We start from the raw sequence: 64,259 nt of genomic DNA on the forward strand, positions 1-64,259 counted from the left end.
TGCAAAAAAAATTATAAATCAACCATCAAATTAACACGCGGTGTAGGTGAACTCAACTGGTTCTAATGAAAATTTAAAGACCAACCATTAAATTGATACATTGTGGGGGGCAGAGTTGATTCATTATAACGAAAATTTTAAAATCAACTATCAAATTGCTCATAATGGGATCGGGTTGTTAGATGAGTATCGACACAGACCCTGTAGAAAAAAAAAATGAAAATAAGAACCAAAAAAAAAAAAAAAAAAAAATGTATAAAGAAATAAAAATACTAAATACTAAAAAAAAAAAAACAAAAACAAAAATTCAGATATTGAAAAAAAAAACAATAAAAAAGAAAAACACAAAAAAAAATACAAAAGACAATTTTTTTTTTTAAATGAAAAAAATACGCAAAAATAATAAAAAGAAAGAAAATTTTAAATATTGGAAAGAAAAAAACAATAAAAAAACACACGAAATATAAAACAAAAATTCAAATATTGAAAAAAATAATAAAAAAACACAAATAATAATAATAATAATAAAATTAAAAACGGTAAATAAAACACAAAAATAAATACACAAACACAAAATAATACACAAACATGAAAAATTCAAAATATATATATATATATATATATTAAATAAAAAAAAAAAAAAAAAACTTAAAAACATGACAAAAAAATCAAATAAAAAGAAAAAGAAAAACAAAAATACCTTAAAAAAAATGTAGAAAATAACATAAAATTAACTTATAACTATAAAAAATTAGACAAAAAAAAAATATCATAAAATAAGTGAAAAATAAAATCAATTTAACAAAAAATATATAAATTAACAAAATAAAAATAAAAACATTTTTTTTTTTAAGACAGAAAACATTTTTTTTTTAAATAAAAATCATTTTTTAAAATAATTTTTTTTTTAAACACAACATTTTTTTTTTAATAAAGGAGAAGATACATAAATAAAAAATTAAATTGAATTATATATATATATATATATATATATATAGATAGATATATAACAAAAAGAAATATAAAAATTAAAAAACGATTAAAAAAAAATTAAATTCCTTTACCACGGGTAAAGGAATATTTATTTATTTTTTGAGCTTTTGTAGTTTTAATTTTATTTTTATTTTTTGTTTTAAATGTATATTTTTTCGTTTTCTAATATATATATATATATATATATATATATATATATATATATATTAATTTTACTTTTAATTTTCTGTATTTTTAGTTTTTCAATTTTTTTTTTCATTTTTTTTTAAATTTTTAAACTTTATTTTTTGAAGTTAAGCATATGGCTTGAAAGTGAAGGTAAGCGGGCTAAAGGCCAAGCAGGTTTCAGAAGGCATCACTCAACAATAGACCACCTTGTTACGCTTAGGATCATTGCGGAGGAATGTCGTAATGAGAAATCCAATTTATTTTGTTGCTTTGTGGACTTTAGAAAGGCTTTCGATACGGTTCCTAGATACAACCTTTGGAATAGATTAGAAGAGCTAAAGGTTCCTCTTGAGTTGAGAGTTGCCGCTATAAGGTTATACGAGAATGTAATTGCCAAGCTAAAGAGCAATGAAGGGTGGTCGAAAGATATTAAGTGTAACATCGGAGTTAAACAAGGTTTCCCCCTCTCCCCTACCCTATTTGGCATTTACATCGATAAGCTCGAAGGCTATTTAGAGGAAGCAGGATGTGATGGCACGATCTTAGCTGGGATAGTCGTCATCCTTCTTCTTTATGCTGACGATATTGTTCTTTTGGCAAGGTGCCCGTCTGATCTTAATAAGCAACTCAGGATTCTTAAGGATTTCTGCTCTACCATGGGTATGACTGTTAACACTGACAAAACAAAAGTTATGATTATCAAATCCAAGAAGGACACTTATGCTAATTTTATGTATGACAATAATAACTTGGAGGAAGTGTATTCTTACAAGTACCTAGGAATTGATATTCATCACAAGCTCAACTGGAACCATAGCATTGAGAAAAGGATTAATGGGGGGTGGAAAGCTTACTTTGGTCTTGAAAATAATTGTAAAATAGCAAACCTTGTAATGTGGGATAAAAAGAAGTTCCTCTTTGAAACTTTAGTCACTCCTGTTATCTTATATGGCTGTGAGGTTTGGGGTTGCAGCATTTCCAAAAAATCATGGAGAAAGATTGAGCAAATCCAGAAGCGTTTTATAACTTATAACCTGAAAATTAAAAGTAATACACCCTATCCTATTCTCCTTATAGAAGCAGGTCTTTCCCCTATTGAGAGCGTAACTATGCTTAGGTTTCTGTTGTACAAGCACAAAATCAGTAACATAGACGATCATAGACTTCCTAAGCTAGCTTTAAATTCTAGCCAAAACCACCTAAGGCTCAATCGAGGGTGGCATAAAGACACAAGGGCCTGGTTAAACTATTGGGAGATCAACGAAAATGATGCATTGCAAAACATAAATAACATTAAAGATATTGTTACTTCTAAGTTCAAAGAAAAAATGTGGTGTGAGAAAGACTTAGCGGCTAAAAGAAAATTAAGTTATTATAAGAAAGTCATCAACCCCACCCTAGAAGATCAAAAGTGTCTCTCTATTTTAACTAGCTCAAAGAAGAAAACTAATATAGCAAAGATTAGAACGAATTCTCATGAGCTCCATAGTGAAACAGGTCGTTGGGCAGTTCCTAAAACGCCATGGACGGAAAGGATTTGCCATATATGTGAGAATAGGAACATCGAGGATGAAAACCACTTCCTCTTAGAATGCCCTGCGTATAACCACATTAGATCTCAGTTTCACAATCTTTGTTACAATACTAACCTTCCTAGCCTTTTACAATGTCAAAATTATAGTGAGCTCGGGAGGCTTCTCTCCAAGCTTTTTGAGCATAGGAATAAAATCTTAAATCAAAATAGATAATTTGTTTCTTTAGGTCCGATAGACCATTATTTGGTCTCAGTGGATGTTAATCATCATCATCATGATTTTTTTTAGTTTTTAAATTTAATTTTTTAATATATATATATATATATATATATATATATATATATATATATATATATTAAATATTTAATCTTTTTTTCAATTTTTTTTTTAGTTTTTTTTTTAATTATTATTATGTGGTTGTAATTTTTTTTTAACTAAAAAAATTGTTATGTATGTATTTTTTCCTTTTGATTAATATCCAAATTTTTTCCTCAAATTTTATGTTTTTTTTTCTTTTTAATTTTTTTTTAATATTTTTATTTATTTTTTATTTTTTATTTGTTTTTTTTTTTTAACAATTGAATTTTGTTTTATTTTTACATTTTTATGGGTGTGTTTTTTTTTAATATATATTTTTTTATTATTTGAGTTTTTTTTGTCATGTTTTTAAATATATTTTTTTATGTTTTATTACGAACATGAAAATCACAAACATTTAAAAAAAATATCCATACTTAATACATTACACAATTTAAAGTGTAAAAAATAAGCACTCTAAACAAAAAGGGTTGATGTTGCATCAACCCTTTTCAAAATCAAGATGAAAATTACTAACATTTAAAAAAGGTGTTCACACTTGCTACATAAAAAAAAAAAATTAAAGTGTTAAAAATCAATCCTCTAAAAAAAAGGGGTTGATGCTGCATCAACACTTTTCAAAATCAGCATGAAAATCACTAACATTGAAAAAAAATTTCATACTTGATACATGAGAAAATTTAAAGTGTCAAAAATATGCTTTAAAAAAAAAATTATTCTGGCATCACCACTTTTCAAAATCGGGGGATTTGTTACTACCTCAAAAAAGCGAGTACCAGTTCACTTTCTCGTTTGATCGGTAATTATGTTTTCACCATGTTTAGATACTCTCGAGGAGTCCAACATCCTTATTTTTTGTTTGCTAAGTGCTCGCTTACTTGGGCTTTCCCATTTTTCAGCCACACCCATTTTCCTGCTTCTCTTGTTGATTTCACTTTCTCCCATTCCCTCCTTCGCTCGTCTTGTTGTTCAAGTGTCAAGTCATCATCTAGGTAAATATGGGTGCCTCTGAGTAGCCCCCTATTCTTTAGGATAGCCAACTTGTCTTCTATGCCCCTTAATGAAACTCTGACATGCTTATCCCTTCCATTTTCTTCTTTTTTACCAATCCTATTTGCTTGTTGAATATAACCTGTCCAGTTCAACTTTTCCTTGAGAAAATCCCTTGCTAGAATATATGTTCTTTCTTTTTCTCCATAGTCTTTCAGGCCTTTGATAATGACGTTTGTGGCCTTGTCTTGCCTATCTTTTTCTTCTCTTATTTGTTTCTTGATTTGTCTCTCAATGGTTTCTTTTTGCTCAACTAACGGTTCCTTTACCACCTGTGCCCAAGATTTAGCTTCTTCTATTTGTTGCTTTAGTTCATTTTATCTCATTTCTATGATTGCAATTGTTGATTGAAACTCTTCCATCTGATTTTCTTTGCCAATTTTACATGTCCCTATCCTTGTGTCTTTGTCTTCTACTGCCTTTGTTTTCTCTACCTCTTGTTTCAGTGTGATCAACTCTTGCTGCCCTCTTTCCATACTGTTGTGTAAGCTTATTACACGCTCTTTAAAAACCTTATTTTCCCTTTCCAACTTTTAACTGGTTTCCAAAATTTCTTTTAATTTGAGTTCTTCATGTTGCCCCTGTAACTCAATATACTCGATTATTTTTTTCACGCTCATGAGTTTGCTTACATAGAGCTTTGACGACCACAACAACGAAGAGGTTGTGGGGTTGTATGTGTCCTCACTGCTATCTTCTCTGTTTGTTGGAATAACTTCAATTTCACCTTGCTTTGACCTAGGTTTATCTTGTTTTGATATGACCTCTTTATTTTTGCTAACACCCACAACTTGATTTCTCTTCTTTTCTCCTAACCAATGCATTTTCACAGTGACGGTTGTACTGTTTTTTGCTGTTTTTGGTAAGATCCAAGTGATTTTTTGTTTTTTTGTCTTTGAGTGTCTCATCTTTTTGGCCCATATGTGCCGTAAAATCCCTTTGTACTGCTTTGCATTCACATAAACCAGTGTCCCATTTGTGTCAAAGGCATTGGCTGGAGACAATTTTGGGAGACAGGGATTCCAATTCCCGCTTAGATTCTCTGCAATAATTTTGGAATAGGGCTCCCTAACTCCTCTTGAGATTTGGGTATTGTGATTCCAAGGTGTGCACCAACCTTCCTCTAGAAGCCTCCTTAGTGCTAAACTCAGTGTTTGCATTTGATAACCACATGCCATATCCCACTTGTTTGGAGTACCTTTTGTAATTCCATGTTTCTTGGGTATATAGTTTCCACCAAAACCTTTGTTTTCTCTAAATTGGGCCCCTTGTCCCCATTTCAGGTTATTTTAACAATATCCTTTTTGGTTGCAAGTGGCTTAACCCCGGTTTAAAAGACCCAGTTTGAAACATTTTTGTTTTTCTTGCCTTGAAATACAGGCACTGAACATAAACAAATAATCTTAAAAAGGGGAGATATGGGTCCGACCTGAGCTTCCCGTGCGTCCGACCGAAGCTTCTACTGTTTGTATCTCAGATTCTACCTGGATGCCTGGGTCCGCTACCTGCTTGACCATTGCACTACTATTTCCTCCAAACCATGATCCATTGTTTCGGTGCTTCTTGTCCACTATCCGATATTTACCCAAATGTCAAATGCTTGTTGTCTGATGTTTCTGTTGGCCGTTGTTTCACTGCCTTTGCCATTGCTTCACTGAGGGATAGTTTCTTGTCGTAGTCTCATTGCTTGAAGACTTTGATGATGGGTGGTCGATTCATTTTATTGCAGACAGTGGAAGCCACATCCTTGTACTGATCTTCTTCTCTCCCATACATGTTGAGCCACTCACCCCACCAGCACTCAGTTGCTGTTGTGAAATATCGAGTCGCTCATCCAAAAAAAATATCTCCTTGCCTCTATTTTACCTCTAACTATATGAATCTTGATGGCATATGGAATTAACATCTATAAAATGGTTATTATAGACGAAGATTCTTATCGAATTCCATCACTAGTCTCGAACTGCTCCATATTCTGATACAACTTTGCACTACAAGCTCAAAGTAAAAAAGAAGTATTGAAGGTGAGACATGCCCTCATGTCAAAGGTAGTGGAACCAGTGTGGAACAAGCATGTACATAGGTAAAGTACATACACAGAGTCTGAAATCTTATTTTGTATCAACTTCTAGGGAGAAGGTACCTTTGGAAGATTCAGAAGGTGTTGTGAGCCATGGGCTACTAGAAGCATCAACTGTTAATTTTTGCAAAGCAAACAAATTCTTTGCTTCAAGCTTTTCAAAGTCAAAGTCTGGAGTGGGTTTGTTACCCCATATGAGCGATGTTCAATGCAAGCAAGAAAAAATGAACTGCATCTATGATCCTAGAAACCAAAAACTTCGAAGATGTTTTGAGAAAGAAAAATAATTTGATCAAAATAGGAAGTAATTTCTTCCACAATATCAGTTCGTCTTGTGTAGCTCATAGTCAAGGGTTGCATAGATTCAGGTGTCATCTAGGATGTAAGTTGAGTATCTCAACCAGCTAGTTGCTTATTGCTCTTCCATGTTGGTTTGTCGACCATGTAATTTAAGCCACGAGGGTTCTAGAGGGTGCCATGTGGCAAGTTAAGCCATTCATATATAAAGAAGTGTAGGTTGGATATTTGGGGGGGAGGGTTGGTTAGTGAGTCCTAAGGAAAAGGACTTTCAGACTAACTGATGGCCTGTGGGTCCTGGGATTGGACTCTGGACTGGTCGAGTTGCGGTTATTAAGTTAACTGTGCCTTATGGATGCATCTAGTTTTATAACATGAACCCTGAATGTTGACGGTTTATGGGCTAGAGGATGCCTGGAGCCCTGGAGCAGCACGACTATTGGGTTGGCACCTTGGCAATTAGCCTGGAGGGTGCCTGGAGCCCTGGAGCACCGTGACTGTTGGGTTGGCACCTTGGTCTTGGAGGTATGGATATTTTTCAGTTATCATTGCCTTTGGAGTTGTCGTCCCAGCTCGGGGGTGACCTAGTGGTTGAGCTTATGAACCACCAGGTCTATGGCTGGGAGGAACGTGGAGAGCCCGCAGCTAGTCAACTCATTAATACAGATAAGTACCATGTTCTTGATGTCTTTTTGTGTATTTTTTATGTGCATTTATGCAATTCAGCTATAAACCCTAATTTGGGTAACTATCGTATTATATATTGTGTTCGTGGTGTGCCGTAAAATTTGTGTATTATTGGATTGAATAACCCCGGCTGGAGCTTCGCATAATTACAAGAATGCTTTTAGTGTGGTGCTTCACTATTGTTATATGCAATGTAGGAAATATGACATATTGTTATTCAAGGCATAATTAATTATAATTGTATGGCACAGGGTAATTTATGGCCAAAAAAATTCAAAAATCTACATTCTTTGCATTTAATTTATTTATTATTGCACAGTATTCTTGGGTAGTGTTTCCTAGCCAGCGTTGGGGACATCATAAATTGGTATCATAGCTATTTTTCAATATTGGTTCTAAATTAGGCCAAGTTTACCGTTTATTCACCATGTATTTGACGAAATAGTAAAAAATGAAACTAACAAAAACTTGTATAATTTTGAAAATAGAGACGACGAAAAGGCATCCAATAGAATTTAAAGAAATGACAGGCATCCAGTAGAATTTAAAGAAATGACAGGCAGCCAATAGAATTTAAAGAAATTACAAGTAAGAATTACTGGTTTCGATTACATCAAATGAGAGTTTTAAAAAAATCAAAATCAGATTTATTGCCATGACAAAAATCTTACTCTTAAAAATTAAGAAAATTAATCTCGAATCAAATTATAAGTGCCAAGAAAGGAAATAGTTAAATAATTGAGTTTAATTATGGGCTTTCCAGACCAAAATTTATGTGTGAGGGCATTAATACTTGATTTAAATTTTTTACATTATATATGTTTATAAACATACAAAATATATGGCTACAGATTTAGACAAAGGGAAGGGGAAATTGCATCCTGTTGGCCCCGCCCCTCCAAACTCCCCTTTCTCCTCCCCTGTCAATCTCTTTGACAGTGATCTCGACCTGTTGCAAACCAGGGCTTCTCTTCAGCTTGAACCCCTCACGATCCACAAACCTGGGCCTTGCTTGCCTGTGATCAGTCCGGAATCGGCCAAAAATATTACGGTCCGGAGGAGGGGCCGGGGAAGCTCTCGTCACTTCAGAGGCAGAACCATTGTAACAAATGAAGGAATCCGAAATTTATCTCTTGTTGAGGTCCCAGTTCTTGATGATTCGACTTCACAGCCCCTTAGAGCATGCAAGGCTGCCAAATCTCCAAAATGATCCCTGTTTTATCTTTCAACATTCGCGGTCTTGGCGTGGACCCAAAATTCATCACGCTAAAGAGTTTCCTTTTCCATTCCAGGGCCTCAATTATTCTAATACAGGAAACGATGCATGGAAAGGAGGACTCTCTGTCATATTTTCGCAGGATGCTGCCCTCCTGGCACATGGCTGCTACAGAGGCGACCGGGCTTTCGGGAGGCATGATTTCCCTTTGGGATCCGACAAAGGTCAAGGCAAAGGCTTACAGATGCTTTGCTGGAATTCTAATATCAGTATCAATCCGTGGAATTGATTTTCCTATCAACATTCTCAATCTATATGCCCCGTATAAATCCCGTATATCTTTCTGGAACAGGGTTTTTGCATCTGACCTTTTCAATTTGAACAACCTAATCATCGCGGGAGATTCAAATTCTATTTTATATTCAAACGAGGTTTGGGGGAAGGGCAAGATAAACAATGCCTTGGCGGACCTCATCAACTCCGAATTGATAAACAGGAACATGGTTGACATCACTCCTGTCAGGAACAGGCCGACATGGTCTAATGGTAGAGTTGGTGATGCCTACATTGCCAAACGATTGGACAGGGTGTTCATCCATTTCAGCCTCATCGACAAATTAGGCCTACCAAAGTTGTCTGTGGAGAATGTCATGATCTCTGATCACCTCCCCATTCTCTTATCGTGGCCTGACAAGATCTTCAGAAGAGGCTACTCTTTCAAGTTTGATAACAGTCTCCTCCTGAACCCTGCCTTTAATCTTTTTGTTCAGACAGCATGGAAAGAAATAAAGGACCGGGAGAAAACAAAATTCATTTTTTCCACTTTCAGGGAAAAACTATCCGAGCTCAGGGACCTGGTGAAAAAGTGGCAATTCCAAAGACACCAGGAAGACAGGGCGGACCTAAATCGGGTTCAACAGGAATTGGAGTCCATTATGGAATCCACTGATTTTTCCTCCTGCTCTCTTGAGAGGAAAGCCTGCATCAGAGCTCTGGAGAAGAGAAGATTCTGCTTATTAAAACAGGACGAAGAAAAATGGAGGCTCAAAAGTCGCGCCACTTGGCTTGAATTAGGTGACAAAAACACAAAATTCTTCCACAAGTTTGCCAATGCTAGAAGAGAGAGGAACTTCATTTGGAAAATCAAGGATGAACAGGGGAATGAGGCTGTCTCGCAGGAGGACATCACTCGGCTCGCGGTAAGTTTTTTCAATAAACAGTATAGCAGAACAAACGATATTGCTTTCAGTGATATCCGATGGGGGATTGACCCAATGCCTGTGATGTTTGATCACGATATGAATGAGGAAATTTTCCGTCCTGTTGATGAGAATGAACTCCTCAATGCCATGAAATCATTCAAAAAGGACAAAGCCCCCGGACCGGACGGCTGGACTATTGGTTTCCTTACTCACTTCTTTGACCTCTTTAAAAAATATTTGCTAAGCATGGTACAGGCCTCCAGACTATCTGGTCAAATCCACAGCCTAACCTCCTCCACTCTCATTGCCCTCATTCCCAAAAAAGATGAGCCTGAATCCTTCTTCGATTTCCGCCCTATCTCCCTTTGCAACATCTCTTTCAAGATCATCACAAAAATCATTGCACTTAGAATAAAGGGATCACTGGCCCGGTATCTTTCTCCAAACCAGCATGCTTTCCTTAAGGGACGAAACATCCATGATGCTGTCGCCTCCACTCAGGAATGCCTCCATTCCATTGCCATCAATAACACCAAAGCAGCCATCCTGAAGATTGACTTGCAGCGGGCTTTCGATGTTATCGACTGGGGATATCTTCAATGCCTCCTTGCCAAAATAGGATTATCTCCTGCTGTCATCCGCTGGATTATGGGGTGCATTGAAAATGTTAACTATGCAATACTGGTGAATGGACGGCCTTCCCCTTTCTTCAAGGCTGATAGGGGCCTCCGGCAAGGATGCCCTCTGTCCCCCCTCCTCTTTATCCTTGCTATCGATGCCATGAGTCTTCATATCAATCGTGCTGTGGCACTGAAAGAATTCTTACCGATAAGGATCTGCAAGAACATCAATATGTCGCACAACCTCTTTGTCGACGATGTGCTCATATTTGCTATGCTCTCAAAGGCTTCTTGGCTATGCATAAAATCCATCCTGGATCGCTTTCACAAAGCTTCGGGGCTTGCCATGAACAAAGCTAAAACAATTCTCTACCATAATGGAGCTGATGAACACCTCATTTGCTGGATAGCCCAACTTTTCGACATTCAATATAAGCCTCTTTCAGATGGAATCAAGTATCTTGGGTTCAGATTAAAAGGTCGTTCCTACAAGTCGTCGGACTGGCGCTGGCTCGTAGATCGCTTTCTCAATAAGCTCGCTCTCTGGAGTTTCCGCACCCTCTCTTTAGGAGGCAGGGTTGTTCTCGTCAAATCGGTCCTATCCCAGCTTTCAGTCTTCTGGGGTCACCTCTTCCTCCTCCCGACTTGCATTATCCAAGCTATCAACAGGATTATATCAAGCTTTATATGGGGAGCCAAGGCCGAGCGTAGCAAAATTCATCTCGCAAAGCTGGACCTTCTCTCATTACCAAAAAATTCTGATGGATGGGGCATCCTGAACATTAAAACCTTTGGGGCTGCTCTTATCTGTAAATCCCTTTGGAGGGGTATTTTTGGTACCAATCCGTGGAGCGACATCATTCGTCAGAAATATCAAAGAGGCAGGGGCATTGAATTCTGGTTCAGATTTGATTATATTGGCATCCAACAGGGCTCCGCCATATGGCTTAGTTTTAGAAGGGTCCAGCGATATTTTCTCAGCAATCTAAAATGGAAAATCTTCACAGGCAGAAAGATTATCATAGGCCTGGACTCCTTCGCTGGATTCAGGGGAACGTTACAGTTTCCTCCCCCACTTCTTTTTTTCCTCTGCAGATCTGGCTACTTCACATGGAACCGTATCATAAAGGATTGGTGTGGCCCTTCGCCCATGCTTCAGGATGCTGATGATATTGGTCTTCCAATAGACCTGCTCCCTCTTTGGACCGATCTATCTTCCTCTCTCCAGCAGGGAGGCATTCAGCGATCCTCAAATGATGACCACCTGATCTGGTCCCTTCCATTCTCTGTCTCTCATGCAAATGTAAAGGATATTTACTCTGATCTCATTTCTACAAACATTTCCTCCAAACAGCGCTTTCCAGTCTTCTGGTGGAAGCTTGGATGCCCCCTCAAAGTTATCTTATTCTCCTGGTTGGTGCTTTTCAACAAGAATTTAACTTGGGACTCCTTGAGGAGGCGATCATGGCACGGCCCCAGTAGATGTGCTCTCTGCAATATGGAGGAGGAGACAAACTACCACCTCTTCTTCAAATGCTCTGTCTCTCAACAAATCTGGTATGACCTTGCTCAGTTTTTTTCTTTTCAACATCTTAACTTCATCTCTGTGGATGCAGCGTTTGCCTGGTGGGGGTGCCAAAAGTCTCTCCGGCCCATTCTTCCCATCACCATATGGTCACTTTGGAGGTGGCGGAACCTAAAATTTTTTTAGGACTCTTCTTTATCTGCCAAATTTGTTCTCTCTTCCATCACTGCTCTTTATCTTCCAATCAGCTGAATGGTGCAATGGATTTTGCTTCTTTCTGATAATGTTGTGAACATGTTCATATTACATGATGGTAATCTGCTCAACTTGGTTTGAGATGCTGTTTATCGGTAGTATTCAGGAGTTCATCCAACTCTTTCAGAACTATCTGAACATTTTGTTTATATATCCTCAATATAATATCATGATTTTCTTTCTAGAAAAAAAATGGCTACAGATTTACATAAAATTTTGTTGAAGGCTGGTGGAATTCGTATCATGCTGAAAGTTTAAGAGTTTGGTCGATTCTGAGATTCCAAATGTATTTTTCTCCCTTTCAATAATAGATGTGGGAGGGTATTTATTTTACAGGGCCGCAATTTGAGCTCGAATGAGGTTTGGGATTTTATTTCTGTCATATATATATATATATATATATATATAGATATTCATTTTTTTTCCTTTCGGTCAATGCTATAAATAATAAAAGAAAGTAAAGGCAGTACATCGATTAAATATTTTTAATGAAGTTATAAATGTGGATTAAGCCGAGCCCTCCGAACGAAAGTTGCATGGGTTAATGTCTTATCACCTTTGCCCCTCTCGCCGAATTCGTTGCATGGGTTAATGTTTTATTACCTTTCCTCGTCTGGCCGAATGCCTGGTATCAACACAACGGGTGTGATTTACCATTCGTATATCTAATTTTTGTTGATGGTTGATAGAATAAGAAATTATTTTAAGGTTTATGAGGCTAAAGAGAGTTTATGGGATAGGTTGTTTTTCCTTGATGTATTTGGTCTTTTTTGTGAAACTTCAAAATAAATGCTCCTAGCTTCTTGACAAACCCCTCGCTAAATAAATTATCCCAAGAGCTAGCTACCAGCATATCTGCATAACTTTTCCTGTTGTTTTTGAAGGCCTCGCATTCTAAAATGAAATGTTTTTCCGTTTCCACTTTTCCAGAAAAACAAAAAATGTATACTCTTTCCTCCCACACTTCCTCTTTGGCCTTTTCCAGCGCCCTGTTTTACAACGGAGTTGATGAGAATTAGTCATTCACTGAGCAATAAGAATTTTGGCTCTCCAAGAGATATTGGCCTCTATGTATGCTTTTGGTTGATGACTATGAGTGGGATTAAACACTTCAATATAGTAATTTTTCTTTCTTCCTAACTCCTTATCCTAAGTACGCTTGTGGAACTTTTCCATAACAAAAACTTTTATCTCTTTGTTGTTTATGGGGCACACGTTCAAGCAAATACCCCAATTACTAAATCATTTGTTATTTTGTTGCATCCAAATTCTTTTGCTCTTGCACAATCTATCATTAAAGACAACCTTAGGCCATCCACCTACTTCCATTTGCTCAAATTTTTTTAATTAACTTACGACTCGCACCATAGCAACTGCTTCAATAGCAACAATCCCTGTTTCACTTATTGTAATCAAACGCTTCTGAATTTTCTCAATTTGTCTCCACTGCATGTCGGATGTATCGCTGGCCCATAGTTCACAACCATAGAGAATCATCGAAATCACTAGAAACCCAAAAAGAGTTTGAGTGGTTTTCCAGTCCCATAACTCTGCCTCTCTCCACCTATTTTGAAAAGCATAAAATGATTTCCAACCCCCCAAAGTTCTTTTCTTTCTACAACCATTTCATCTTAGATTTTTGTTCAAGTCAATTCCGAGATATTTGTTATCTGCAACTTCTTCGAGAATGTTGCCTTCAAAGTAGAACTTATGTTGGTTATATTTTCTTTTCTTAGAGAATACCACTATTTTCATTTTGCAGATATTGACTTGCATCCCCACCCTTCTACAAACACGATCAAGGGATAGTAAGTGCTCTTGCAAATCAAGAATCAATTTAGCAATCAAAATAAGGTCATCTGCATACCAAAAAAACCTTATAACAAATGCATTGCATACCATAGTTATTGATGTTAAGTTGTAAGGCATACATAAAACACCTTATATGTAGTTTTTTTTTATTTACGTTTTATAAAATTTGGTTATGCATCAACCCCACCGAGTGCAATTCATCTTCTTGCAAGTTGCGGTCGATTTGGACAAGAGGAGAACCACCGCCGAAGTGCCTATTTACCCCTCATGTGAAGCATTTCTTTATTTAGGCCAAAGGAGGGTTTGACTTCTATATAAACATATGTCATAACATATGTGATAAAGGAGTTTATGAAGCATTACCTGGTTTCTGTGGATTGTTAAATCTATAAACATGGTGCTTATACACACAACATGCTTCCCTTATGATATTTTAAGTTGTAATATTATATACCTTACCGAATGAGTATGAAAGCATTGGCTAAGTAAGGTGGGTGAAAGTATATTAATCTACAGGGAATATGTTTACAATGTGGCAATTATACATCACATATGTTAATATAATTCAGTGGAATGACAACAGATCCATTATTGTGGGAAACCTGGAGAGAAAGGACAGAACACTGATCCATTGGGCCAAAGAAAGTCCATTAACCAATGAGCATGTTGAGCCCAAAAATAATATTGGTCATTCGGTCAGAAAGGTATGGCACGTCAAATCATTTAGGAATATCGAAGTTTTGTTTTTTTTTAAGGAAGAAAAAGTTGTATATTATATTATATGTGGAAAATATACAAAATAGTTGACATACATATCATTCACAGGATGATTTGGAAACTTAATTCTCCTCATCTCATAAGAGAAAAAAAGTGAGCTATAAGACTGAAACATACATAATCCAACAAAGGAGATCATAGCAACCTAGGTGCATATATTCTATAATATTCAAGGTCAGAGGAGGAGCACCCCATTTTGTTAAACAATATGCAGATAATGTTCAAAACAGCAAGTCAAAAAGTGACATATACAAAATTTGCAGAAAAAAAGGGAGGTTCAGATTTAACCTGGAAATAGGAAGTCCCCCATATCATATGTGTTGTGCTCCCAGGTGATCTCCAAATACCATTTACTTGTCATTCCCAACAATCCTTTTTTTGATAATCTATCTGCTTCCTTGTTTTGGTTCCTATCAATATGCTGGATTGTAGATCCTTCATGAGGTTGCCAAAGGAGATCGATCTGCTCCAACCATCCTTGTAGCATAGGAGTGTTAATGGAGGCTTTTCCCAAGACTTGGTCAATAATGATCTTCGAGTCTCCATATATGTGCAAATAGGGAATATTAAGAAAACTGTTGAACCATAAGAGGCCCCATAGTGCTATTGCTTCCGCCTTGGTGTTGGTGTCACGACCTCCGTTCCAAAAGATCTTGTAGGATAGTTCAGCTGATATAGCAATCCAAACACCACATGCGCAGGAACTTCTTTGTGCTGCCCCGTCAAAAAATCCCATCAGATACAAAAACTGTGTATTGATGTGCATGTGTGGGCTGTTGCAGGACGAGTGGGTTGTGAAGAGTAAACAGTGAAATTAGATATGATTCTATCAATAACCAGATAGAAATCATCCAGTGAGTTCTGAAAAAGATACTTGTTTCACCAGTTCCAGATGGCCCATATGAGAAATAGTGGAATGGATCTCCAGGAGGACTTCTGAGTGCTCCACCATTTTAGGGAGTCCTTGATGGAAGAATGTTGGATATACTGGAAACCAATAATATTAGACAACTTCTTCCATACCTGAACAGTATGCAGACAATGCAGAAAAATATGATTATTGTTTTCAGTGTCTCTTTTACAAATAGAGCATATACCCGACCCATGCCATTACCTTTTCTGTAGGTTCTCCCAGATCAGATTCTTATTGTGGAAGACCAGCCATGAGAAAATGATGATTTTATTTGGAATTTTTGTTTTCCAAAAGGCAAAAAGGAATTGGTGTTCCACTTGGCTAGCCGACATCCTGGAAAGAGTAGAATATGTATCAGCTACAATGATATTGTCAGCTGCCATCTTTCCTTTCCAAGTGATTGAGTCCTGGGATCCTGTGCAGCAAATACCAATGTGTTTGATAGCAGCAATAATCTTGTTCCATTCCAGAGCCATATGACCATTGAAACCGAGAGTGTGAGCTTCTTTCCAAATGGGAAGTGGACCTTGCCAATCATTTATGGCTTGACCCCATAAATAAATGCCTTGTCCATTTAGGTGAAATTTGATGTTCGCAAGGATGGAGCATTCCTCCCCAACTCCAAGGATTGGGTCAATACCAATGAGGATACAATTTCCTATTTGAAATTTCCATGCAAGTTGTTGAAAGAAAATTTTTCCATTTTCCGAAAGCTTTGCCAGATGGCAGATCCCTGTTTGATGCCAATGGTGCCCTTTCTGTACCAAAACCTGAATTCTTTATCTTTGAGGTACTTATGCTGTATGATTTTACTCCAAGTACCATCTCCAAATAAACCCCTCCAAAGATATTTCATCAACAATGTTCCACCAAATCTACGAAGGTCCATAATCCCCCATCCACCCATATCCTTGGGGAAAGTAATGTTGGATAGTTTGGTCAAATGATATTTTTTCCTTTCATGGTTCCCCCCCAGATGAAGTTTGTCGTTAAGTGGTTTAGTTCATTTACAATGGATGCAGGGATGAGGTATAAATGAGCCCAATAAACCCCCATCTGAGCTAATACCGCTTAGGTGAGAACGACTCGCCCCCCCAAAGAAAGGCATCTGAACTCCCACCTAGATATTGCGATATCCTAGGTATTTCATTCCTTTTTGTATTGACATTGCCTTGATGCCAAATAAACCTTCTATATATGTGATGACCTCCATGTCGCAATTTCCATGATATAAGACAGATTTGTTATTATTCATGTGAAATCTTGAAGCATTTTCGAATTTGTTGAAGATATTAAAGAGACATAACCAGGAAAAGCGACAACGCATACCCAGGAAAAGGATATCATCGAGTGTTAAAATTGGCAACTAGGGCCAAACTCCATGTGGGTCATCTTATTTATGGCAACTGATATTTTTATTGGATCCCTCTCATCGAGAGGTCTAGGATTGATCTAAAGATCATCTGATTCTGTCAAGTATTCATGGAGTTATGAATTTATTTATGTTATAAGACAAATTGTCAAGTCGGCCAGCTACTTGAGTAGGCTCAGAAGCCCAATAGTCATGTCTATTCATCATCTACATTTTAGTATAAATAGGAGAAGACTTGAAGTCATTTTGGACACACACTCTTCATGTGATCTCCTCCTCTCCACGTCTTTGGGTTTTTGTTGAAGGAGAGAGACACTAATAGTACACTGGGCTAAGTAGATGATGCCCTAGCCGCAGTAGTTGATGCCCTAGGCGCAGGTGATGCCCTAGACACAGTGATGCCCTAGCCACAGTAGTTGATGCCCTAGCCACAGGTGATGCCCTAGACACAGTGATGCCCTAGCCGCAGTAAGCCGCAGGCTTATGAAGAAATCTAAACACAGTCAATGGGTCAATAGAACGCAGATGGAGACATCTAAAACACAACAAGGAGACCTGTTCATGGAACAGAACTTCACATTCCTCTCTACCATTCCACATGAAGTTTGGATACATGTATACGCTATATATGTATGACAAAACTCGCATATAGCTGCAGTAGCCGCAGTTGAGGAACGACGAAGCTGTAGGGAATGAAGAAGTCACAGTCAAAGGAAAATGACAAAGCCACAAGGAATGAAGAAGCCGCAGTCAAGGTATATGAAGTCGAAGTCAAGACTAAGGAAGCCGCAGTCAAGGAGAGGGTAGTCGCAGTAATAAGGAAGAGCTACAGGGAGTTGCAGGTGGCCGCAATAAGGTAATGAGGCCGCATGAAGGAATTGCTATTGCCGCAATCAATGTATATAGTCGCAATCAAGGGAATCTCTGTCAAGGTCATTGATCCTAAAGATGATCCTTGTAACAACCTTGACATTATGAACTGCATTGGTTAGAGTTGCCAGAAATGGATCTACACTCTCGGCATACTATCTCTGCAGAACCATGTTGATGGAATGAGTTTCCATAATGACAATGATTCTCATACTTGAATAAGCTTAGTATTTGGATTTGTGATCTCAATCTGAATATCAGTACCGTTCACTTGCTCAACATAATAATATGCAGTCACAATGACAAGGATCATAAGCAGTAATGTTTATGATGGTTACAATCTCAACATAATGAGAATGATAAGGATGAATAGTCTCAGATCATGATGCAACATGATGGGCATATTAGTAAGGGGCAGCATGATGATGAATGAGACAGCGTGATGATGGGCATACTAGTAAGGAGCAGCATGATGATGGGAGCAGATCAGTGACTAGGTGCAGCATAGTGACGGGTGAAACATGATTACAGGCTGCAACACTATGTTAGGTGAAGCCGTCACCTTGGAGAATCAGTTGAAGCAGAATGTCTTGAACTGATCTCATGTATAATCATGATAGGAGATGATATATGCTCATATCTAGATAAGTCAAAGTGTCGACTTCTATTGTAAATGTACTATCTCTCTCTCTCTCTGCTGAACTTTGAAGAACATAAAAGAAGAATTGATCAAGGGTTCCTCACATTGGGGTTTGTCCCTAGCTAGCGCCACATCTTGTGTCCCCTTGTCTTGGCTTGTCTTCTACCATTTATGTTTATGTTCTATCTACAGTTTACTTTAATACTAATGTGATTGCTAATCTAGAAAAGATATTGGAGATAACTGTGAAAATTGAAATAAATTGCTCTAAGCATAGAACATACCTAAAATTAACATGGTATCGAAGTAGAGGTGAAGAAAATGTCCAAGCAAGAGCGAAAGAGCAATCACCGAAGACAGTTGGGAAAGGACAAAAGGATTAGTGGATTCCTCATCCCTCTTCAAATTCCAGGGACACATCACTTGATGATGATAACAATCATTTCAGGGACATCTTCAATGATCAGAGGAATGATGGTAATGCAGGTCATCAAGGACACGACCGACTCTTCAGAGAAAGCAAGGAACCCCAGGTATGAAGAATCAAATGTTGTTTTTGATAAGATCTTGTATTGGCCCTCTTCTTCAGATTCTTTAGGAATCTAGCTTATGAATTATAGTGCTTCAAGGGACTTCATCGGATAGAAGGGTGCTCTCTCTAATTTGGTAGAGATGGAAACAATCATGGGATTATACTTGGAGTCAATGCCACCTATCCTGGAAAGGGTATAGGGAATGTTACCCCTCAATTGAATGAGGGTAACTCGATTAATTTACAGAATCTCTTTTATGTACCTGATCACAAGAAGAACCTGGTGTCAATTTCAACAATGGAAGTCAAAGGTTTTAGGGTGGCACTCATTGATGGAAAGGTATGTGTTTGAAAATCGATTTTCAAAGATGTTTTTGAGTTCAGGGTTGAATCAGGTTGCAAGAAGTCCACTGGGACCATGTCCATTAACACATAGCACCAAAGGTCTGTGAGTCAAATGGTGACAGGGATACCTGAATTCAAGAAGAGCGTGAAGGTACATGTCTGAGATGTACCAAAGGAAAATCTTACAAGGAGACCATTCCCCTTATGTTTCAGGTCCACAAGTTTGGAACAACCCGAGGAGTTTGAGATTCATGATCAGGGAATGTCATGTATGCAGGTGGAAGAAAACCCACTATGGCTTGAAGTAAAACACTTTGGACCTAATATAAGAGGATTGTCTAATGAAGCTGAGATTCACTAACAATGAAGCCGATCCAAATCATTGTTTAAAGGTTGTGGATGATAGACATCTCATACCGACACCTTATGAGGACGACCTATTTCTGACAGATACAGACCCTCTCATTTGCAGAAGTAAGAGGGAGTTGGATTCCAGATGTGGAATGATAAACTGCAAGCCTATGATTGTCTCGTGGATCTTAACTTTCAGAAGTTATATGGTAGTGATGTTGGACCAGAAATGCCTCTGAGTTTCATAAACTCATTCACGTTGATGTTCTTTGTGAACTTCTGTCCGAACATATGTTTTGTAGTTAGCATGGTGAGCTTATATTTGATTGAGCCTCATTGGATTGATGCCATAGAATCCTCTGAGATATCTTCGGGGCACAATCTCTCATGGATTGAGATACACTGCCGGATGATTCGAATGCTGACTAGGCAAGTAGTGTGGAGGATCACTAGAGCACTTCTTAGTGCTGGTTCTCTTTGGATTCTGCTTCGATATCATGGATGAGCAGGAAGCAGAAGTCAGTTGTTATAAGCACTGCCGAGATTGAATACATAGCTACGAGTATGATCTCGTGTGAAGCTGCATGGTTGCAGAAGCTCTTAAGTGCGCTCATTGTACACATGATGAATACCACTATGACTCTTTGTGACAACCAGAGGTGGGATTCGATTATGGAGGAATGCCGTATTCGATGATTGCTCCAGTAGATAGACATCGGATACTGCTTTATCTAGGATATGGTAAGTCGATGAGCAAGGAGGCTCCATCGCATTGAGACTGATGTACAGGTCGCAGACCCTTTGTCAAAGCCTCGAGGAAAGATCAAATTTGTGATTTTCCGAACGACTTGGAGTCGTCGAAAGACGCTTGTAAAAGGATCCTGCATATTGCATACATTGAGCTCTGGGAGCTCTAGGGGCTTGGGGTTCTTACTGGAGCAACATACGACCACAGGGCAACTCACCCTCCCCTGGTGGTGTGCGCTGAACAGGATGATTAGTTCTCCTATGGGCTAGGATGATTCGTCCTCTGTGGCAACTATGGAACAGGATGATTAGTTCTCCTGTGGGCCAGGATGATTCGTTCTCCATGGTGATTGTGGAACAGGATGATTAGTTCTCTTGTGGGACAGGATGATTCATTCTCCATGGCGATTGTGGAACGGGATGATTCGTTCTCCTGTAGACCAGGATGATTAGTTCTCCATGGCAACCACTAGACAGGATGATTCGTTCTCCAGTGGACAGGATGATTAGTTCTCCTATCAATGCATCCTACCCATGCAGTCTGGGACTCATGGCAAGTAACTCTCATCTGATCAATGAGCAGGGAAATGAGGGTAGGGACCATAGTAGTACCAATGGACGCATCATTGTATCTACCGTGCTCCCTATGCTAGGATGATCTTCATTGATCTGGGATCAATGATACTGGTCTAGGATCAGTGAGAGTGGTACATACTCTGAAATTGACTTCGGGTTAGTAGAGGACTGGTTTGGGACCAGTGGTACACACTTTGAGACTGACTTCGGGTCAGTGGAGAATGGTATGAGACATTCTTGATCAATTCTTTTTTTTCATGGTTTAGTAGAGCAAAGTAGAGCTGAGCTAAGCAAAGCTAAGCTGAGCTGAGCTGAGCAGAGCTGAGCTGAGTTGAGCAGAGCTGAGCAGAGCTGCGCTGAGAAGAGCTGAGTTGAGCAGAGTTGCGCAGAGCAGAGCAGAGCTGAGTAGAGCTGAGTTGAGCAGAGCAGATCTGAGTAGGGCTGAGCAGAGAAGAGTAGAGCTGAGCAGAGATGAGTAGAGCTGACCAGAGCAAAGCAGAGCAGAGCTGAGCAGAGCAGAGTTGAGATGAGCAGAACAGAGCATAGCTGAGCAGAGATGAGCAGAGCAAAGCAGAGTAGCGTTGAGCAGAGCAGATTTGAGATGAGCAGAATAGAGCAGAGTAGTGCAGGGCACTGATGACAGAGATAGTACAGTTGGACATATGGATCAGTGGATGGAGTTCTCCCTAGTTGAGAGGGAGTGTTAAAATTGGAAACTAGGGCCAAACTCCATGTGGGTCATCTTATTTATGGCAGCTAATATTTTTATTGGATCCCTCTCATCGAGAGGTGTGGGATTGATCCAAAGATCATCCGATTCCGTTAAGTATTCATGGAGTTATGAATTTATTTGTGTTATAAGACAAATTGTCAAGTCAGCGAGCAACTTGAGTAGGCTCAAAAGCCCAATAATCATGTCTATTCATCATCTACGTTTTAGTATAAATAGGAGAAGACTTGAAGTTATTTTAGACACACACTCTTCATGTGATCTCCTCCTCTCCACGTCTTTGGGTTTTTGGTGAAGGAGAGAGACACTAAGAGTACGTTGGGCTAAGTAGATGATGCCCTAGCCGCAGTAGCTGATGCCCTAGCCGCAGGTGATGCCCTAGCCACAGGTGATGCCCTAGACATAGTGATGCCCTAGCCGCAGGTGATGCCCTAGCCACAGTAAGCCGCAGGCTTATGAAAAAATCTAAACACAGTAAATGGGTCAATAGAATGTAGATGGAGACATTTAAAACAAATCAAGGAGACATGTTCACGCAACATAACTTCACATTCCTCTCTACCATTCCACTTGAAGTTTGGATACATGTATATGCTATACAGGTATGACAAAACTCGCATATAGCCATAGTAGTCGCAATTGAGGAATGACGAAGCTGCAAGCCACATTTGAGGAATGACGAAGTCACAGGGAATGAAGAAGCCACAGTCAAGGGAAAATGACGAAGCCACAGTTAAGACTAAGGAAGCCGTGATCAAGGAGAGGGTAGTTGCAGTGATAAGGAAGAGCTGCAGGGAGCTGCAAGTGGTCGCAGTAAGGTAATGAGGCCGCAGGAAGGAACTATTGTAGCCGCAATCAATGTATATAGTCGCAATCAAGGGAATCTCTGTCAAGGTCATTGATCCTAAAGATGATCCCTGTAATAGCCTCGACATTATGAACTATATTGGTTAGGATTGCCAGAAATGGATCTACACTCTTAGCATACTATCTCTATAGAACCATGTTGATGGAATGAGTTTCCATAATGACAATGATTCTCATACTTGAATAAGCTCAGTATTTGGATCTGTGATCTCAATATGAATATCAGTACCGTGCACTTGCTCAACATAATAATATGCAGTCACAATGACAAGGATCATAAGTAGTAATGTTTATGATGGTTACAATCTCAACATAATGAGAATGATAAGGATGAACAGTCTCATATCATGACGCAACATGATGGGCATATTAGTAAGGGGTAGCATGATGATGAATGAGACAACATGATGATGGGCATATTAGTAAGGAGCAGCATGATGATGGGAGTAGATGGGAGCATCTCAGTGACTAGGTGCAGCATAGTGACAGGTGCAACATGAGTACAAGTTGCAACACTATGTTAGGTGAAGCTGTCACCTTGGAGAATCAGTTGAAGTAGAATGTCTTCAACTGATCTCATGTATCATCATGATAGGAGATGATATATGCTCATACCTAGATAAGTCAAAGTGTTGACTTCTATTGTAAATGTACTATCTCTCTCTCTCTGCTGAACTTTGAAGAACATAAAAGAAGAATTGATCAAGGGTTTCCCCACATTGGGGTTTGTCCCTGGCTAGTGCCACATCTTGTGTCCCCTTGTTTTGGCTTGTCTTTTGCGATTTATGTTTATGTTCTATTTGCAGTTTACTTTAATACTAATGTGATTGCTAATTTGGAAAAGATATTGGAACTAACTGTGAAAATTGAAATAAATTGCTCTAAGCATAGAACATACCTAAAATTAACATCGACAAAACACTGTGTGAGAGTTGATGTTGCTTCCCATATTCAGTGGCTAGAACTGTTCCTCCAGAACCGCTCTTTTTATGTGCAGACTTAGGTTATCCATCGCCAGAATGAAGGGAAGGGGGGAGAGTGAGCATCCCTGACGCAAACCTCTAGTAACCCGGAAATATTTTGTTGGATAACCATTTATTATGACAACATAATTTACATTGTCCACACATGCCATTATCCAATCTATACATCTAGGTCTTAGTCCAATTTTGATAAGGACGCACCTAAGGAAGCCCCAATCCAGGCAATCATATGCCTTCCTCAGGTCAATCTAAAAAATAGCCGCATTTAGATTCTTGGTGTGGATCGTGTGCATACTCTCCTATGTATTTGCAACAGCATCATGGATGAGCCTGTTTTGGAGAAAGCCATGTTGTTCTGGTGAGATATAGCGCGAAAGAGTATTGCGCATTCTGCCTGCAATAGTCTTTGAAATGATTTTGTATATAATGTTGCACAGGGATATAGGCCTGAACTCCGAGAAACTTTTTGCATTTCTGTTCTTTGGAATGAGGGCGATGTATGTAGAGGTGATATGTTGATGTATAAAGCCCGTGGTCCTGGATTCTTCCACCATGCCCAGTAAATATTTTTTTAAAAATTAAAAAAATGTGTAAAGAGTTCTATCATCCATCCATCAGGACCCAGACTTTTATCACTCTTAAAATATTTTAGCACATTCAGTAGTTCTTCCTTCGTGACTTCCTTGTAGAAATCATCATTTTGTTCGTCCTCGTACATAGTCGAATAAGGTTCTATCCCCCAAATTAGATCTTTAGCCATTATATTGTCATTCATGTCATATGCCTTTTGATAGTAATGTACAACAACATTACAAATTCCTTTTGATTGATGAGTTTGACCGTACTCAAACATAATCTCCCACATGGAGTTTATGTTGCGAAAGAATCTGGTATTGCGATCTCCATCCTTTATCCAAGTCGCTTTGCTTTTCAATCGCCAAGTAGATTCCTCAATAGAAAGAAGGTTCTTCTTAACCCGACGGGCTGGTAACCTCTTAGTAGTCGTTGATCTTGGCATGGGGCCCACCATTAATTCTTTGGCATAATATTCTATGCCAAGCAGAGGGTCCACGTCTTCACGATTTATGTATATATTGTTGGGCTTGAAATTGGCGGATGTGTTGATGAGAGAGGCGGTGAAGCTCGTAAACATGATAAGTTTAAGTTGGTGGCTTCTTGTTGTTTCCATCGCGTAGTTACTTGGCAGCACGAGTTATTGTTTGTCAGCCATGGAGGCAACACTTTTCACAACTTAACGTGCGCATTGAGTTGTGCCATGATAATAATCGCGATTTTTCTCATAATTGGTGATTGTAATATAGGGATTTGGTGATAATGATCAACTTATAATTGCAATTCTCTTCATAAAATAAAAATTTATATGTATATATTGTGGTAACACCACTCCGAATATGTTATATCTTTTCGCTAAATGTATAACATAGACTCTGGAGATGTTAACTTATTTGGCGGCAGATTCATAATGAAATGGTTTTGAATTAAAGGGTTGTGCATGCTTATTTATGTTGGTTATATAAATGTATGTACCCGTCATATGTATATTCAACCGCGGTGAGTGCAATTATTAAAGCCGAGAGAGATTTGGGCGTTGGGAGGAAAGGCATAGTAGCTGGACCATAGACCCCAAGGTAGTGCACTGCACACCCCTCTTCAAGTGGAGGCCATGGATGTGGAGAATATCCACAAAGCAGAGGCACCGTAGGTGCTAAGATCATGGAACCTCGATAGGAGGCGGACCTTTAAGATTTTTCGGGTAGTGAAGAGCTAGTTAATGGTCCTGCATGTGAGGCCCGAAGTTGATATCAACTGTTGTATGAGAGTGATTTGAAACGCCAGATATTTCGGGCTGCAATTTGGCGATATTTTCTGCACAAGTTTGCGACTCGAAATCACTTCCAACATTTGATCTGAACTCCCCATATGTCTCCCCATATGTGAATTAACTGAGCATATTTTTGGCGGGGTCTTTTATTTATTGGTCAAATTATAAATGCATTCATTATATGTTTAGGCCGATAGGCCTTCCTTTGAAATAGACTTTCGTCATACTTTTCGTTCTCAGGTTGACACCTGGCGTCCATATTCCGCGGGCATCTGTCGTGATTTCTCTTTATTCTCAGCGCCGAGAACTTCCTGATTTTCCTGATTTCCGTCACTTTGGTAGCATCTGTCCTGCAACTTCCTGATTTTCCTGCTTTCCGTCAGTTTGGTAGCATCTGTCATGATTTCTGTTTATTCACAGCGCCGAGAACTTCCTGTTTGGTAGCATTATTGCTCAACACTCTCGAAAACCCAGTTATGCGGTCCCTGTTTTGCGGTGCACACATTCGTGGCTTGAAACCCCTGTTCTGCGATGCACGATCAACAGATTTGTGCTTTGGAAACCCTGTTCTGCGGTTTCCGTGCTTCCATGACCTTAGAACTTCCTGCTTTTCCTGCTTTCCGTCCGTTTGGTAGCATCTGTCCTGATTTCTGTTTATTCACAGCGCCGAGAATTATGAGGTTAAGGTGAAGGCGGAGATCGGTGTTATGGCAGCGGAGCGGGCGTCGTTTGAGACCGTGAAGCCGATTTCGCACGGATTGGAAGGCAAAGGCGGTTGTCACTCAAGTATGAAATTGCATCAGCCATTCGCAACTTTTGTTTATTTTTTCACTAATTGCAGTCCCGGGAGTAAAGTCTCTGAGTATTTCAATGAATTGTAGTATGTCAGGTGTCTAAAATACAATGCGGGTTTGTAAATGAAAGTTGGTACAGGGAAACGTCGAAAAAACACTTTTCTATGCAAATGCAATTTTAGCCAGTCTCGAGACATCAAAATTTGGAAGGATAAATATTCAAAACAACCCCTATGTGGTTATTCCAGTCCTTAATTTCATGTTCGATGACATGATCTCTTTCTTTAATAGAAGGAAAGAGAAGGCTCCGATTTAATTATTATGTTTTTTGCTGGCTCCGCTTGTTGTAACGATCACCCAGATTTAAATCTCCGCAGTCAGGTTTCCGTACGGAAGCCGCATCCAAGACCAGGTTCACTCAGGTTCAAATCTTGCCAAGTGGGCTTCTATAGAAAGACTGTATCCAAGAACAGGTGAAAATCCTGATGACCTTATTGACTCACGGATGCTGCAACGTAAACTGTAAAGTGTCTCTGTTTGTAGGTACTATTGCCCAGATGTTTGTGCTAAGAAAAAAAGTCTCGCGTTTTTACTTATCCTCTAGGAAGTTAGGTTATGGTCCGGATGACCCATGTTTCGTGTTATCCACAAGAAAAAGAATAGGTGGCAGATCTACCAGCCCAGGTTAGTAGTTTGTTTACCTATTGTGCTCTTCTAGGTTCTTTTAGGACTTGTAAAGATGTGCTTTCATCGCGAAGCCCCTGCTGAACAAGGGCAATTACAAGCAAGTCATTAATAACGCAGAAACCACAAGTAAATTACAGGGCTCTGGAATTGTTAAAAGGTTCTCTAAGGAATTAGAACAACCATTGTACCTATTTATCTTTTGTAAGTCTATAATGCCTATATTTATTTCGTAAAGGGGACATCCTTGGACACAGAGTCCAAAGTCCACAAATCACATAGGGTTTTTGCATTTGGTCAGACAGATATTGCAAGACGTCAATCGTATGCATCAAAAAATAATCTCAACATGCTTGTAATGACACAAAACCTCAGAATAGCAAGAATAGAACTATTCAGCTCTTGCAAGCAGGCACTTGGTTCACTTGTAAGTTGTGAGGTCAACAAAGTTTTAAGCCTTACATCAGGGTTCTATCCCTGCTGTTGTATGTGCCAAATGAATAGCACATCGAAAAGTGATGAGGCAGGCAACAAATCCCGGGCCATTTTAGCAGAATAGGTAAGTACCGGCAAGTTCGTGTTATGTAGTGCATCCCTAGACCTCAGGGTGTGTTTCTCGAAGTTTCTTCTAAAATGAAATAGAAATATTCAGCTCTTTCAACAAGAAGACTCAGTAAGTGTCTATTGGATGAAATCATACTCTGCTCTCGGTCAGTGTGTTGCTTGCGGAACATTGAGTGGTTTAGAACGATATCATTCATTGCGAGTTACGATAAAAGGTAAATATTAAATTTCAGTCAGTTATTCTCAAAATTGGATACATAATTGCAGTTGAGAAATCCTATAACAGTTATTAGACAGAGGATGGGGACGAAGACAGAATAAAGACGAAAAATAGAAATAGAAAACAGAACTGTCCAAAAACCAGCGTTGAGCAACCAAGGCGGTGCAATCTTGCTAGAAAAGGATACCTAATGATACCCGACAAAAGAATTGCTCAAATTTCGAAACGAAGGCAATGCTTTCTATATTAAGGGTATATAAGATAAAAACCCTACACTTTTCAGTAGAGTTGAAAAATACGGTTGCGAATTAGAGTTATTTTAAACTAAAATTTTGCAACGCTAATGTTATTCTAAAATCAAAAAGCATTCTATTCACATATACAAAAATTCGCGCAATATGAAAAACAGAACATTGATTAAAATAAACTTTAAAGTCATCCACTGTATTGGCGTGATCCGGAAAGGACACAGGAGACACTAATTATTGATGTTGACTCACCATAACAAACAAATCAGTTGGAAATATAATCAAGAAAAGATACTGCCTAGGTGGAAGAAGAAAAAGAATCAGTTAAAGAGATTAAGGATGTTCAAAAAGCTGCAGACAGTATCAATAAAGAAATTTATCTTACTTCAACACCAACAGTGCCAGAAAACTATAAAATAGATTTGAAGTCTTTCCAAACTCCAGAGTATTCTCTGAAGATTTATCTCCAAATGTTTTAGTAACACCTTTTTCAACTAGTATTCCACTAATAGTATATATTTTCAAACCATTATTTGAAGTTGACACAGTGTCATCTCTCACTAATTATTAAAATTCTCAAACCAAATTGGTTGTGAAAAGGACCAGGAAAAAGTTCAGTTGGTAGGCTATTGGCGATCCGAAGGAAAAAGTTCAAGAATCCACTCAAGCTCTTGGTTCCTATTTTTATTACCAACAAAATGTAGTGAGTGGACTTTCTATTGATTATGATCAGAAAGTTTGGAGAATCAAAGAACTGGAAGTTGAATTGGAGAAAAGTAGAATATTTAATGAAGAATAGTGGCAAACACATTATGCCACTCTCAGAGAAGGTTTTTCAATATCTCAGCAATAGTTAGTGGAGGATTTCAATACAGAAAGGTTAAATTGTTAAAATGAATCATAGAATAAATTGGCAGAAATGGAGAGCAAATATGCTCAACAAGTTGCAAATATAAGAAACGATAATGAGGATTAGATCAGAATTTTAAATGAAGAAGATGAAAGTAAAATAGAGATAATCTCTTCCGCATTAAAACAACAGGTTGAAACTCTTCAGTTGCATGTAAGAAAAAATCAGGAAGTTGGTTAAAGTATGATTATGTTCAAACAACAGGCCTTGCAGGTTAATTAATTACTACAAAAGAATCAGATTAAGTTTTATATGCAGCTAGACAAAATATATAGATATTATCAATATATTGTTCATCTAAGTGACATGATTGAGTCTCTAATGGTACAAGACAAGAATATCAAGCAAAGATTCATCTTAATCCTGGATTGGGAAAAACAGTTCAACCCAGAAAATATTGAAAAGGTTCCGAAGAAAAATGTAAAACTTATGTTTGCCTCATTAGGGCAAAGAAAATATGATTTTACAGAAATTCAAGAATGGATTAAAAGTATCATCCAACTTTGCAATGAGATTTTGGATTATGACTATGATATTGTTGAGGAATTTAATTTACCAAATCCAAAAACTTTAAGGGAAGCAGTATCAAGGATCATCAATCAGCGTGAGATTGAAGAATAGGGAGCATAAAATGACAAAATAATCAAAGAAATTAAAGTATGGAATCAACAAGACTTTGAGATACCTTTCCAGATTCTGCATATTTTGGTTTATATTTAAGACCTGTCATTTTGATTTGATCAGTACCTTTGAGGTTCTAACATCTTTTACGAACACACAATCTTCTATACAGTTTCTTTGTGTTAAACTTGCTCTTTTTTTGCACAAAAACAGTTAAAATTTATATTCTAAAAAACTGTGGCTAAACCATAAGCGTAGGTTTACAAGAAATAGATAGTTTTAGGCAGACATACCCTAGAGTGCACAGACAAGTATAAATTATCCAAAAAATATTGTGGAGGCCTATCCATGTCATTCTACTCTGAATTCTGCATGTGTGCTGCTTAAGAAACTGACATACTAACAATACTATTAGACAAAACATGGTATGAGCACACATTTTCAGAGAAAATTTTGATTGTGCACACCTAAGGATAGGTAGGAGGCGAGGTCATTCAAAGCCCTTCCTTGCAGTCCATGAAATTACATGGGTTGGTAAGGCTAAAATTATATCGAAACTGCCCACATTCTTTCCCCTTGCACATCATACTCCATTTGCCTCTTTGTAACTTTGTACGAAAAGAAAATGGGAATTGAATTACTCCTCTTTCTGCAGATCGTTGCATTTAGATGGGTTGGTCAGGCTGCAAATAAATAGAAACTGCCCATGATAGTCTGCAATCTGGCCACAGTTGTGTGACTGATGGAATCTGATTGTTGTTATGGTCTGGATGCTGTTTTCAGGGTCCTGTTTCTGACAAGAGGGAGGACCCAGATAGCTGTTATTACAAACATGAGCTTGGCCCCAGATAGTTCTTCTAGATGCCTGGACTGAAGGAATGTGTGAACTTTCAGATTCAATAGCTATACATAGTGTTTGAATAGCGTGTTCGTTATATGCAATGGCTGCTATTCAACATATGTTTAATGAAAGTGATTCCCTATAATGTGCAAAAATGCACAAGCACAGTGAGTACACCCGAATATAGCATATTAAAAAAAAAATTGTGCATTGTTCAGAAAATAGTTAATATATCATGAATTATGCACAAGATTCACAAAAGAAGCACACTGCTTCCAAGTGATGGGTCTCACACTGCCTGCCCTAAGTGTGGGCACTTTATGTCGATGCCTCCAAGGCCTACTAATATGAACCACTTATAAAAAATTATTACAAAGCCATAAGGAGTCCAGTCAGCCTTTAAAAAGGGTCTGCAAAGGGTAAATTAAGTGAGCGAAATACATGGCAATTTCCTTGATTGAACCACATCTCTTAATGGGTAGGATCAGTATTGGGAATGGTTGGCAAATGTTCTTATTTCATTGATGTTTTGACGGTACTGTAAGACTATAAGGATCTTTGAGTCGCTTGAGGTACTTCCGAATTTGCACAATATGTACCTTGTCACTAATTTATATTCTAAAAAACTGTGGCTAAACCATAAGCGTAGGTTTACAAGAAATATATAGTTTTAGGCAGACATACCCTAGAGTGCACAGACAAGTATAAATTATCCAAAAAATATTGTGGAGCAACCAAGCTACTTACGGAGGTGGCTTAGTGATCAGGCCTGGGCCAGCGTAACACCTACCGAGAGCAGCTGAACCAACCGAGGGATTGGCCTTTTATACGATTTCTTAGGTCTACACAGGTTCCCAATATCAAGAGTTAATTCGAACTCTGGAAAAACTTGTCAATTGATTTGGGAATGTAAAAAATACACTAAATTTACTTTTTCTGGGCAGGGGTAAACACTTTTTTATGGTCTGTTGGGAGCAATAAATCCCAACTTCATCCCATAAAGCCTCTATTAATGCGGGTGCTGTAAATCTTCGCCGATTCATACACGAGTGGGGCTCTATTCCAACTGCGGTTTGAACCTGGGTTGTTATTGTGGTGACTTCCCTGTCTCGACCTCTAGACCATAGCTCAACAAAGGAAAAAATAGCTTCGGGGGAGAAAATGTGTTTTTGATTAATACAAGTATTTATGACAGCTATAAAACGGGAATATTAAAGACAACTCATTTTATATTTTATATACATACACACACTTGAAATGCTATGGATTCTCGATAGGTGACACAGGTTTGTTGGTTGGTTGCTGTCAAATTAGGTTAGAAAAACAAACACAACGAGTGTCTTTTTGGGTTCTCTCTATCTTTTAGATAGAGATGGCAAAGTCTGAAACATCACTTGAAAGTCAGAACTTATTGAATCAGTTGGACTCGCCTGTGACCTTGACTCTGAATATATAACTCGAGGTCAAGTTAGATTTGGTTTCCTCAAAGAACAGAGTTGAACTTGGAAATTTGACTCAGACGAATTAGAATAGTCTGGCAACATTCTTTAAATTTCTCATGCTTCTTTGTTTTTCTGAAGAAGCTGCTTTTTGGCCAAACTAGCATTACATTGTAGAAGTTGTACTGAATTCTCACTTTTTTTGGCAAATTTTGGATAGAGTGGGCAAAGCTTAAAGTAATTGAGGAGTCTACTCTTGTCAGAGTCATCTTCATTTTTATGGATGCTTGCTTGATCTAATCCTGAGATTGACTTGCAAGTTAATGCAAACTATCAGCTTTTAAAGAATCTTTAGAAGGAGGTGTTAAAAAAAATATGGGACTCTGAAGTCTTGTTAATGAGAAAAGAGAGTACAAACATAAAATCAGGTCAGCCTGATGACACCTTTGCAATCAGAGATGTGATTTTGAGATTAAAGATTATGAGCATAGTTAGAAAAACGAGAACTATCTTGGACATTCTTTGTTGTGAAAATGAGTAATGAAATATGCTGATAAGCCTATGGAAAGAAAGGATATTCAAGTCTTGCAATAAAAGCATAGTTGATTACGAGAAATACATAATGTGGAATGCATAGCGTAAAAGTTAGAGCGATATCTAGAACAAATACATATTACTAATTGGTTGAACCCTTAATTGTGATAATTAATTTCAAGAAAGAGCTCTTTCCATTAGGGAATCTCATAATGCAGATTCTAGATTGTAGATCAGCATTATCAAGATCATCATAACATAGAACCATTCATCGTTGTAATAAATTTCAAGAACAAACTTTCGGTGAACCTTGCACATACCAATTCCAAATCATAGGTCAACCTTACCAAATTCATCATATTACTGTCCAGTAAGTAATTGACTACGTCATAATTTTATGTTCATTGAAAGAGAAGGCTTAATGACATACGCATTTGTGTGTTGATATCTTGGTGTAAGTAATGGATTAGCATATGTGTCATCATTTAACTTAATATCTGTAGTAACCATTCAATTGGTTTTATTTACAGTTCTTGCAGGCTTGAAAGAAAAATATGACAAAGCAATGAGGAGAAATGATGTTAAGGCCATTGTTGTCACTGGTATGCATGTTTTGAAGTTGTCGGTTGCAATCAAATTTTGAAGGATTGTTTGATTATAATAGTGATAGTGATATGAATGCAGTTTGCAGAAGGGATGGAAACTGTACTAAATGTTCAATGGTGTTATAAATCTTTATATATATTCATATATATAGAGAGATGTAAATGCTTCTGTTCAAAAAGCGAGATGATTTCATGTCTATGTCTCTGTTTTGGCATTGTTAGGTAATGGAGGGAAATTCTCAGGTGGTTTTGACATCAACGTTCTCCAGGAAGTACAACAGACTGGTATGCCAAACTAAGTTTTCATACAAAATTCAAATTCTGTTGCAGATTGTTTCAAAGGTTTCCATGTTTGCTCATATTCAATTCTCTGTAATTGTGTATCTAGCAGGGAACTTGTAGCATTTGGGTAGAGTTTCTGTTGATCTTATGATCAATACTATTGAAGGTAGGCGTTTGTTATATATGTTGCTTTTTTTTGTTTTCACTAAAGTTGCAAGTTGTCGGTGATATGTATGGCTGAAGTGGGGGTCCTGTATCTCAGGAATGTTAGCTATTATCAAATCCACAAATAATGTATAAGATAGAGGAATGCTGCTTTTACTTTGACTTGTCATTTCAAAAAACATTACCAATTTTTGTAAAAGACATTTTGCTATATCGTTATTTTCCATGTGCAATTTGAATACTATAAAGCGAAACATTATCATACCCTTCACATTTTGAGCTTTTCTAGGAATGTGCCAAAATATGGATACCTAGGCTTATTGTAGAGTATAGTTGGATTTGATGGTATAGTTAAAAGTAGCATTCTTATAGCATAGGTAGGAACTCATCAATGTATTGGTAAAGGATGCTACATGTTTTCCTGTATTGTAATACGTAGCTGGATATGTTGATATTGTTAACATAAAAAAATTAAGATTCTGATGGATGTTTAAGCACCCCTGAAAGTTTGGAAAATGATTCTATGTGTTTTTAGGATGGAACCTTTTTCTGGCTCTGACCTTTTTGGCCTTTTGGTGTTGTTATAGAGGCTAAGAAACCTTCCGTAGCTGCTATTCAAGGGCTTGCACTTGGTGGTGGATTAGAATTAGCAATGGTATGTGGCAATGATTGTCCATCTCTTGTAATTTTATGTTTTGGAAGGGGAATTTTGGGAACTTACATGTTTTGAGTTATCATGGATGTATTTAATTTACGCAGTCTTGTCATGCTCGTATTTCAACCCCAAAAGCGCAACTTGGGTTTCCAGAACTTCAATTTGCGATTATTCCAGGATTTGGAGGTAAGATTTCTCAATGTACATTTATCTGTCTCAGCAGGGCTGACTTCATACTGTGGTATAGCCAATTCTAATCTTACTATGAATTCTCTGGAAAATAGGTAATGATTTGTTTCCAGCCCTGAAGACTCTTAAATGAAGAAGGCGGCATGCAGGCTTTTATATTTTATATTTTATTGCGAAGTTATTTGTGGCTTCTTGAGGGTTGATTTTCCCATGCTTTAAACTTGTCAGATCATTGGACTGTCATAGCTCCTGGCGTGCACGTTATTGTTGTATCTATGAATGGGTTTTTCTGCTTCTTGGCTTCGATCATGACTATATGGGGTGGCCTTCTGCACTGATTTCCATCTGCATTCATCATCATGAGCTAGAGAGTCTATGATGTGTTTTGTCTTATAAGTTGGCATGTGTTCTGTTTGATCATTCTTTTGTGTCTTCGATCATGGTTTCAGTATTCTGGATATAGTCTTTGGCTTGAACAAACATCTCTGCTAGAAAAATTCAACAATTCCAATTTAATAATCCTATCGGCCTCTCTTTGTACCTTTTGGGACAATTGCTAGTTTATATATGTTGAGTGTTTTGTTTATAATCGTCGTTGTGTATAGTGGACATGTCGTGGAACCAACACATGCGATAAGGATACCAAGGTGGACCCGTGGGAAGGCCCGCCCTATTTTATAATGAAAGAAAGAAAGAAGAAAGAAATTATTTTGACGTCTACGAGGCTAAAGATAGCCTATGGGACAGATTGCTTCTTCATCTGCTTGATGTATTCGGCCCTTTTTTTGTGAAGCTTCACAATAAATGCCCCCATCTTCTCGACAAACCCCTCATTAAATAGATTATCCCAAGAGCTAGCTACCAACGTATCTGCATAACTTTCCCTGTTGTCTTTAAAGGCCTCACATTCTAAAATGAAATGTTTTTCTGTTTCCACTTTTCCAGAAGAACAAAAAATGCATACCCTTTCCTCCCACACTTCCTTTGGCCTTTTGGCTCTCCAAGAGATATTGGCCTCTATGTATGCTTTTGGTTGATGATTATGAGTGGGATTAAACACTTCAATATAGTAATTTTTCTTTCTTCCTAGCTCCTTCTCCCAAGTACGTTTGTGGAACTTTTCCATAACAAAAGCTTTTATCTCTTTGCTGTTTATGGGGCACGCGTTCAAGCAAATATCCCATTTACTAAACCATTTGTTATTTTGCTGCATCCAAGTTTTTTTGCTCTTGCACAATCTATCATTAAAGACAACCTTAGGCCATCTACCCTCTTCCATTTGCTCAATTTTTTTTAAATACCTTATGACTCACACCATAGCAATTGCTTCAATAGGAGCAGTCCTCGTTTCACTTAACAAGATATCATAAGGAATTGCACTTTTAATCTTAAATTTGTTTGTAATCAAACGCTTCTGAATTTTCTCAATTTGTCTCCACTGCATGTCGGAAGTACTGCTAGCCCACAGTTCACAACCATATAGAATCACTGGAATCACTAGAAGCCCAAAAAGAGTTTGAGTGGTCTTCCAGTCCCATAACTCTGCCTCTCTACACCTATTTTGAAAAGCATAAAATGCTTTCCAACCCCCCAAAGTTCTTTTCTTTCTACAACCATCCCAGCTTAGATTTTTGTTGAAGTCAATTCCGAGGTATTTGTAATCCGCAACTTCTTCCAGAATGTTGCCTTCAAAGTAGAACTTATGTTGGTTATGTTTTCTTTTCTTAGAGAAGACCACTACTTTCGTTTTGCTGATATTGACTTGCATCCCCACACTTCTACAAAAATGCTCAAGGGATAGTAAGTGCTCTTGCAAATCAAGAGCCGATTTAGCAATCAGAATAAGGTCATCCGCATACAAAAGAAGCCTTATAACAAACTTGCACAAATAGATACCATCACCCCCTTGCGAATTTAACCACTCCTCAAGCTTGTCGATATATAAACCAAAAAGGGTAGGAGATAGTGGCAACCTTGCTTGACCCCGATATCGCTTCTAAAACTTTCAGAAATGTCTGTTGAAGTTCTAATTTTGACTTTCACCTCTTCATACAGCCTATGCACAATTGCTCTCAAATGTTTAGGAACCCCAAGTTCCTCCATTCTTTGCCAAAGTTTATCCCTAGGAACCGAGTCAAACGCTTTTCTGAAATCAACAAAGCAACAAAAGACTTCTTCCTTCTTCTCCCAAACTTTTTTAATGATGTGCCTTAAAGTTACGCAATGATCAACTGTGGAATGCTTAGGTCTAAAACCTGCTTGCCCTTTAGCACGCTTATTTCTTTCTTCTGCCCACTTGCTAATTTTGTTTTCTAGCATGCTTCCAAATAGCTTTGCAAACAAAGGGTTTATCATGATGGTCCTATAATTGGTGGGATTATTGATGTCGCCGCTCTTGAAAAGAGGTATTGCCAGACTAGTTGTCCAATCTGCGGGGAGCCCTTGTTGTATGATGTTGTTGAAGATTTTTGTAATGTGAGGTGCAAGAATCTTTGAGCCCCACTTTAGATATTCTGCTTGGAGTTCAGCTAAGTCTTTTGCTTTTCCAACACCCAACTTCTTGATACCCATCTCTACCTCTTGTACCGTGAAGAGTTTAGTATCAGTGTTGAACAAGGGGGGAGGGTCAACCTTGGGAACCTACTCATAGAGTTGTCTTGCATAGTCAAACCATTTAGAAGCTGTAATATTATTTCCAATTTGTATATTTTTCGGTTGGAGCTCCTTCCAAAATAATTTGGGATTATTTTTCCCAAGGAAGATTAGTTCTTCCCTTCTTGAAACCATGAAATCAGCGTTTTTCTTGCTTAATAAATGCTTGTAAGATTTGAGCTTTATGTTATCCTTGTTTGACTCTTTCCACATTCTCCTTGCCTTTTTGCATTCCTTGTCAAACCAAGCATTAACCGGAAAGCAATTTGTTTCAGACTTCTTAATTTTTGTTCTTTTGCACTTTGCAAGTGCGCATTGAATTAAATGTGTTAATTCATGACTATGAAAGTTGTGAATTGTAATTTTCTCCTTCTCAAAGAGTCTCTCTAGCGTCATTTTGAAGGTATTACAATTTTCTGGGGTCAAAAGAATTCTGCCCTGTCGGAGATTTTGTTGGACATGCTGAATTTTTGACTCTAATTTTTTCTTTCCAATCCAAGAGAAACATAAATAAATTGGCTTGTGATCTGATTTCAAATCCCACAGTTGATCTCCAACCAAAACTTCTTCCATTTTCTCACACAAACCATGCGAGAAAATTACATAATCTACCACACTTGCTCCATTGTAAGTATTGCAAGTGAAATTACTGGACTTTACCCATCTAGTCAAGCCATTACAAATGACTAAATCAAAGGCCCCACATAGAGTAAGCAATTGTTCACCAAAGAGATTGCAGCCCTTGTCCTCTGAAATTCTTTCCCACTGATGATTGCTTTCTTCTGTAAGCCAAATAGGGTCACAATCATCTTTACAACAAAGAATGCTAGCTTGCTCACTTGCAGTCCTAGCATTGAAATCACCCACTATAAGGACTTCACCTAGCTGAGAATATGTTGCAATATCCGATTTTAAAGTTGCAAATGGATCTTTGTGGTCAAGCCCTCTACCTTTGTAGATTTTTGAGACCTGTGGCGCAAAATAGCATGCTGCAATTCTGATGTGGTTTCCATTTTCTGATATTTTAAACCAAATGAATTGCTTATTTGAGTCTTCTTTTTCTAACTGAATGAGACGACCTTCTTTCTCCCTTACTAAAACCATGATACCCCCGTGCCCTTTGCCATTCCCTGCTGCCTTGTTCCACATTTCCATCTTCCAGTATCCTTCAAACAAAGGTGTCTTGCACCCTTCATGCTCATGTGTTTCTATGAGGCAAATTATGTCTCTATTTTCCGCAATAGGCCCTAACCCAGGTCCTCGTTTCCATGGGTAACCTCTGCAGTTCCAACAAACTAATCTCAAGGAAACCTGGGTACGACTTGATTGCTATTTATTTTGACGTGCAAGACTCACATTTGAGTCTTTGTCCCTGTTTTCCCATACTGACCTTTCTTTCTGATTTCCTGTTGAAGAGTTTGTTGCCTCTTCTTTATTACCATCTTGCTGCTCTGTTCTAGAAGGAGGTCCAAATTGCGCTATCACAGCTTTGCCTTTATAAATCCATGCTCTCTTTCCTTCATCTCTTGCTGCCCTAACCTTTAAAATTTCCTCTCTTCTTTCCTCCTGTTGTTTTACAGTTAAATCTTCTTCTAGGAAAAAACGAGAACCCCTCAAGAGATGCTTCTTGCTTAGAATAATATATTTATCACGCAAGCTAGGCATAATGACTTTTATGGGCCTGGCTCTCTCCCCGTTAAACTTACCCACCCTCCATGCTTGGCATATTTGTCCTTGCCATAGCAACTTGTCTTTCAAGAAGTCTCTTGCAAGGTCAAGAGTACATTCATTTTTTCCATAGTCTTTCACCCCTTTAATAATTATGTTTGCTGCCCTATTTTGTCTTTCCTTGCCTTCACTATCTTGCATGTTGTCAACCTGAATATTTGTTTCTCCTTCCTTATTAGCAGAATTGCTAATAACTTGAGCCCAAGTTTTGGAAACTTTGGTGGAATCTTCTTTCATTTCTTCTCTTGCGTTCTCGTCATGGTTGTTTATTTGGACAATCATTTTCCCTTTATCCTGGGATGATTTCACATTCACCACCTCTGTACTTTCCACTACAGATTTCTTTACATTTTGCACATCCGCTTTCATGCGTTGCCATTCTATCTTCCCTATCAGGAGAGCTTCCTATAGCAATGCCACTTGTTCTTCTAAAATTTTATTGCTTTCTGCTAACACCTTGTTCTCAGCCGTTATTATATGAATTTTATGATCTCTTTCCTGCCCTTTAGCTTCTAAAACCTCCAACCTTTGTTTTGCATTTAACAATTCTTTCACATAAAGATCAGATGACCAGGTGAGAGGTGTGGATGTGGGACTATATAAGGCAAAATCATCAATGGTTTTTCCTTTGGACTTCTTGTTGCCACGTGCTTGTGGAGGATGAGGCAATTTTCACTTGTCCTAAATCATTTGTCTCCACATGTTCTTAAATTTCTAGTTCCTTTGTCATGTTTGAATGCATTTGTTGTTGCTTGCTTGCTGCTCAATACTTCCGCTGCATAAAAACTCCCTGCTTTCACACTGCTCACTGTTCGCTGCTCGCTGCTCTTACTGCTGCCCAAATTGCTCTGCTCACTGTTCACTGCTCACACTGCTCACTGTTCGCTGCTCGCTGCTCTCACTGCTGCCCAAATTGCTCTGCTCACTGTTCGCTGCTCGCTGCTCTCACTGCTGCCCAAATTGCTCTGCTTTCACACTGCTCACTGCTCACTGCTCACTGCTCACTGTTCGCTGCTCGCTGCTCTCAGTGTAATAAAAAGGCAAAAAACATGTCTCTGCAAAACATCCACGCACGTTCCATTTCAGAACAGAAAAGTGATATGTTTATTGGGGGCACAGGGATGCTAATCGTTCCACCCTGTCCGATTAATGGATTAACGAGGGTTGTATCACGGACAATCCAAATCCCCTAGATTACCAGCAACTGCCAGGCACCGCCGCTAAACTCCTAAAGGCGGGTGCACAGAGGGGGCCAGATTTTTAATTAGGATTATTGTATTCATTGTATTAATGTTGAATCGCGTGGAGAGCCAATTTGAATTGGTGTTTTTATTTCATGGTCTTAGTATAACCTTTCATATATATATATATATAATATAATTAATTATAATAATTAAATAATTATGTAATGTAATTTTATATATATTATAAAAGAAAAGAATATATATATAAAGATTAACTAGTTTAAAAGGGATACACAACAATATTTAATTCACGCAATATTATGCAGAGCCGATTACATCTTACACTTATGGTTTTTGTTTGGTTCATAATGACATCGATGGCAGTCACATATTTGGTTGGATGGAATGGTGGAGAATTATTTTGCGCTTGATCACCTCACATGTAATACATCGATTAATTTGTAGTACTAGAAAGATAACATGGTTGATGCAAAAAGATGTTGCAAAGCGGGCTAAGTTTTGATGCATATGCTTATACAACTCCCCTTTTTTTTGCTTCATAGGGAAATACTCCTAAAATGTGTAATGTGTTGTGTCCCTGGAAGTATGTCCAAGGAAAATGCTTATTCTTAGTAGTTGGGGGATGTTATAGGAGGTTTTGATCTCATTATAAGACAGGGAGAAAACTTTAGGCTAGAGGGATGGAGTGATAGCATGCACCAGATCGACAATATGATTAAACATTGAAACTATCGTTAAAGTAGTATCGGATCTCCGAAAGGCGGTTTGGGCAGCATTCTTTGAAACTCGTTTTCCAATGGGAAACTTCCACATGAGTGTATGGGCGGGGGCCATGTTTTCCATCGGGTCATTAGGCCACGTTAACGAGCGCACTGTTTGTGGCCTGATATGTCCTCCGCATTGTCGATATCGTCGGGATTCGCCCCACCGTTGATCACTGCATGAATTGTAGTGTGGGTCACCTTGAGCATGGGAGTAGACATGTGTTTGTGCATTACGCTTAAGCACCCAGTTCTTGGTCACAACCCTATGCCAAACGCTTGGTCATGAGATGTATTTTCGGCGAAGGTCTAAGCACCCCTGCCTTATCTATTATAGCAAGCATAGAGGCCAAATACATGGTGAAACTATGATGGTCATGGGGGCCTATCCATCATGATATATATATATATATATATATATATAATGGTGCATGTTGTTGGTTAGTGTCTTGGTGACAGGCTATGAAGGCAAGCTATGAGCATTTGGCGCCTGTGAGTGGACGAAAACTTTAATAGAAAAGTGGAACCCAATCCATTGGATCATGAGATGCACATTAAAGGACGCAACACAAAAACTCTCCTCTTACTGCCAGCCTATGACATGGATTATCAACATGGGCAGCTGCAACTTCTTTGAATGACTTGTTGATGTAAGCAAATTCATAGCTACGAGCCGTTGCATGTCGATGGGTAAAGCAATTTCCAATAGATAGTTGAATTACTATTTTTCATTCAGAAATTAAGTTTGAAATTTATGCTTCCAGGTGTGTAAAAGGTGTTGTAGTTGCGAAAAGGGATAATAAATCATAATGTAGGAGCAATATTTTGTGTGTTTGCATATTGGATATTGCCATGATCAAGTGATGTGTGATGCGCTGCCCATAGATGCTTGCAATGTTTTCTTGGAAGACCATGGCAATATGATTGAAATGTTGTCCATGCTGGGAAAATAAATGAATGTTAGGTTTAGAAAGAAGGAAGAAGTCTTGGCTCTAAGTTGGATGAATCTTAGAAATATAGTACGTCTTCGAAACATGATACCTCTAAATTTTGGAATAGTTTGTATAAAAAAAAAGGTGGGGTAAAAGATACCAACATTTCAAAAAACATAACGCACTATCTTGTAAATTTGATAAATTGGTCAGAAAATTTGGTATGTTTTAAAAATTATTTTGGTATGTTTGTGGTTGTTGGGAAATGTGTTTTCAAAGAGGAAATGTCAAGCGGGGGATTTTTCTTACAACTTAATTTTTTGATGTTCCCAATACGAGATGAAGAGAGTGGTGATATCAACGTGGTGATGCTTTGTTTAGCAAACAAGTGCTTGAAGGAAGTTGGGAAAATGAAGTTTGTTTATTTTTATTTCCAAAAGATAATAAATTTGAATTGGAGAATGTTATACCAACGAAAGTTGAAGAGTTGCTCATAGAATTTGGACAGGTAATTTCAAATGCAGTTCCAATGGGATTACAATCAATGATACGTTTTTCCCACCAAATTCGTTTGATACTAGGATTCAATCTAATAAACAACACAACACCTCATAAGATCGCTCCACTTGAAGTGCAGAGGTGTATAAGCAAGTCCAAGAGTTGTTAGAGAAATAAAGCAATAATATGAGAAAGTTTGAGTCCATGAACAGTCCCGATTGTACTTACACCAAGAAAAGGTTGAAATTGGATAATGTACAATGACTTGAGGTCAATTCGTAATCAAAATCCAATATATATATTTCCTTGCCAAGGAAGGATGATTTGATGAATTATTTGTGGAGGTCAATGCACTTTTGGAAGATTGACTTGAAGATTTGGTATCATCAAAGAACATAGAGGGTAAAAGGTAAGCCTTTACAACCTTCATATGGCTTGCATGACCTTTGGCCTAGCTATAAAACTATTATCTAGTGGTGTGATTTCTTATGTTGATTATGCATTTGTTTACGAATATGTTACCTAAGAATATCAAGGTATTGTCAATATTTTTAGAATAATTATGGTTATGATTATGATGTAATCATTAGTGGTTGTTAATAGTTATAATGTCAATCATTCTTGCAAATTTTGCAAAAGGGCATCAAGTGAATGGTTCAAGGGCTTGAAGGGTACTTGGAGGCCCTAGAAAACTAACAGTTGGGAGATTGTTGTGGCTTGGTACCCTAGCCAATGAAGAATACTAAATATGTATTCAGTAATGAGTGAGTAGATGCCCGTGAAGCTAACAACATAACAACTTTTATAGATAAGTGTTGGTTGCTATCTTTTGTGTTTGAATATATGTGCTTTAACTAGGAAATCAAACTCTTATGGATATAATATTTCTTAGTATAAACATGAGTATAAGATGTTGGTTTATTTGTTGAATACTTTGGGTATATGCTAAAGAACTAAGACCTTGGGGTATCCCAAGGCAGTGCACGTTCAGTGATTGATTAGTCAGTGAGTTCTAAGGTTGAACTCTGAATCTGACAGAAGTGGGATTATTCAGCTAATCATTTGATGCACCCTGGTTGAGAGCCTAGGTGGCTCTGGTTAATGGCTTGATTAGTCGTGGAGTCAACATTCCATCGACTCTTGCAAGATAAGTATCGAATTTGTACATACTTCATTCTTGCACATCGAGATATATGGTTTGTGATTTGAAATTTGTAAGAATATAATATTTTTCGATCAATTATTGATTTTATAGATAGGAAATTATTGTTACTATCATAAAACTCAAGATTGGTTATGGTAAATATGTCAGTCAAAATGTTGTTGGGTGGTCTATGATGCAATAATATAAATGTGCATGGACACATGTTAAGTGTTGGAAAAGTAGCATGAAAACTGCAAAACAAGTACATAACATTAATAAGATTTAACAGGTTTTCTATGAAAGTGGTGACATGCCTTCTAACAAGTCTTTATAGGTCACAAGACCATGTTAGATGTGAAAAAAATTTGACAAGTTGTGGCAGGGTTATGCCACAAGACATAACAAGTTTTGGAATAGCTTTGGCAGCAGATTTGATTAAAGTTTGATTAGAAGTTCAAGCTTTGATTAATCACTGCCATGAAGAAAATAGCCAACTTAGTAGGGATTTGGAGGGGAAAACGATTGAACTTAAATAGAAACGCCGAGCAATAGAGAAAAGAGAAGCTCGAAATGATTTTAACATATTCCAGATATTTTGGCAATCAAGTGACAGGAAAAGCTCTACAACAATTATGTCAGTTGAGAAGGTTCACTGTTAATTGCATGCAGGAACAATGCTTTTTGGTTGAGGCATAACAATGGGCGTGGCATGAATTTTTATCATTGACACCTTACAAGAAATAGTAAACTATGTTGTGTATCTAGCTAAATGTTTACTTGCATATGAGTGATGTTCTTTTGAAATTCAAAACATGTGTATATAAATCAAGGTTAATTGTTTATGATATTAATTTTATTTTTGATGCCTTCTAGGCATAATGTTGGTGGTATTAGAAGTGCACACTCTACAATGTTGATTTGTGGTAGCATCGAATGTGATCTAGCCATGAAAATTGGTGGAGAGGCTAAAAAACATGAGATCTCCAAAACCCATAAATAGTTTGGAGAAATTCTACCTTGATGAGGAGATATTAAAATAATTAATATTTTTAATGGGGTCCTAAGTATAAACTTAGGAAAATTAAAATATTAATGTGTATTAATATAATTTTGGGTTAGAAGGTTCCAAGAGACGAGGATCAAGACAAATATAATCTTAGCAGTTGATTAGGGAATTAATCTCGGCTGTTGAAGACTCAACAGGGAAAGTATAAGAGGAGGCTTGAGGGTTAGTTGGAGATACACCAAAATTGATCAGTTAGTTCAATTTTCTGGAGCAAGGTTTGCTGAGAGAATTGAACAAATGATCTATTGCAGTGAGGGGTAGTTCAGTAGAAGGCCGAGAATACATACCAGAGAGGTAGAGATAGTGCCAGAGAGATAGTGCAGAGCCTGGGAAGGTTGACGCAGAGGCAACTGAGACTAACACAATGGCAGAGGAGGCCAGCGTGGGTGATGCAGAGGACCAAAGAGACGATGTAGAGAACCAAGTGGCTGACGCAGAGGCATCAATATTTTCGCAAAGGCTAGCAAAGCTCACGCAGGGCCAAGAGGCAGCGCTGTAGATTTTTGTGTAGCAGACTGGAGTTGAGAGGGTGACGCAGTCCCTGGAGAGTGACGCAGAGTAGTGGAGAAGCTTGGAACAACTTTCGTTGTCTAGCTAAGGAGTTGGCGTAGTTGTTGTTGGATTGATCATCTGGTGGCTGACCAGCCAGAATATCTGTCTCCGAGGAGAGGTACTTATGCCAAGGAAATTCTCTAAAGGGTGAACTATTTCTGGCACCCTAGTTGTATTTAGACACTGCATAATAATAAAACCATCATATCTTCTCTATCGGTTTTCCCGCATTGGGTTTTTTCTGGGACGATTGTCTAACGGTTTCGCTTGTGTGATTGTCTCAGTTATTTCAGTTGCTAATCTGTATATGTGTTGAGGTTGCATTTGTGTTTATTCGGTATTTATATTTATAAATAATTTGTTAATGGAAAGAACAAGTAGGAGATAATAAACTAGATAATGCAGTAGGAATTTCTGACGTGTCAGAGTTAGAAATTTCAACTGGTATCAGAGTATTGCAAATCACAGGAGAATTGAATGCACCAACAGAAATATGAAATTTGCAGCAATAGCAGCTGTCCCGAGAGATAACATTGTTCCAGAGCAGAAGCAGCTAGAGAGGAAGTGATGCAAAGATTGTGTCATCATTTTAAGCCAATAGGAGGGTCAGCGTAGAGGCAGAGAGGGGCAGATCAGACCTACGTAGTGCTTGGTCATCCTTCTCAGCCAGGAAGGATCGACGCTATGGCCAGGAGGAGCAGATTCAACCTTTGTTGGGATTGCGCAGAGCCTAAAAGACTCAATTTCTTTGGTTGTCAAGGCTTGGGGAGCTGTGAGAAGATTGTGATTTGAGGAGCTAGTGGGACATTATTTCTGTCAAAGTAGAACAACGTCTAAGGAGGTAGGACCAAGGTAGAGGGAGTCACTACCTCGATGGATTTATAGCCAAGGAATCCAGATCTGAGTTGCAGTTGCAATGAGGATTGGATAGGAGTGGCTCGACAGTTGGCCAGAGGATTTCCAGAAGGGAAATTAGGACTTAGAGGGAGATTTCCAGGAGGGGAGTCGAGACTCAAAGGGAGTCCAGAAGAGGAGCTGAAATGGCAGTGAATGGACTAAGGGATCAAGACAGGTTGGACGAGGCTTCCAACTTTGTCATCTGGAAAGCCAGGATCCTGGCAGTCCTGGATAGGCATCACATCAAGGAATTTGCCTTGAAAACCGTGGGTATCCTAGTTGACCCAGCTGAGAAAGAGAAGTATGAGGATGTAATGGCAAGAGTGAAGTGCATGATCCTAGATGGGGTCAAAGATCATGCCATACCACACATTGTTGAGAAGAACACAACAAAGGAGATGTGGGACACCTTGACCACCTTATACCAGGGCTCTTTCGTGCAACGGAAGATGCTATTGGAGAATCAGTTGCAGTCATATCAGATGCAGAAGGGAGAGCAAATAGATCCATTCCTTCTCAGGTTTCAAGAGATTCACGACCAGCTTACTTTCGTGGGGTCTACATCGGATCCAGAATTTATGGTCAGGACTGCCCTGAATGCAGTCTCTGAGGAGTGGGAGACATTTGTCCAAAGTATTTTGGGCAGGGCTACTCTTCCCGGCTGGGAGGAGATGTGGGCATCTCTTTGTTAGGGGGAGATTAGGAGGATGACCAAGGTGGGGAGTAGTGGCAAGGGAGGTCGAATCAAGAAAGAGGAGGAGGAGGATGTGACTCTAGCATCTGTAGGACAACAAGGGAAGAGGAAGAAGGACATCTCCAAGGTTAAGTGCTTCCATTGTGAGGAGCTGTGACATTATGCATCCCAGTGTCCCAGGAAGAAAAACAAGGGAGAGACTTCCGACTCAAAGGCAGCTCCAGCTAAGGTGGAGAAAGAGGTCGAGGCTGATGACGATTGTGCCATGAGTACTCATGCACGTCTAGAGAAGAGGTGGGGAGACATCGATTTGTAGTCAGGGGGACTACATACTAGGGGCAGGATCCTTGAGGTGCCCAAAATCTTGGATCATATCCGACTACGAGAGCCCTTAACGACAGTAGCAGGATGATAGTGGTCGGTTGGAGCAAAGTGTAGTGGAGCAGCAAGGCAACACTTCGATGAAAAAATTTGAGGCAACGTAGTAGAGGTTGTAGCAGTGCGAGAGGCATATAGGTGTATGCAACAACGCAGTGGCAGCAGAGGGAGCACAAGATAACAGCAGAGGTAGCTTCAGTTTCACAAGGCTTCTAGACTGACTGGGATGTCAGTATTTGGGAGAAGTCAGTTACCTACTTCTCGGTAACTGAGTTGTAGTGCAACAACTAGCAGTGGTAGTGCTAGGGGCAGCATATTGAGAGGGAGATATAGTACATATGTAGCAGTGGCAGTGGCAGTGTCATGAGAAGCAGTACAGGAAGCAGTAGTGCAGATGATGTGAGGCAGCAGGCCAAGCATCAACATAGGCATCGGTGCGGAGGATCAGTGTGATGTTTCTATGGTGAAACATTACTAGAGTACATTCCTCGCTAAGAGGGAGTGTTTATTTTTGGTAGCATCAGATGTGCTCTAGCCATGAAAATTGGTAGAGAGGATAAAGCACATGAGATCTCCAAAACCCAAAAATCGTTTGGAGAAATTCTACCCGGATGAGGAGATATTAAAATAATTAATATTTTTAATGGGGTCCTAAGTATAAACTTAGGAAAATTAAAATATTAATGTGTATTAATATAATTTTGGGTTAGAAGGTTCCAATAGACGAGGATCAAGCCAAATCTAATATTAGTCGTTGATTAAGGACTTAATATTGGTCGTTGAAGACTCAACAGGAAAAGGATAAGAGGAGGCTTAAGGGTCAGTTGGAGATACACCAAAATTGATCAGTCAGTTCGATTTTCTAGAGAGGGGTTTGACGAGAGAATCAAACCAATGATCTGTTGCGGCGAGAGGTAGTTCGGTAGAAGGCCGAGAATACATAGCAGAGAGGCAAAGATAAAGCCAGAGAGACAGCGCGGAGCTTGGGAAGGCTGATGTAGAGGCAACTGGGACTGACGCAGTGGCTGAGGAGGCCAGTGTGGGTGACAGAGAGGGCCAGAGAGCTGATAAAAAGAAACAAGTGGTTGATGCAGAGGTGGCGGTAGCTGCGTAGAGGCTAGTAGAGCTGACACAGGGCCAAGAGGCAACACTGGAGATTTTCATGGGGCAGGCTGGAGCTGAGAGGGTGACGTAGTCCCTGGAGAGTGTTGTAAAGCAGAGGAGAAGCTTGGAACAACTTTCGTTGTCCAGCTAAGGAGCTGTTGTAGTTGCTGTTGGATTAATCATCTTGTGGCTGATCAACTAGAATATCTGTCTCCGAGGAGAGGTACTTCTGCCAAGGAAATTCTCTGAAGGGTGAGCCATTTTTGGCGCCCTAGTTGTATTAAAATCTTCATATCTACTGCATCAATTTTCCTGAATTGGGTTTTCCTGGGGACAATTGTCCAAAAATAACGATGTCCCTTGTGTAATTGTCTCAGTTATTTTAGTTGTTGATCTGTATATGTTTTGAGGCTGCATTTGTGTTTATTTCAGTATTTATATTTATAAATAACTTATTAATGGAAAGAGCAAGTAGGAGATAATAAACCGGATAATGTAGTAGGAATTTCTGACGTGTCAGACTTAGAAATTTCAACATACAGCATGGGGCATGGACCTCCAGGTCTTGCTGGAGTGTGGTTGGTACTAGATGTGTGAAGGATGCTTGAGGATGAAACCAAGTACGAGGACATGGAATTGTAGCTACGAAGTGGGAGCTCAAGTCATTTTTCATTAGAGAAAAATAGATTGCATATATATATCTTGCATGAGGAAGGAATGTAATACCCCCACCATTCATAATGTAATCTATTATTACTTATTTAGGCCGGTGAGCCGCACTGATATTATGAGGCTGAAGTGCCCTTATAGCGAAGTTAAATATAGTGTGGAGCTAGCATGCCCAAATACTTTTGAGCATGTAAAGGTTGTAAGGCCTTAGAGCCTGAAATATAATTAATGTAATAAAATATTATAAAAATAATAAAATAAGGCTAGTTGTGGAGCCCACTCCATGAAAAGAGTATGGGGGGTGCAACTCCAACGAAAAGGGCAACAGTTGGATATTTTTGGTGAAAAGTGCACTTGGGACCCATGAGGGTTCTAGAGGGTGCCATGTGGCAAGTTAAGCCATGCATATATAAAGAAGTGTAGGTTGGATATTTGGGGGGGGGGGGGTTGGTCAGTGAGTCTTGGGGAAAAGGACTCTGAGACTGACTGATGGCCAATGGGTCCTGGGATTAGACTCTGGACTGGTCAGGGTGCGGTTATTAATTTAACTATGCCTTATGGATGCATCTGGTTTTATAACATGAACCCCCAATGTTGACGGTTTATGGGCTGGAGGATGCCTGGAGCCCTAGAGTAGCATGATTGTTGGGATGACACCTTGGCAATTGGCCTGGAGGGTGTTTGGAGCCTTGGAGCACTGCGACTGTTGGGTTGACAACTTGGTCTTGGAGGTATGGATATTTTTCGCCTACCGTTGCCTTTGGAGTTGTCGTCCCAGCTTGGGGGTGACTCGGTGGTTGAGCTTATGAACGACTAGGTCCATGGCTGGGAGGAACATGGACAACCGCAGCTAGTTGGCTCATTAATATAGATAAGTACCATGTTCTTGATGTATTTCTGTGTATTTTTTATGTGCATTTATGCAATTCAACTATAAACCGTAATTTGGGTAACTATCGTATTACATATTGTGTGTTCGTGATGTGCCTTAAAATTTGTGTATTGTTGGATTGATTAACCTTGGCTGGAGCTTCGCATAATTACAAGAATGCTTCTATTGTGATGCTTAACTGTTGTTATATGCAATGTAGGAAATATGACAAATTGTTCTTCAAGGCATAATTAATTATAATTGTATGGCACATGCTAATTTATGGTAAAAAAATTCATATGTCTACATTCTTTGCATTTAATTTATTTATTATTGCACAATATTGTTGGGTAGTGTTTACTGATTGACGCTGGGGACATTACAAGAGATATGATTTCTATTTTTTTTTCTCAATCTAGCTCAACACATTTCTGAATTGCTTCTCATTCATTCACATTTTTCTATTATTTTGGCTTCTCGCTTTTTCTGAATTTCCAGAACACCCGTTGAGCTAGGGCTGCAACGGTAGGAAGGTATGGCGATTTCGTTATCTGGACCACCCATTTTCAAGATGTTAGATGGGATTTTTTTGTTCTTGTTGTTCATCGATTCAACTGTTTGTATAAGGGTGTTGTTAAAAATACTTGCCAAAGATATGTTTTCTATTTCTTTCTCAATCAAGCTCACCATTTTTCTTTGTTTCTTTTCATTCACTTGTGCTTTCTTTTATGCTTTTGTGCTATTTTGGCTTCTTGCTTTTTCCAAAATTTAGGGATAGGAAGGTATAGCATTTCCATTGTCTAGAACACCCATTTTCAAGATTTTACATTGGTTTTCTTGTCTCCAATTTGAAGCGAATCCTGAGAATCCAATTTGATGGGTAGGGCAGGTTCCCTGGGAGGTAGAGCACCCCTTCCACCAGGCAGCCATTCTTTCCAATGACAAAGTCGTAGTAACCATTCTTCCCAATGACAAAGTCGTAGTAAATGAGGGCAAACCTTTTCTTAACAAATTCGTAGTAAATTCTGGCAAGTTGACGAGATATGTTCATAACTTCATGTTGCCCCCAAGGTAGGATAAGTCGTGTCAACCGAAGATTTCCCGATATTCCTGCTGAAGACGATGGAGTAGGCCTACATGCAGTATTTGAAATCCTCCCCCTATAGCTTGGAAAACCCCACTTCCACGTCTCCCATTGCTTAAATATCGAAGGAGGGATGGATGGACAAATTTTTTTCTATTTTAGTTCTGCAATGACCACCTTAAGAAATCACACAATACTTTTAATAAAGTACGTTACGCACGGATTCAAACACGAGCAGTCATTGTGTGGTCCATGAGACGTAGGTGGAGGAACACAGGGGTAGTCATCATGTGGTCCATGAGATGGAGGCAAACGAACACAGGGGCAATCATCACGTGGTCCATAAGACGGAGGTGGACGAAAAATGGTTGGGCAAAACTTTTTCAACATGTTGAATCTTAGCTTGATGGAGGACGACGAAAATGGAGTTTGAAGATTGGTTGGGGTGAATAGTTTCTGCTCACCGCAAGCCCGCAGAGAAAACACCTTCAGTGTAATAATATAACCACTTTGAATACAACATTTTTTAGATACACATAACTTGCCTTAATTTCAATACAATTAACTTGTCATTGCACAAATGGCAACCATCTCTAATGATTGTCTAATTACATTCAAGTACATTATCTTTATTTATTTATTAATTTTTTATATCCACAACACACTAAAAATTTACCTCATTAATTATACTCACACTTAATATCATAAACTTAATTACTTAATATCATAAACTTAATTAACATAACAATGAAAAAAATACAAAAATATTTACCATAAACTTAATTAACATAACAATGAAAAACATTCCAAAAATATTTACCATTTATAAATTTGTTTTTCTAACTAACCTTATTTTATTATTTAACTTACATTTTTATTAATACTGCTATATTTAAACTCAACCCTATTACAATATATAACTTTATATATATCTAGTCATCATTTAAATAATTATAGCCAATAGTATTATTTATAATTCATGACTTAAATAACTACACCCAATATGATGCAAATAATTATATAAGTGTCATGATTATAATAACAATTTTAGGATATGAGGATATCAATTATTGGTTGATTATGAATCCTTGCGAGTTACCCTTATGCTCTTTTAGTAATAGCTAAACAGGATCTTAGTTTTCTCTAATAAAATGGATGTTTCGTCATAATAATTTTGAAATGCACACACGGCTACTTATTGTTCCAGCCTTGCATTATTGTTACTGTGAATTAAGTTATTGGTATATTTAGATTTTTTATTTTTTAAGGACGGACAATGATTTTTGGCATTCATATTTTTTAATAATGAAGCACAGTGACTTTTGTGGCTTGGCTGGAATTTTTAATAGGTAAAAAACTTCCATTTTCTTTTCTAAAAGGGCAAAATAAAAAACTTGGAATTTTTAATTTGAATGCATAAAATCTGTTCCCTAAATTGTAGTATGACAATGTGAAACCAGAATTAACTGGCAGGCTCTCTTCATCTTCACATGCTCGTACACTTGGAAGTGGAGGAACAGTCGCATTTTTCAAGATTGCGGGCTGCCGCTTGCCTCCATACTTCCTTCTATTCTGGGCTCTTTGGCTCCACCGATTTAAATTGGCTGGCTGCAATCTTCGTTACCTGCTATATCATCTCCATCAGCGCTATGGGATCAGTTTCTTTTTTATTATCGTCATCGAGTTTTTGCTGTTGCCCTCTCACTTCTTATTACGATTCTGCGGAACTGTTTTTTTTTAGATTTTACTCTTCTATGTTTTGGATTCGACAGTTGCCGCGGATCAATGCTTCAACAATATATTTCTCACACATCATGCACTGATCATACGTTTTTGTATCATCTAAATATGCTCTGATCAATGGCGTTTGGCTTGCTATGTTCATGCTTGGCTCGGTAGCAGCCCACAAATGTATCGACCATTATATTCACTTAATATAATCTATTCTGTTTTTTCCCTCTGAAAAAAAAAAAATGTGAAACCAGAATTAAAAGAACCTTCATCTTATTTAGGAAGCTAAGCATTGGAATAGTGCCTTATAGTCTATTGGGTCATGGTTTTTAATACGCATTTCACCTTCAGACATTCTTAATAACTCTTTTTATTTAATCTAATTTTGGGAGAAGAAACTACAGCAAATAGGTAAGGTATTAACAATCCATAGGTAACAGAGTAAATATTTAATATTATAAGGATATCTTAACTAGTTTCTTGACTTAGTTATAAATGCAACGTTTAGTGATTATATGAATCATTCAAACACTTGAGCAGTAATCAACCATTTAAATTCCAGTGTCAGAAAACTCTCACTTAACACCAAGCATACGACTTTCCCTAACTCATTAAACTACATCCCAAATCTGCCAACAATATGCCAATTATGAAATTGTCTTCCTGGGTCATCCATCCTCGAGCCACTTAACTGCTGTAAAAACATACGAGAACACTTTGCAACCTGTTCTGTTACGGTAGGGTATCATAGTACGATAACCAATATTTATGTAGTTATTGGTTTATTAATGCAATTAAGAGAAGTCATGGTCATGTAATCTATACCTTTTCTGAGCATTGGCGATTAGCTATGGAAGATTTTCTAGAGCGGTAAATCTATTGGCTTAGTGCATGATCAATGCTCAGGTATGATCAATGCTCAGGTATGGTATAGATGACACATTTACATTTTCAGGCTACTTCATGAATTTTTTAGGATAGTTGATTTTTTTAACAGGAAAGGTATCCGTTGTTGTATCCACTGTTGAGTGAAAAGATTGAGTACGACAGTATATCTGTGGCTGAGTGAAAGGATTGAGGATAGCGTTAATCTCAACTAAGTGAAAAGGGACTAAGTGAAAAGGGTTGAGGGACGATGGTTCATTAATGGTATTTACTCTGCCCATCTACCAGCTGGCCCTTCTTGTATTGCATTTTTTAACCTGTAATTCATGCATTCCTGTTTTGGAGCAGGAGCCTGCCCAAGAGCTAGAGCCAGACCCTGAGAAAGGGGTCACCATCACAGCTGAGATTGGAAACTAGCACGATCACAGGTTGGTTACAAAAATCAATTCCTCGCCATTTTTCACCGTTCTATTCCCTTCCACTTACATTTTGAGGCCACCTCATGAATTTTCAGGGATTGTTGTTTTCTGACAGGAAAGGCGTTGGTTGTTGTATCCACTGCTGAGTGAAAGGATTGAGGACGGTGGTACATCTAACGGTTGTGTGAAAGGATTGTTGAGTGAGTGAAAATGATTGAGGGATAGCGGTTCATTAATGGTATTTACTCTACCCATCTACCAGCTCACCCCTCCTGTATTTCATTGATGTAACCTGTAATCCCTGCAATCCGGTTCTAGAGCAGGAGCGTGCCCAGGAGGTACAGTTAGTTCTAGAGCCGGAGCGTGCCCAAGAGTTACAGCCAGACGTAAGAGGTCGAGGAGATAGAGCCAGAAGCTGAGAAAGGGGTCCCCTCACAGCTGAGATTGGAAAGAGCATGGTCACAAGTTGGTTACAAAAATCAATCCTTCACCTTTTTTCATTGTTCTCTTCCCTTCCCATATGTATATTGTTGTAGCTGAGATTGGAAAGAGCATGGTCACAAGTTGGTTACAAAAATCAATCCTTCACCTTTTTTCTTTTTTCATTGTTCTCTTCCCTTCCCATATGTATATTCTTTCATACAACAACAGACCTTTTTCCTGTTAAAAAAACAACTATCCCAGAAAATTCATGATATAGCCTGAAAATTCATGATCATGCACCAAACCAATGATTGACTTAGACCTTTTTCCGGTTAAAAAACAACTATCCCAGAAAATTCATGATATAGCCTGAAAATGTAAATGTGTCATTCATATCCTACATAAGCATTGATCATGCACGAAACCAATGATTGACTTAGTGCATGATTGTTAAAATTTGCCTATAAATAAGTATCATAAATCCACCCTTTATGTGTGAGAAAAGTTATATAGTCAAAGTTGCAATTGGATTTGAATTGGCCCGCCCATCTTTTACATTTTGAATTTGCCGGCCCACTCTATTTGATTTCAATTTGCGTTTACATTTTGAATTTGCCCACCCACTCTGTTTGATTTCAATTTGCGTGAGATAGTGGAATGGCCGGACTGGGACGCAGCCAACAAAGAACATCTAGGCAAAGAATTATCAGACGTTTTGCTATATTTAGTGAGACTCACAGACATCTGTGACGTGAACCTCAGAGATGCTCGCGCTGAGAAAGTTCAAGAAAATGCGTTGAAATACCCCGTCCAACGCTCCACTGGCTTCTTCGATGATGAAGATGACTACAACAGTAAGGTTTGAGGTCTGGGTTTCAAGGACTCCCACTGACCATCTTGTACATTATGTTCTGTGAACGGCAGAGTATCCCATTATGTTGGTGCAGTTCTTACGATTATGTTTTTCGTCGTTGTTATGTATTTAATATCTGTTTTTTTGCAAAAACGCTACCATGTCTCAAGATTCTCAAGATTCCAGACATGAAGTCTGGAAGTTCATCATTGCACTCTGTACATTCCCAGTAATGTGGCGGTTTTCTTAATAGAAAGATGGTTTTGCTAATATGTAGAGTGAACGGAAATTATGGCAAGGAATGGAAGAAAAACGGAGGAAACGTTGGAATCAATAATCGTTACGGTAGAATTGGTGGATACACCGGATTGTTGAAGAACGATTCCTCCAACTAACAATTCTGAAATTCAGTCTCTGTTGGTAGTTAGACTAGCAGTATGGGTTTGGTGGACTATGGTTTTTTGAAATGCCATGTCCATGATATTATTGACTCTACTCTTTCTCTTTCCATTATTGCTCATGCAATTGATATATAGGTTATAGCTTGAGTAGCCTAAGAATATAAATTCAAAATTAGAATATTTAAAAATAATTTTTTCCTAAAAAAACTTTTCATATATATTCAAAATTAAAATATTTAAAAATAATTTTTTACTGAAAAAAACTTTTCCTATATAGCTTATAATTTGAGTAAGTTTAATAATTAAGAATATAATTAAAAAAAATAAAATCATAAGTCCAAAGTCAAATAAAAATAGAATAGGTTTAAAAACAATTAAAAAAAAAAAAAACCTTTAAAACTCTTTATCGTTCAACTACTACTTGATATATTATCAGATAAATTTGGAATAATATTTTAAGTTGCATGTGGTCACGGATCAAAAGCTTTAAAAACAAATTTATTTTGTTGAGAAAAAGAAAACCTTTTTATTGTTCAACGACTTGAGATATTCGTACGATAAATTTGGAAACATGTGAATTGATATATAGGCATGGCTTGTTCTTATAAGCATATACAATTTTTTATATTAAATTCATTGATTTTTATTAAATTTATAATGTTATGAAAATACGTTAATAAATATTTATTTAATTAAGTTTATTTTAAATTATCTTATTGCACTTTATTATAGGTTTAGGATGTTTTTATTTACGTGTAAGAATTTCAACATTTATTTTAATAATTATTATTAAATTTATAATACTTTATTTTTAATCGTTTAATTAATATTTATGTAATTAATTTACGTAATTAATTGTGTGATGGATTATTTTGTTGTATTTCACTATTATCTTTAGTATATTTAATTTTTTTATGAGTAGATTTTAATCTGTGAATTGGATTTTTTAATCATGTTTTTATTTATTTTTGATTGAGTGGATTATGAATATTTAATTTAGTTTAGATCTTGGTTCAGGGGTAAAAAATTATATCCACTTATAAATTTGAATTTGTATTTTTTTAATAAGAAATTATATTTTTAATTATTATTTTTCCAGTTGGATTTGTATTTGTTATAAATTTAAATTTGTAATTTTAAAAAAAAAAATTGTATTTTTAATTATTAGGCTTATTCAAATTGTAGTTTGGTTTCTCTATTACTTTAAAATTTTCTCTTCTCATTTTACTTATTCAAAATCACCCTTCCACACACAATTCAAACAAAGATTCATTAACAATATACCATTCATTACTAATAAAAATATATATAGTTTTCTTAAAAAATTAGTCTTTTCAATTGTTTCAAAATTTTCCCACTCATTATTCTTATTCAAAATCACCATTTCACATAAATAAATTCATTAACAACATACCCTACATTATTAATAAAATTATATCGTACAATCCTTTTAAATACTTTTAAATACTTTCAAATAACTCTCAAGGAAAAAAATTATAGCTCACAACACTAGCAAAATGAATATACTTAACCAAATATATCAAAAATTATCTACTTAGCCATTCGTACGAAACTCTTTCTCAAAAATATAGACTACTTATAATATTTCATTGTGTCATTAGGATATAATGTTCCTTTTTCTACCATACCTATTATTGCTTATTTATATGAATGACTTTGAATATTTCATTGTGTCATTAGGATATAATGTTCCTTTTTCTACCATACCTATTATTGCTTATTTATATGAATGAATTTGTACTCTTTAATGGATACAAATTTATAATATTTATTCTTAAAAAAAATTGGGTTATTATTTCATGGTTTAATTATGTATGACCCATTATATATATATAATTTCATTTTGTTTATAAATTTATTATTTCTTTTATAATGATGATTAATATAACATGAGGCATTGAATTATATTATGTGTTGAGATGATATTGAGGATTTACAAAGTATGTGGACTTTAAGAGTTAGTCAAGATATTTAGAATCAAATTAAGATTGAGAGTTGGATGTATTTATAACAAAGCTGGATGTCTCTATAACAAAATATATGATATTCTTTTTATTATTTGGATAATGTTATTTGATCTTTGTTCTTATGCATGTGCAAGAACAAGGGCTACTATTGAAGCTTAACCTATATATTGGTAAACATTTTGTGAAGGAGGCATTACATGTGTACCATAGGGAAAGTTGGAGGTTATTCTTACAGATTAGAAACTCTATGTATCTGAAGAAAGGGAGGATAAAACATATCCTCACCTATGAGGTTACATGATTTTGTGAGGCTAAGCCACAAAACAAGGGTCACAAAATAAGGGAACATAAGTTAATATTCCTTAGTGAACAACAATTATATCACCATTCATAAAATAAGAGGGAATGAACATGGCTTCACTCATAAAGTATTAGTTCGCCCTCCATGTAGATATTTATATCCAAGGATTGGAGTGACTATGGCTTAACCTTTGTTGTGACTCTAAATTCTCCATCCTAAAATAAAGGCATACATTACATGCATTATTTAGAAATAAATTTCATATAATGATAGAAATAAAGGCTCCCTCTCACTCCCTTGTACCTTCTTGGATTGTGGGAGGTGATACTTTATGATTAACCCGATCGTCGTGGTATGTTATAGAAATGGGTTTACATAAATACTCCAAAATTTGTGGAGTTCATTTCTAATATCACCATTGTACTTAGCTTGTCAAGGGCTTTCTACAGATATAAACTTTATCTCCATTTAACTCCAAGATCGAAATATATGCTCATTTGAAATTTGACCAATTAATTCTTGCTATGTCAGCAAGGCCACCACATTGCATCCATTTGGTCCTACCAGGCCTCAGTGGCACTTGTCACCTCAACCCAATCTAACTAGTCCCATAGGGCCTAGTCCCTTCAAGTTTTATAATACTTCTACGTTAAATCCATCCCATAAGAGAAATTTGTGCTTCGTTACCTTCTCGCGTTAAATCCATCCCATAGGATAAATCTAGTGTGCATACAAGTGTGCACCCATGACACACGCCTAGATCCCTTGGATCATGGATCATTCTTCCACCAACTTTGTTATCCTGATCTGCGAGCATTTAGCATCATGAATGAACAAACACCTATATCACCCAAATCCTGGATTACTTACCAGTGAATTAACATCTGACTTCGCCCAAGTGGGGACCTCACCACATATCACCACTTGATCGACTTAACTATGTGTCGCGCGGAATGAGTCAATCTTGCGGACAAGATGGACCTTCCTAGAATCTAAAGAAGACCTAACAACAAGCAGACCAACCAGACACTATCTTTCTCTAAATATGTTTCAATTAACAATAGCAAACAAAGGTTTTTAGGGCCTACCTTTGGTCCAACGCAAGCTTGTGGATGCCCTCGCTCCTTCGATCCAAATGAGCTCCTTTTCACGAATCTGCAAACACAAACAAGGCAAACACATTAAATAGCACCTGAAAAACCAATTGCATAAAACATATTTAACATGAAAGTCAAGGAGTCCATGAAACAAATAACATAAGATACTTGTTGAGAAAAATGAGTTTGATTGTATTAATTCAAAGAAGAAGAACTTTACAACCTTTGCCTTGACGTTGTACAAGCTCCTCCCAGGGTCCAACAAGATGTCTCCTCTACTTTGACAAGTTTCACTCACTCTCCAATGGAACCAAGAGGTATGTGATCTCTCCTCTCAAGCTCAACCAAAGAGTCTCAATTTCACCAGCATTTACCCTCAAAATGTTCAGCTTCTAACCTCCCTAGTCCTCACCCCAATGCTTGTATTTATAGTGCAATGGAGGGAAGTTACTAGGTCCTCCTTCAAAGGGATAAAGCCCTCCTTCAAAGGGATAGCTCCTTTAGTAAAGGGATTAGCTCCTTCTCTTTTGGGATGCATGAACCACCTCAGAGCGAACAATCCACGTCAAAATTCCTTTTAGAAAACTCTAGAATTAACCCAAAGTGAGTTTTTTAAGATAAAAATTGCGCCTTTTGACTTTCACAGGGGTCCGCACCTACACCGTTAGGAACAGAGCGGGTAGGTACGCAGCTTTTGTACACAGAAGGTGCGGGACCGCAGGTGACCATGAGAGAAAGTGCGGAACCAGAGTTACATTGATATTTAATGTCTTTCTCCCACTTCTAAAGCTTGATTTGAAGAGCTGAGGTCTTAGACTTGCTTAGGAGGACAGTACAAGTGATGATAGACCCATACTGACTGCAAATAATCATGGTGACGATATTTTTGTGTAATAGATTGCCCCCTAAAGTGCGAAGTCTGTAGTAGATGAGGATTTCATTTATCATATAGGAAGAGTGAAGTACTTTATCATTTCGAGGATTATCTTGTGGAGAGCCCGGTCGGAACCTGTAAAACCATTCAATGCAAGATATATATATGAGATCATATCATCGTTGAGGTAGGCATTCCCATACTCAGATCAAAACTAACTAGAAACCTATCTACTGCTCTGATACAGGTATGATCTTGTAAAACATCATAAGTATAGACTCGTGTGAACACAGTATGGATGCAACCATCTGTTTATGAATAGTCCACAACATAATGAATACAAAATTCCTCGCAGCCTGGATGGTGGAAACTAGATCCAGGGTCTTCATTTCTATTTCCCGAAATAGTACGATTCTATCCATGCGAATAAATGTGTTGATGTCGAACATGGTAGAAACCACTTGATTACCAGTCAATGATGTAAATTGTTAACAAGTGTGAGAGAAACCACCAGTGATGTCAATGGCTCTCAAAGTACCCAGTACAATCCATGAGATGTGAGTAGATGTGTTGATGTCGAACATGTCACGGAATCCTTCGATCGAAAGTCAATGATGTATACTGTCGTCAAAGGCGAGAAACCTGCCATTGAGGCATGCAGATTTCAAGGTACTGACGATTCCTAGATCATCTTTCTAGATAATGTGCTGATGTCGATAGAAAGCGATCCGTCGTAGGCAAGCCCACAACACGAAATCATAGATCAAGTTGAAGAAATTTAGTTGCAAGGACTGACTCAGGGATGGTCAAGATGGATGACAGATATTTTGCAGATGAATGGCTTATTGGCAGTGACCTCTTGAACACATAACGACACAACAGATGGCCTGGTGACAATTGACCCAAAGTTAATACCCAGAAACCGGCTGAAGACTTTCAATGTGGTTTGATCAACTGTTAGGCAAAGGATTTCCCAACCCAGGTGAATAAAAGTGTCGTGTTCAAGAGTGGTTACAAAGTATGACAAACAGACTCATTTTCCTCTCTTTTCCCCCACCATTTCTGGAAAGTACCTCTTTATTTTTGACAAGCTCGATGAGGATAACATTTGCTTGATTATAAGCTCATCCTTCGGATGAGTCCAACTTAGTTTAGATTCGAAACCTAAGAAGGAGTGGCTTGTTCCTGTTTGTAATTGAACAGGTCCTTTACTGTGAAATTTTAACGAGTCCAGTATAGGAGAAACTCGGCGTTTTTCAATTTTAGAGAGTCTGAAAAAATGTAAGAAGACTCCAGGTTTGATCTTTTTCGTAAATTTGTGTCTCCCAAGCCCGAAAAAGTATAAAATAATACTTGAGAGAACCGCTTGATCTTTTACGACCAAGGAGTACTTTTCGTCATTAGTGTCATTGATCCGAAAAAGTAAAAAAGCGATCAACGACACGTCATTTTATAACCAATATCGAATTCGAAACGACAAAAATCCGGCAATCTTTTCATGTTTTTACGGTTGGAAAAGAGCTGTAAGTGGACCGTCTTTTAATTCCGTTTTAACGAGTTTAAAAGAAACACTCAACAATCTTTTCATGTTTTAGGAGTCAGAAAAGAGCTTAAAGATGACCCTAAGGTTTCACTTTTTCGTAAGTTTTAACGAGTTCGAAAAAATGATAAAAATGTACTCATGGCTTTCAATTTAGTTTACGAGCAGGGAAAGATGGAAAGAACTCGGCATTTTCATTTGTTTTACGAGAATGAAAGATAGCAAAATAATCTCGGGATTTTCATGAGTTTAACGAGTCTTGAAAATAACTAAAATTGACTCGAGATAGGTTTCATTTTTACAAAAGCTTGAAACAGAGAAAAACTATGCTTCAAAGTAGTTTCATTTTTACACAAGCTTGAAACAGAGAGAAAATTGTGCTTGATGCCCCCTAAGCGTAACTGCTAGAGCGCATGCCCCCCAGCTTCATTTCATTCAACTAAGTACAAGCTGGATGGAATGAAGGTTCATGTACGAGATCATTTGAAAGACTCGACCTAAAACTGTAAGAAAATTATGCAAAACACTGAAATAACTAACCTAAATATACAACTTAACATTTATGAGATCTAGTCAAACTCTCGACTCAAGTAGAGGAGGATTTGTTTCATTTTTTAATGAGCTTGACACAGGAAAAGAACTATGCTCGGATTCAGTTTCATGTTTACGCAAGCTTGAAACAAAAACTATGCTTGTTATAAGTTCGCATGCCCCCAGCACAATGACGCCAATCAAGGTACATGCCCCCCAAGCTTCATTTCATTCAACCAGGTGGATGAAATGAAGGTTTACTTTCGAAATCTTGGAAAGACTCGTGGGAGTTGTTTCATTTTTTAGTGAGGTTGACACAGGAAAAGAACTATCCTCAAAACCCTTGTTTCATTTTTTAAACGAGCTTGACACAAGATAAGGAACTATGCTCATGTCTACTCTCTACAATCTACCTATATAACCTACAATCTACCTGATTCATTTTTTAATGAGGTTGACTCAGTAACAGGAACTATCCTCTAAAAACCTTGATTCATTTTTTAACGAGCTTGACACAAGACAAGGAACTATGCTCACACCTGATTCATTTTTTAATGAGGTTGACTCAGTAACAGGAACTTTCCTCGAGACTAACTGATTCATTTTTTAATGAGGTTGACACAGGAAAAGAACTATCCTCATGACAGCCTGTTTTATTTTTTAACGAGGTTGATACAGGGAAAAACTATCCTCGCAGCACCCTGTTTCATTTTTTAACGAGGTTGACACAGGAACAAAACTATCCTCGCAGCACCCTGTTTCATTTTTTAACGAGGTTGACACAGGAACAAAACTATCCTCGCGCTCACTGATCATGGCTTCCAACTGGAAGAAAGACATGTCAATGGACACACCTTGATCATGGCTTCCAAGAGGTCTTCATCAGAAGGAAGAATAGTTCTCTGGAAGGAACACATGTCAAGGGACTCAAAAGGGATAAGAACATCGCGTTCAAGTAATCCCATAGAGTTTTCCATGTCAATTACTGGATCTAAATCAAAGGAAGATGAGCAAACAGTGAGAGGCTCACTTACATCGGTAACTGAAAACATGGGACCAGTTGCCACATAATTAACCCGTGGCGGGGTAGATACCACTTGAAAATCAGGAACATTTAGGGGTGTCATATCATTTGTAGTTGAAACAAGACTAGGGAACGAAAGCTGGTCTACAGTCACAATATTGCCATTGTGAGGGAAAGACATCACGCGAAAGAGTGTCGATACGACAGCTTTCATTGCATAAACATCGTCTCGCCCAAGGAGTAAATTGAAATCCAAGGGACCTCGAACTACCATAAGATCAATACAGACAGTTTTACCTTCCAAGGTAATGGAAAAATTAGGAAGGATCCCTAAAGGTTCACTAATGGTTCTGTTAAAAGCTTTTAGATTCTGCGTAATAGGCGCAAGTTGAGGGGAACCCAAAGCTTTCCAAGCAGTTGAGGATAAAATACTAACAGAAGCACCTTCATCTACCTGTGTGCGATGCATGTCCTTACCACCAGCCTTGACAATGATTTGGAAAGGGATGGAGGAAGGAAGACGAGGTTCTGTCAGTCTATTCCAATCAAAGGAAAAGACCTCAGTACTTGGAGGGGGTTCCATAGAAACAGGTGAAATGCCCCCGACGTAGAGGAATCTGATGTAACAAAAAGAACCTGAGCAGTATGAAGTTCACTCTCTAAAGGGAAAGTGGGATCGACCGAATGTGAAGTTGAATCGACCACTTGATCAACTAATGGATCATCAACCTGAGTGACATGGGTTTCACTCTCCAATGGAAGAGTGTGATCGACTGTACTTGAAATTAGATCAATCACTTCGTCAGTTGACGGTAGGTTGGGAGAAAGTTTACGGTAACCAGTTGGAAATTCTTGCTGTGGAACAGTAAGGTTTTCCAACAATTTTGAGGCTTCATCCATGTGAGGGAAAATGTGAGTTTGATGACTCCCTTTGCATAACTTACAAGGAAACCTAACTTGTCGGGCGGAATGAGTCAATCTTGCGGACAAGATGGACCTTCCTAGAATCTAAAGAAGACCTAACGACAAGCAGACCAACCAGACACTATCTTTCTCTAAATATGCTTTAATTAGCAATAGCAAATAAGGGTTTTTAGGGCCTACCTTTGGTCCAACGCAAGCTTGTGGATGCCCTCGCTCTTTTGATCCAAATGAGCTCCTTTTGCGAATCTGCAAACACAAACAAGGCAAACACATTAAATAGCACCTGAAAAACCAATTGCATAAACATATTTAACATGAAAGTCAAGGAGTCCATGAAACAAATAACATAAGATACTTGTTGAAAAAAATGAGTTTGATTGTATTAATTCAAAAGAAGAAGAACCTTACAACCTTTGCCTTGACGCTGTACAAGCTCCTCCCAGGGTCCAACAAGATGTCTTCTCTACTTTGACAAGTTTCACTCACTCTCCAATGGAACCAAGAGGTATGTGATCTCTCCTCTCAAGCTCAACCAAAGAGTCTCAATTTCACCAGCATTTACCCTCAAAATGTTCAGCTTCTAACCTCCCTAGTCCTCACCCCAATGCCTGTATTTATAGTGCAATGGAGGGAAGTTACTAGGTCCTCCTTCAAAGGGATAAAGCCCTCCTTCAAAGGGATAGCTCCTTTAGTCAAGGGATTAGCTCTTCTCTTTTGGGATGCATGAACCACCTTAGAGCAAACAATCCACGTCAAAATTCCTTTTAGAAAACTCTAGAATTAACCAAAGTGAGTTTTTTAAGATAAAAATTGCGCCTTTTGACTTTCACAGGGTCCGCCCTGCACCATTAGGAACAGAGCGGGTAGGTACGCAACTTTTGTACACAGAAGGTGCGGGACTGCAGGTAACCATGGGAGAAAGTGCGGAACCAGAGTTACATTGAATTTTAATGGTCTTTCTCACTTCCAAAGCTTGAT

General features: G+C 38.0%; 1 protein-coding gene across 6 annotated transcripts; it reads left to right on the plus strand.

The window, feature by feature from the left end:
- Window positions 1–25,408: 25,408 nt before the first annotated feature.
- On the plus strand, window positions 25,409–55,021 carry LOC149204406 (peroxisomal fatty acid beta-oxidation multifunctional protein-like). Of its 6 annotated transcripts, none has more exons than XR_016252369.1 (7): window positions 25,409–26,090; window positions 32,699–32,761; window positions 32,987–33,049; window positions 33,156–33,212; window positions 33,799–33,866; window positions 33,971–34,052; window positions 34,151–35,135. XR_016252369.1 is itself a non-coding variant. In XM_089394706.1 (6 exons), the coding sequence occupies exons 3-6, from the start codon at window positions 33,194–33,196 to the stop codon at window positions 34,391–34,393; spliced, it is 279 nt and encodes a 92-aa protein (XP_089250832.1). In that variant the 5' UTR covers window positions 32,699–32,761; window positions 32,987–33,049; window positions 33,156–33,193; the 3' UTR covers window positions 34,394–35,141. The 6 variants fall into 6 exon arrangements, 2 of the variants coding, with proteins under 2 accessions (XP_089250833.1, XP_089250832.1); XR_016252367.1 differs by having other exon boundaries at window positions 25,427–26,090; window positions 32,690–32,761; window positions 34,151–35,129; XR_016252368.1 differs by lacking the exons at window positions 33,799–33,866; window positions 33,971–34,052; window positions 34,151–35,135 and adding exons at window positions 53,255–53,334; window positions 53,441–55,018 and having other exon boundaries at window positions 25,425–26,090; window positions 32,690–32,761.
- Window positions 55,022–64,259: the final 9,238 nt, after the last annotated feature.

Source organism: Pinus tabuliformis, chromosome 1_2 (assembly GCF_031772625.1).
Source record: "Pinus tabuliformis cultivar Carrire ecotype Pingquan chromosome 1_2, CPIR1, whole genome shotgun sequence".
Classification (NCBI taxonomy): Eukaryota; Viridiplantae; Streptophyta; class Pinopsida; order Pinales; family Pinaceae; genus Pinus; species Pinus tabuliformis.

What these genes read in the sequence shown, in the direction of transcription:
- LOC149204406 (XM_089394706.1), top strand. An exon ending in GTGGATTAGAATTAGCAATG is followed by an intron (nt 33,867 to 33,970) that starts GTATGTGGCAAT and finishes TAATTTACGCAG; the next exon opens with TCTTGTCATGCTCGTATTTC. An exon ending in GATTATTCCAGGATTTGGAG is followed by an intron (nt 34,053 to 34,283) that starts GTAAGATTTCTC and finishes TAAACTTGTCAG; the next exon opens with ATCATTGGACTGTCATAGCT.